This window comes from Aplidium turbinatum, chromosome 2, assembly GCF_918807975.1.
Source record: "Aplidium turbinatum chromosome 2, kaAplTurb1.1, whole genome shotgun sequence".
In the NCBI taxonomy this organism is placed as follows: Eukaryota; Metazoa; Chordata; class Ascidiacea; order Aplousobranchia; family Polyclinidae; genus Aplidium; species Aplidium turbinatum.
In genome coordinates, this window is record NC_137473.1 from 15,344,460 (window position 1) to 15,416,548 (window position 72,089).

The window sequence follows — 72,089 nt, forward strand, 5'->3', positions numbered from 1 at the left end:
TGGAATGGCTAAATGTATGGCGCTGTAGATGTAGGCCTAGCTAGTTAGCTACTTCCTTTTGTTTTTGTTTAAGCAAAAAAAGAATACTGATCTGAACTAGTTATATTTGTGGCACTATAAGTATGAGCGTTGTTTCTAACAATTAGACTAAACACTTATGCCAGACTATCAATAAATACAGTTTATTAAGAGCTATCGATCAATAAATGTTGAAACATCAAGCACCCTGATGAAAAACATTCTTTGTCACCAACAAACAACTGTTTTTTAAGTACCAATAATTAAAGAAAATGGAGGATTCTGAATCACATTCTGTTTCTGTTGTTGGTAAGTGCACTTTTATTTTTTTGGTACAGTAGCATAAAGGTAAATACACAACCCTTACTGATATACGGTAACCAATTGCAACCAGATTAGCAGAATACAGGAGATCTAAAAATGCAACTTTTTTGACCAGGCTATGTCTTGTCCACTTTGTTAATTGGAATGAAATGAACAAACAAAGCATCAGTTATCTTGTCATTTATATTATAGCATAAACAAGCAGTAGGTAGGCCTATGTGTTGAAAAAATTCAAATTAAGAACTAGATAAAGAGTGCAAAAAAAAGAATTCATGATATGTAAGTTTGAATTATGATGCATTTTCACTTAATTTCATCGTCGGCTGCATAGCCGACTGGTGAGAGCGCTGGAACGGCAATCAAACGGGTGCTAGTTCGACAACGTTCAAGAGCATGCGGCTGTGTCTTTGGCAGGACACTTAAGGCATGCCTGAAGGACTGAAAGTGGACACGAAGATTGGCTTCCTTGCCTTCCCGTCCACTTAATCTAAATCTTTAACCACCGGGTGTAAGCCTGGATACGACAAACAAACAAAACTTAATTGGCAGTGGCTATTTGACCGGCGCCGGTCTTTGAATCTGAAACACTGTTTGACCGGTCATGACGTCAATATGCAGGCACCTTTTTCTTTTTCAAAGCAAAAGACGAGAAGCGCGTATATAATATATATGTATAACAGGCCTCGAAACTGAAGGCGGCCATCGCGGCCATGGCCGCGATTAACCTACAAAAACCGACATTTTGTCCGCCGGTGTCGCCCTTCCGTCGGCCGCATTTGTCCGCCATGAAGTTCCGAGAAAATTTTACGCAAGCGGCCTTGTGAATAAAGTACTTTGCCACTTATAATCACAAAGGATTAGAAAGCAGTCAAAGCACCCGATAAATCACAATACACACTGTCTATGCTTGAATTGTTAACATTATTGTTTGACCAAGCAGCTGATGTCTGACATCCGCAGGATGCAAGTGACATCACAATACACTTTCTTGATGCGAACTATTCAGTCTTCGAAATTAGCGTCGGCAATAAAAATGCCGAGGCCACACGAGCGCTTGCAAGGTTAGGGTTAGACATTCCTCCCAGTCGTTATGGCACAGCCATAGATTTGTTCCTTAGTCAACACCCTGATGGAGCTCTATGAAAAAGAAAGAGGCGTGTGGATTGGTATCAAAGCCCGAAAGCCGCAAAACGTGGACGCTTCGTTGCGAAAGGCGAAGACGTCTGATTCCAGTGATGACGTGACAACCTCGTGCTCCGATACAGCATCTGATGATTCCGATTCTGACAGCTAGTTCTTTATCAAACAGACTTTGTGTTGTTCGCAGTGTCGCAATTGTGCCGAAATTATGTCAGTGTATACGTAAATCGAGGCAATCTTCTCGCAGGGAGCTATTAATTTGTTACCGGTACCTGGTTGAGCAATTAACGTTATTTTATGATAATTCATCGTTACTAGATGTCGATTTAATGTAAAACAAACGTAAATTTCTTATTGGGCATTGTTGTTATGCAGTATAACCCGCCGGAAAATTAAATCGATCTGTGCTGACTCGAACGTTGAATCAACCCAAAATTAACTTACTTTTCCGCCTGTGATTTATTTAACGTGAATCACTGTAACAGCGTGCGACGTGCGTATCTTGTTGCTCGCTTTATCGCTACTTTTGGTATTATTACATCACAACAAATCAAACAGTGCGGTCGTGATAGACTACTCTAGTATATTTTTCGCTTCTCGTTTTGGTACAATTGTTTCGTAATAAACGTTCACAGCAATTGCCGAGGCAATTTCAACTTTTTTCGTTTGGCCTCGGCAACGTTTTTGCCGACGTAAAAATGTGCTAATTTTGAAGACTGTATGTTGATGCGTGTCGACGTTCCGATGGCCGCCATGTGCTTGTGATTGGCCGCCGAACAGCTTGCTTCAGTCGGACACGTTTGGCCGCCGGAAAAAAAAAGTTGTTTCGAGGCCTGTATAAGTTCTAAATTGCACAATTTTATTCAACTCGATTCGTGATGCGTGCGATACTTCGCCGGCTTCTATTCTAGAGGGAATGAGTTCGATACTACCGTACCCGGAAACATTCTTTTTTTTTTTTTTTAATAAATTTTGACCCGAAGTGCATTTTTGTAGTCAATTTTTAATTTGAGTTGCCTACAGCCCAATTTTTTATGTCTTCAAATGTGAGTAATAAAGTTAGAGTTTTTTTAATTTGCTGGAATTTGAGAATTTCTCTGGGTAATTTTCCATTTGTGGCCGTGCTAACTAGTAACTACAGTAGAATTCGCCTATAGTGACTTTGGCTATAGTGACACTTCGCCTATAGTGACACCTGTTGCAAAGTCCCGTTTGCATACGCAGCAGTTGAGTAGAATTCGGCTATAGTGACACTTCGGTTATGGTGACACTTTTTTCGCGGTCCCTTCAGGTGGCACTATAGGCGAATTCTACTGTACTGAACCTTTCAAGGATTTGCCACCTTTTCCCGTTCATTAACGTGCTGGTAGGTCTATATCGATTTTTGCAGTTATCTTTTTCGTCCCGGACGCATTAATGACGAAAAATAAAATGATTGATTGATGTGACCGTGTTTGCCGAACGAAGCATTGCATTTTTGCTCTCAACAAGTTAGTTATATACAATGCTTCTTTTAAAAAAATGGTAATGGAATGTAAATGTAATGCAACTCAAATTAAAAATTGACTGCAAACATGCACTTCGGGCCAAAATTTAGTTAAAAAAAAAAACGGTTTCAGGTAGTATCGAACTCATTCCCTCTAGAATAGAAGCCGGCGAAGTATCGCAATTTATGCACCACGGATTGAGTTGAATAAAATTGTGGAATTTAGAACTTATATTATATACGCGCTTCTCGTCTTTTGCTTGAAAGAGAAAAAGAAAGAAATGCATGTATAGTGATGTCATGACCGGTCAAATGGTGTTTCAGATTCAAAGACCGGCGCCGGTCAAATAGCCACTGCCAACTTAATTTCAAAATAGCATAATCAAAAATTGGACATCATGTTGTAGGACGGATGCAACCTAATTCGTACCATGAACAATTCGTACCGTCAGTTCGTACCTTGAAAAGATCGAGAGAAAAAATAAAAACGCCGAAGTCGCTGATCGCAGTTTCCGCAAACATTTAAAATTTTCCGCAAATAAACAAAAACTCTTAGGATCATTTAAAGAAATTTTAAAATGTTTACGGAAACTCCGATCAACCCTAACCCTTTTAAAATGTTTGCAGAAACTGCGATCAGCAACTTCGGCAAACTCTTAGGATTATTACCGGAAATTTTAAAATGTTAGCGGAAACTGGGGAAAAAACGGAAACTGCGATCAGCGACTTCGGCTTTGTTCTATTTTTTTCTCTCGATCTTTTTAGTTTGTTTGTTTGCGGAAACACCTTAACCCTTTTTAAAATGGTTGCAGAAACTCCGATCAACCCTAACCCTTTTAAAATGTTTGCGGAAACTGCGGAAAAACGGAAACTGCAATCAGCAATGTTCTATTTTTTTCTCACGAACTTTTCAGTTTGTTTGCGGATACCGATACTCTAACCTTGCGGAAACTGCAATCAGCGACTTCGGCTTTTTTTATTTTTTTTCTCTCGATCTTTTCAAGGTACGAACTGACGGTACGAGTTGTTCATGGTACGAATTACTTGCACCCTTGTAGGACATTGTGTTTTTGGAACTTATTTTAAGGTGCAACTAGGGACCTAGAAATGCATCCAAACTTACCCTATCATCAGCATGTTGGTATAATAATAGATTGTTGTATTGCGCTCTACAGATTGTTAGACACTTCTACTGTTAACAAAAAAAAGCATAAATCATTTAATTTATGTACTTTGTTTTAGCTTTCATAAATTGCTTCAATGCAAAATTGTTTTTATCGCTACTTGCTTGTTTCCCAATGAATATTAGCATACGGTACTTGATGAAAGGAAAAATTTGATCACAGCTTTGTTAGAGTGGTTGTCTTGTTGAACCACAAACAAAAACAAACTGTGCACTTTGCTTAAATGTTTAACTTTTGATCAGCAAAATGAGATCTGGCCATTGACCATGGTAGCTACATCACAAAATTGCAGACCTGTGCAGTTTCAACCATATGGGCGAATGTACATGAGCAGATTTGCATGGGCACAAACTGCAGATGCACAAACTTGATTGGAAAACCATATGCTCAAAGTGCCTATTAATCATGGAATTTTTGGTTCAGTGAATTTGAAGTCACTGACCTAGGGGCTAGGGCCTTAGGCTACCTTTGTGATAATAAAGCCATTAGGCACACCTTTTTTAAGTTGTAACTAGGGATGGGCAAAATAGAATACCGAATATAGAATAACCGGTTGTAGAGTCTAACCGGTTTCAAAATGCATATGAAATCGGATAATTGAAACCGCTTTAACGATCCACTTCGTAATAGTCCGTTTGATCGCAACGAATTCGCTGCAGCGAAAGTAGAATTGTTTATCGATTCAGTGCGATGCGGCGTCGGAAAACGCACGAGTTTCATTGTTCGCATTAAAGAGATCTTTCTTGTCAAGCGCTTTGTAGTCCTCACAGTCTTGCGGAAGTGTAGTACGAAACAGCTTAATCCGCTTTTTAGGGACATTGCAGATTTCGGTACCACAAACCTAAGTTGTTTCTGGTAGAATACAACAGTCGACTTGCCTTCGCTAACATCGTGGGCTCCCACTCTCGTATGCAGGGCAACGTCGACCACAGGGTGTGCGAATTAGCGACCCTCCCTGCTGAAGTACGTACGGGGGCTTTGTCTTAGCCTTTTACTGTACTGCCGCAGAGCAAGGGGGGGGGGGCAATTTTTTTTTAGGGGGGCCGAAACAATTTAAATGGACAAAATCATTATAATTGTAGCTGTTGCTCGAGAATGTTGGGATTTTGCCAGGGGGGCAACAATTTTTAGGTGGAGGGGCGAGGCCCCCCGGCTGGCTACGGGCCTGTAATACCGTACATGCCAGTACATTGACATGGACGACTTGTTGAGCTGTGGGATTGAAGATGCTGCTTGCAGTAGTGAAGATGAATCAGCAAATTTGGCTTCCCCTGCTTCAGAAATAGATACATATCTCACGTTGTTGAAAGCATTCACTACATCTCTTCAAAACGCCCTTGTTTGATGGAAAGCAAAACAAAAACCAATTTTCTTGTTTCTGTCAGTTAGTTTCAAAATATTTTTGTGTACCTGCTACATCTGCTTCTTCAGAGAGATGTTTTTCAAGTGCAGGTTTAACTGCCACCAAGTTGAGATCTCGTTTGACTGGTGAAAGTTACACTGCGATAAGCAATTTTTGTGATGTTCATTGTTTTTGTAAAGTCATAAAAATCATTAAAATGTGTCGATGGTAAAAACTGTCAATTATTGTAGAATACATATCTGTATTCTATATTCGGTTTCAGTATTCTAGAATATTCTAGAATAGCTAATTATTCTATTTTGCCCATCCCTAGTTGTAACAGGTATAAATGGAATAAGAATGTATAATAATGTATAACGAATAACAATGCAGGCCTCGAAATTCACGGCGGTCATGTCCGCCGTCACAGCATGTGATGTCCACGCCCACGGAAAGTACCATTTAGGTCGGTCATATTTCTCCGCCGAGAAATAGTAATACAAATCGTCATTGCATAGCACAAATAATTGTTGCGAATGTATAATTTCCGCGCATTCTAGCGCGCATTCAGAAAATATGAATACTGTATCCCTTAGCTTCTATTCAAGCAGGAAAACTTTCTATTTTTACGTTGCTTCAACCATTGGTGACATTGAATCAGCGTAACAAAGGTGAATTCTTCGCTAAAAACCGATGGGAGTACCGGTACGTTTACACTAATCACGCGCAACTTAGTTCAAGTCTCATGTCACAATGTCTGGCTTTGATCTCCGAGTAATATTGATAAGGCAAGGTTGGTTACAAAATTAGATTATACGAGTAGCCTATTTCAGCAAGATGCAGCAAAATTTGTTTAGTTTTGGTATTTCAGTAAGAAAGAAAAGGCCCAGGGAAAATTCACTTTCGCTCACATGATACGCAAAAATAAACCTAAGAAAAGCCTAGTGAAACTTTGCACAGCAGAAAATAGTAGCATTAGTGTAGAAGTTTTCTGATTCGTGCCCAGAGCATTGTGCCGCAAGAAGCCACACAACCTCATTCGGTGGAAGTTAATCAGTGTGTCCGCCGTGAGACTTAATTTGTCCGCCGAGATAGCTGCTTAGACCAGACACGTTTGTCCGCCATCAACAAAAACGAATTTCGAGGCCTGCAATGTATTTGAAGTTGTGAGACACATGTGTGGCAGTGTCTCATTTGTGTGTACCGTATAGACATTATCATTTCTACTTTAATAACAATTTAATAATATTGAGTTGTTGATGTGTGGTTTTTGAACTGGTTTGTCAATGTTTCAGTGATGAAGTTATGCAAGCTGTGCTTGGAGGAGTTTTCCCCAGATGCAGAGATGTTTACCATATCATCATGTCAATGTACCTTTTGCAAACAAGTATGTTAATAAATTAAATTCTAAATGTCTCATACTTTGTTTTTTCACATTTACGCTTATGCGCCTTGAGCTGTAAATGTTTCTTTTGTTTTGGTTCATAAAACAATCAGTACACCATGATCAAAAAAATAGTATTTTAACATAATAATACCAACAACTTCTGTGTTTTAAAACACAGAATCGTAATTGTGATTTTATGCTATAAAGTATCAATTAACATTATCTTCAAGCTATTTAACCAAAATATTTAGTATCAGAACACCATGGCCCAATTGGCCATGCCTTGCAATAATCCAATGTAGTGATTTTCTGTGAGCAACTGACTGAGTATGTATACAATGTTAATTAGCTAAATTTCAATTACGATACAATGTAAACAAACAATTTTTAGCAAACACCTAATATAATTATCAGGATTGTAAAAACCTGAGTTTCTTTTATTAAAACCCAGGCCGCTCAGGTTCTTCTGGGCGAAAACATGCTCTTTGATGAAAAAAAAACCCGGAGTTTTATTGGCAAAAATGCGTTATGTCATGTAAACATAGCCAAAAAAATTTGTTGGACTATTATTTATGTTATATATAAGTGATATGCATTCATGTGAAAATTCATGCTCTTAAGCAACGAGTTGCTAAGCCTTCTAAATGTAGCAGTAATTTGGTTCAAACATATACAATATACATTCATTAGGCTACTTTTTTTTCTTTTCTAGCAAAAGTTGCAACAAAACTATTGCTAGAAAATATAACAATCTCGATAAACACCCAAACTTTGCAGTATTTACTTTATTAGTTGTTGAAAATAAAACTTTTTAGAAAAAGCTTTGTTTATCACAGGTGTTGCCACAAGTTTTTTTCTTGAACAACTTCAAGTTTTCTCAAATTAGAGCAGAATTCCTCATATGGCAACACTAGTATTGTATATTTAGCCAAGTCATTTTTAAAAAAACCCTGATTTTGTATATAAAAAAGACCAGCTCACTCAGGTACTTTTGTATAATTATATACCAGGGTTGTGGTGGGTAGCTGCCTAGGTACCCGAGTAGCTACCCAGTACTCACTACAACCCGGGTAATTATACAAAAGTATGCCCCTGATTAGGAATCGTTACTTGAATTTGCTCTATTGGCTTCAAAACTCTTACCAGATCTACCCAAGACACGTTCACAAACTTTTGCCTCATTTTCTGCTACTGTATCAGGCAGTGGATAAGGCGTTGTCTTTTCCAATGATGCAAACCTGGTTCGATTCTCAGCTTATGCTGGTTGTTGAAACACTGCTCACCCCTATCTGGAATGCATTCTTTTGAATTAAGAATTCAATTGACTGACAAAAGCAGCGGTTTAGAACTACGTGGCAAGAACTGGTGCGGTACTGACTACTGATGAGCCCAGCCTCATGGGCGAAACACATGTCTATCGCTGAGTTCTTGCTACACTCGACTGTCGAGAAACACATGATTTTGGGAAATGGTCTTGATGGCTAGTGTGGAGGCTACACCGGTTTGGTTAGCGAAACACAATGCTCGCTGTTCTATAGTGACTAGTCAGGCAGTGCTGACGTCAGGATGTTCGCTTCTTCTCACTATTATTAACCATGCAGTAATAACAAGCTAAAAGGGAGGCTAAAAGTATAACTGACCCTATCCCCGTCAATGTTTTGCATGAAACTACAAAGATTTAGGCAGGCCTATGGCGATGCTTGTTCAGTAACCTTTATTAAGCTGTTTTGGCCTGCCTAACACTTACCTTTCGTTAACTTATAACACTGCATATGTTGGTCATAAACGCAACGCCAAATCTTTCACTTTTGGCAAAAATAAAGTATTTTTGTTATCATATCTCAAAAATTTGATGTGAAAGTAAAAATCTGAGTTCAGATTCGGATTCAGCACCCCAAGATTACCTGAAATCAGTTGTCAAAGTCCAAATCGCAGAAAAAAAATCTTTTTTTGTAGACCAGTGTAATGGAATCAGATTGAAAAAATTTCTGTTTTCTACTTTTGTATTCAAGTTTATTACGCATTAAAGTCGTCATCTATTGTGCACAACATTATTCCATAACAAGGCTGGGTTGTGAGAATTGCAGAACAAAGGTACAGTTGAAACAAAACTTTCTTTTATTTCTTTTCAGTGTATGCAATGTTACATCGAAGTGCTCATCCGTGACCGTGTTGTACTGTCCATATCTTGCCCAGATTCAGAATGCACTTCTGCTGGACACATCACTGCAGAAGAGGTAAAATATGTCAGTGAAGTGTAACAACAGTTTTTGATATACTAGATGTACGCACGATAACAACATATTTTCAATTTTTTGTAGCAAAAGAAAATACATTTGGCGTTCTGTTAGTGATGGGCTATTCACACATAGTCTGACTACTATTTTAGCATGTTATTGTTCATTGTTCAGTTTCAGTTCAGTCCTAGCAGACTTTAACTTTTTGATTACCTTAACTACATGACAACGTTATGTAGATTGTGAACTATTAAAGTTTGTTATGTGATACCATAAAATAGCATTTTATTTCAGATAAAAACTCTGGTGCAAGATGAGACGTTTGAAAAGTATCAACGACTGAAATTTGAACAAGGTTTGAATCCAAATAATTATTATCCCATAAAAGTTGAAAATCTGAATCACATGATACGTTAACGTTTGTGTTTTGTCGGCTTTACCTTGGACCTCTCTCTGCTGTGTTGAGCAGATGTTGTTTTTCTGTGTGATTGTCAGAATACGAAAACGAAACTGAACTGGGGAAAACCGGCCGAAAAAATTGCAGACGCACATTCTATTAAGCCATTGTGTCATGAGGTTGCTAGTTTTGTGTAATCAGCGGTTTCCATTGATTCACATAGTTTCAGTTTTGATCTCATTTAACTTTCGCTACTTGGAGTAACAATAAACCAGTAAAGACACTGTCTTCACAATATTAACCAACCACATCAAACCGAAATGTATGTTTCTCACCGACCGTAGAAATAAGCAATAAAAGGATACAGTGTATTTGTCAGTACACGAAATATGCTTTTGTTCAACTTTCTAGAAGTGGCAACAGATCCACACAGAACGTTCTGTCCTCAAATATCTTGCGCTACAGTTTGTCACGTGTGTGACACCTCACCTAACGACGAAACAATAAACAAGCCTATCCCTGTATCTTGTCCGACTGTGAGTACCAACATGAATTCACTTTTTGTTTTTAGTTACAAATGCTATTATGCCGGGGAAGTTGTTTCTGGACTTTATTGTATATAAGTAAAAGTTCTCGATACGCAACCATGGAACCGCTTTGTATACGAGTAGAAGCCGGTAAAAATTAGGTTTTCAAAGCGCATGCTGCCTTGTTGACTTCATTGATGCATGTGGTCGACTCAAATATCTCCGTCACCAATTAGTTTGTCTTGATCGTTGCCAGTAAGCTCAAGCAAAGTTTTGCATGAATATGTCAAACTAATGTTATTGCTTGCAAGTAAGGTAAACAAAGTAAGTTTTTATCTTTCAGTGTGAGTTACGGTTCTGCAACATATGTAAAGCAGAGGTGAGTCATTTTTCCACCAAGTATTGATACAGCTTGTCATACTTGTTTTCACTTGAAATAGGTGAAAACATTTAACTCTTCATAAATTTGGTAATATTTGTAGAATTTTGTAAGGTTAAATATTTTGTGGTGACATGACACTCGATTGTTTAGTTTAATTTGACACTGTTGTTTCTGATCTGTGCCATATGTGATCTGTGTCATTCATACAATATGGTACAACGCTACACAATTTCTAATCATAAAAACATAATAAGAGTGTCCACCAGGCCTTATTGAAAACAATTTCTTGCTTTCTTCCCGTGACTTCAGCATCGTGTGGTAGCATGGCGTGCAGAAGAAGGCAAGAAATTGTTTTGTAATTTCTGATTTGTTACAGTGAATAAGTATTTCTGTAGTGAAGCAATGAAGTTGTTTCAAGAATTTTATCAAAACTCATCAGACATTATCTAATTTGCTTGCAGTGGAAGCCTAGCCACAAATGTACAACTTTTTCTCTTAGCCTTGGAACGGAGTTTCAAAAGTTGCAAAACATAACTGGGTAAATCGAATTTTTCTCATTTAAATATATAACTTGTACCAATGAACCAGAAACGAACTTTCTGGTCAAAGTTAACCGTTGTTTTTATTGTTGCTCACCCTAAAACAAATATATATAAGATTAGGTAACGGATGCCAGATATTCGGTGCACCACTGCACCCTCACTGTACTTGATCCATCCAAAAATCTCAGGTCGCTCAAACTATAACGAGTTGGTGGAAATCCAACTCTGAAATTACGTGACGGGCGTACTGCTGCTTAGCACTACAGATACAGCATGGTCAATTGTCATGTTAGTCAATTGTCAGCTCATGTTGCTGTTATTAGCATTTTGAAGTAGTTGTAGACATCAAATTGTAATAGCGTGTAAGGACATGAAAATCTTGCACATCACAAACTAATGCAAGTCTAAAAGAAGTACACACTTTGGTGGATCACCATCGTGGTATTTTGTTATCTGGATATATTTAGCATATTCAATATTCATATAGCTTAAACGGTTTTGTTCAATTGTAAAATTTAAACATAAACTGTTAGTTTTAAATCTAAGTAGTAAGTGAAAGTGTCAAATCATCACTAATACTTAAATAGAAAGTTGAGACAATGTAGGCTATTTATTTGCAACATTGTGCCACAAATAATATTCTCGGCATTCCGTCACAAAGTCAACAACTCAATCTTTTTGATTAGGTTAAATTTAGGAAACGATTCCTCCATAAAAAGATGTCCCGTGTGTGACATTCTCATAGAGAAAGACAGAGGCTGTGCTCAAATGATATGCAGAAATTGCAGCCATGTGTTCTGTTGGTATTGCTTCAAGCTATTAGATGTAAGTAATATTTTTTTTTATGATTAATTTGTTGTAAAAAATTTGTTTTAGTGTGTTTCTGACAAAGAGTTTGTTGGCAACCGTAACTGATTTTCTGCAGTATGAGTGTATCTATGTGATCAAGTTAAAATTTTCAATTAGCTATTACTCTACCTTTATAGAGTTTAAACCTATCTAATATAATTTGAGACCACCTTGGTATCTAATAACATAAATCTTTTGACTTTATGCCTATTTATTTTCATTTTACAGAGGTTTTATATTTTTCTTTAATGTATCTTGCATCCATCTCACCTGCCATGCTATTGAAGATATTAAGTTTTCCTTCCAACACATCGCGAGGTGTGGAGAAGAAGACTTCACTCTCGTCAGACAGACAGGCCACACCCTCAATAACAATATGAGGATTAATTCATGGCCTGTAATAATCAAAATCGGTTGACGATGATCTATAATCCGACATATGCAATGTTTCTTTCAGAATGATTTTATGTTAAGACATTACGATAAAGGTCCGTGCAGGGACATGTTGGGGCATAGCAGGGCACAAGTTATGCGTCACAGAATTGGGGTAAGTATTTTGAACCAGACGTGTTTCGAAACGTAAAATAAATTGAATCCAAATAGTTTTTAATTTACATATAAACAGAACTGTTCCTGACAGTATTACCGGTAACTGGTCTTTTTATGTTAGATTTTAAAAGAAACCGTTTTTGTTCGAATAACTTTTTTGATATGCTCTGAAATGTATTGTTAAAGTTAATAACACCCCAGCTGATAAAAGCCTGTTTGACGTTGCATCGATGTAAAAACGCTAACTTTTGCTTGTTGCCTTACGAACACTTTCGCCCTGTTCTTTTGTCGAAAGCCTCCTCTTGATCGTGAAATCCTTTGAATGTATCTTATGGCTACAACGTGAGCACTTAATTTAGTGCTGATAGTTGTATGCCGGGGTGAAAAGATGTATTAAAATAAAGGCAACGTTTTTTTTCATTCACCAGGTCGTTGGATTGCTTATTGCAGTGGCTCTTCTCGCCATTGTGGCTTCTCCTGTCATTATTATTGTGGTACCTTTCATATTGTGTTGCAAATGTAAAGGCTGCTACCAACGGGTAATTATTAAATAACACCCTTTGGGTTTCATACACAGTGTTTTGTTTCTTCGTTTTAACGACCTGCTTGGATTTACTCAATAAACTGTATACCTTTAGAATTTTTTAAAGTGTATTATTATCTGAAAATTATATATGTAACTTTAGTTTATAAAAACAAACATTTGACACCACACTAAAACTTAGAACAATCGTAACGTTTCGTTGTGATAGCCATGACCAGTATGAATGTTCAATTGTTCATCTCATCTTGAAACCCTACTTTAAAGTTTGTTGGTTCAAAAGTTACAAATGCTTCCGTTCACCATCTGATCTTTCTATCAAGCGAAAGAGATTTGGTTCCATTTGTAAATGAAAACTGTATTTCTCGTAGCTGTCAGAACGTTGGCTAAGCGTAAGTTTACTGTGTGATTTCTGGGCACTATGGTTTTCACTCATCTCAACGCGGCTTTCCTTCAATTCAATCATTTTGCTCCAAAGTGTTATCGAGTTTCACGGAACACTTGTTTTGCAGGCCATCAACAGAGGTCGACAGCAAAGGAATTTTGTCGAATCTCAGGGAGATGATCACATCGCTAACAATCAGAAACAAGATGATATTTCTTTGGCAGAGTTTCCATGAAAATTGACATCTGTGTTTGCGTGAGGTTGATTTACCATTGCAGCACTTATAGAGAAACCATGATCTATCAAATAGAATTGCGCTGTGAAGGCCACAGTTTTCGATTATCGTTTTTTTTTATCAATTTCAATAAAGGGACCATTCTTAATCAAAAAGTAAAAAGCCCAAAATGTAGTTACTAAACTCATGTTCAGCAAACGTTTCGAAAGCGATACTGTCTTCATCTTCAGTGCTATAAATGCTTATAGCACTGACGTCCGATATATATATCACCGAAGATGAAGACATTATAATTTTCGAAACGTTTGCTGAACATGAGTTTAGTAACTACATTTTGGGCTTTTTACTTTTTGATGAGATTAACTAGGCGTTCAGACCATTCTCATCTGCCAAATACAGTCACATGGACAAATCTTTTCCTTGCAATTGAAACGATAAGACGGCTTAATCAAACCATGTTTTATTTATATTGAAATTTTTCAAGTGGTAGCAAATAAAAACGCGGTAGCATTTCGTTTTCGAGACAGTTTTTGAGGAAAACACGTTCAAACTATTCTTCGCAAGTGTGATACCGGTACGTGTTTAGATAATTTAATTTCACCATTGCACAATGTACCATAAACTATCACACTACATTGTTGCATGAATGCTGCAGTGCAGTGATTCTGATATTTTTTTTTCAACATCCCATTTTTCATGCTATTTTCTGTGACAGCACAACTAGATATTGCAATACTTTCCACAGCTATTGCATCATATCCAGTAATGCCATCAAAACCCGGTTTACCTGTACTGAAAACTGCTTGCGTTGTGTTTATACCGGGTTAGGTACAAAAAACACTAGCTTTGCTTCTCAAAAGCCTATTTTTCTTCAACTGTTTCTTATTTTTGTTTAATTTTTATGTGTTTTATTCTCTTTCGTCTTCTAAATATTCATGAACTCAGTCGGGTGGAAAAACCGCCAAATGGAGCGAAACATTTTTTTTTTACTTCAAATAGTTGCAATGCTTGCTTCCCAAGTTGATATGAAAAGATACAACTGTGTTTGTTGTAGAAGACTGCGCTGCAATGTTTGAAAAATCATGTGCTTGATCTGATTGACTGTTCGCAGTGGACAACAAAATTGTGATTTTCTTACACTAATGTACCCAGACAGCAAACCAGTCGTCTTTTTATATTGACTCTGTAGATGTTCAATCAATGTAAAAATGACTGATTACTGTATGGGTAGTTGGGTACTGGGTAGCACACCCTCCTTTATTCTTTGCTCTACACAAGCATCTCATATTTTGCATCAAATCACAGTATTAGCTATACTTTTTGAAGTAAGGTGCCTATGTTTTTGATGCGTTATCTTGTTCTAAAGTGCATGATATTGAATTTTATTAGTTTGCTAGGTGAAACCAATGTGGAATTTCACAAATTCTTCATGCCACCACACGTATAGTGTTCCTTGTTTTTTATTTTTATTATTGGTTATGACCTGTATCTCACGTCTTGCAGGAATTGAGGCATTATTTAAGGTACTGGTAAATCATATTGACCTATTGTAACGGCCTTTTCTTACAGTTTTAGGATAGCTTGTACACAAAGTTATTAACATTTGATCATCTTTTCCAACATCATTAGCTATATGTGTACAAAGAAACCGTAAGATCAAGCACTGCTAGTTCGGCTTTCAGGGTCCGCGCTAGAGTAATGTATTTCCAGAACGGCTCTCCATTCAGCGGCACATAGGGGATGTAATAAATTATTCTATCCATCTGGGTGACCGGGCCTGCGTCAGTGGTTCAAAGCTTCTTCAAGTATGCGAAACTGCCATGAATAACCGTTTACGAGGCTATCACAAAACGAGGGTAAAAATTCAAAGCAACCAATCTGCTAGTAATTTGGAGCACTAAATAAAGTCTTGGTGTTCCTATAGTACCACATTGAGGTTACTCTGACTTCTACGACGTGTGCAGAAATTTGTGATTTTGCAAGATTCGTTCCGCCCTTAATGGTTGGCGTACTCCTGTGTTTTCTGAGCAATTTATGTAAATTTTAGTTTAACCTGCAGTGCTTGTGTCATTGCAGACGAGACAGTGACGTTGTGTTTCGCCATTTGTTTATATATTATTTCAAACTCGCAATTAAATGACGAAACACAGCCAAGTTTATTTTTCTGCCCCTGTCTAATAAGCAGTTCTGTTGATGAGCACCCGACTTGCCGATAAAGAAACTTAAAGATTAAACAACGGCGATTCACTTCTTGGGGTTGAGCAACACCAAGGCGCTTTTCTATTCAACGGGCACAACGGCTCCCAATGAAAGTAGAGGCCTAGTCTGCAAGCAACATTTGATCAAGCGGAAACTCAATGACCGATCTGCGTCGGTTTGCAAAACTGCCAAGATCGTGCATCCAAACAGACTTTCTCCTTGAGAAGATAGTCAAAGCTCGAGCCAGCTGACTTTGTAATGTTTCTGTGACATTTTGCAACAACGCATTGTGCTTTCCTAGTCCATTGCTTTATTTGCTTACTGAATAAAAGAATCAACTTGCTTTGTGGTGATGACATAAGATAAACTACTTTCGCATTTAAACTGAGCGACTTCGACCAAACCGGTACAACAGCTTCATGCAAGACAGGCGTGGGTGCGCCTCAATCGTCTCCGTGCGGCCGTCGGGCTTTTTTGCTCAACCAAGCACCAATGGGGAATGGCTTTCTCTACTTTTGAATGTGATGCTAAGGAACAGACCGCATCATCAACGATTGCACTACCTTTAAGCCACCTAATGGAGTGGAAGGTTTGCGTATCTTGGATGATGAAACAAATAACTGGTTGCTCTCTAATGGCCTTCCAGTTTAGTCAGGGAACATCGTCGATCTGGGGTAGTTAAAGGGTAGACCCTCGGCACCAGAGGCTCACACGACGAAGAGGTCTGTTCGTTGACTAGGTTTTATAATTGTTTATTTGGTCATGCGTGTCCTTGCTATAAAAGAAATTCGTAGAAGTTTTATAAAACATCAACAAATGTTAAATCGCTCTAGAAAAACAGTTTTGCAGATTCAATCAATTTGTCTGCCAACTCAGGTTAGGGAACGTTCAAATATTACGTAACGCTTTTTTTCCGAAGTTTTGACCCCCCCCTCCCCCATGTAACGCCAACGTAACGCTTTTTTCAATCCCCCCCTCCCCCATGTAACGCTTTTTCACTACAAATTCAGCACAAAAAACTACCATTCCGTACTCGAAAGCGTTACGTAACGTTTTGCATGAACCCCCTCCCCCCCGATGTGACGCTAACGTAACGCTTTGCATAACCCCCCCCCTCGAAGGCGTTACGTAATATTTGAACGTTCCCTTAGTCAACATATCAACGTTCCTCTAAGAAGATAATGCGCTTTAATCCAATGTATTAGATACCAGAAAGTCATCTTAAACTTGATAATGAATGGACACAATTGATCTGGTAAGGTAACGAGTTTTTATGCAACCTCAATTTGTTCCACTCAACTTTTCTTTGTTCAATCTGAGTGCATAGGTTTCATAACTTGCTTCAGGCTCACTTCTTTTGTGCCAGCTGAAATAAACCTAAGGATGGTTAAAAAGTTGATTGCTTTCGCCAAACAACCTGACGCTTGAAACAAAGCAATAAAACTAGTGCTGTTGTAAACTGCAGATCAATATCGCATTAGTATCGTTGGACGTCGCGATATTAATTAAAGCCATGGCCAGCCTTATGCCCTGTGATGAGACATTTAGACTGTGACGTGAACGGAAAGCCAACTTTCATGTCCACCATCACGCATGCTATAAAAAGTCTTGCCAAACACACTGTCGTATTCTTCGACGACGTTCTTCCGTGCTGACGCTCTCGCCCCTTTCAACAGAACATCGTTTAACAACACTGTCCCTGCGAACCCAATTTTGCTTCCTCTCAAAAATTTCAACTACAAATTTACAAACTTACTTCTTGATCGCATATTTACCGTTGACGAAAACTCAAGGAAGTTTAATAACAAATTTGCACATGTGTCGAATGAAACAAACGTCAGCACGTACGTACAGCAAAAAAAACATAGTAAGCGTTGCTGATATTTTGTAAAGAAGTCGGTTGAGCCGATGAAAAATTACATCCAACAGCTAATTTTGGTCCGAAGACTGCTGTATTTCAATGTTTGTGGTCACTGCTATTGCAAAATATATGTCACATACATCAAATATTTCTTACAGCAATATATTGTTTCAGCAACGAGGAGGCGACTGATTCTTAACTAATTCATCTAGGCTACTTGTTTTACAGTATCAGGTTTGGTGGCCGTGCTTAACTATACTTATCGATGCAAATACCGCAATATTAGATCTTTTTATGCACGTCTTAAACCATTAAGGTTTTGCCACCTTTTCCTTTTGTTGGTTTTGTTACTGTATTTCTTTTTTACAATATCATTTCTTTTTGCGTTCTGACAAAGAAAAATAAATTGAATTGAAAAAAAAGGTATAGTGATTTACTTTAGCTATAAACCTAATATATTTTTTTCATGTCAAACCATTGCCAATACACAAATTCTTACACTTTTCCAATAAATCTCTTTGACCATGCAACATTGCAACAATACTCTCTTTTCTGAATCTTGTTTACACTAAATTTCAGACTGATATAAATACTGTATTTCATATTTTGCACCCAACTGGTGTGAAATCAGTTATTATTTCATATTATGATGTTATTTGTAGCATGAGTAGAAAATACTTCAAACCATTCTGGAGCGCAAAATAACATTGCCACCAATTTCACATGGTAGTACCACAAAGGCAATCAAATCAACGTTTAAATTTATGGCATTCAGTGCCAAAAACATTACGGGTAAAATTCACTCGCAGACTATTGTTTCATTCTTATTCAAGTAAGCGCTTTGCTTTAACAGTTGGTTCAGTTAACTCAATCAGGTCTTGGGAGAACATATGAAAATGGCCAAAAATACTAAAAAATAAGCAATAGAGAAAAATTTCAGCATACAACATTAACTTTCTATATGCAGTATGCACTGATAATGCAGATTACGAATTATGTAGAATCAATGCATATCAAGCCAACTGCTTAAAAATAGTCATGAAACAAAATATAGCTAAAAGTTTTGAATATAACCATTAGTTATATTTACTACTCAATACAAAGTTGTAACTGTCATATAGTTTGTCTGTTTTTTATGACTTTAATGCATGAATCATTTCTTCCTTTGCAATCAAATGAGTTGCTTTGTTGACCAGACCCATCAGTTTGTTCATAGAGTATGACCATTCATTCAAGACATCACTTGGGTCTCTTGGCCTTGTAAAGGTGATTATGCCACTCAGACGATCAATTTTAGCATAAACAGTTTTATTGACAACAAGTTTAGCTAAATATTCTTCAGCTTCTTCAACAGAAAGATTAAGCAGCGCAGCCATTCTTTTTGAAGTGATTCTAGTGTAGTATTTTGCCATTACTCTGATATTGTGCTCAACAACCCTGTTAGCAAAATCTTTCCATCTCTTTTCTCCATCTTCACTATGAACAAACACATCAGTACAGGGACTGCCTGCTTGTCCTTCTCGTAACTCGTGTTCATAAATAGATAAGAACTTTTGAAGTTGTATCAGCTCTTCACAAACAAAGCATTCTAACAATTCTTTGTATTTGGGAATTTCTTCAAGTCGTTTTTCTTGTTGAATAATTGCCAACATATCTGATTGTTCATTATCATGAGGAGCCAAAATAACATACAAAACAACACTTTTTAGTGCTTGTTGCCATTTCATTTTGTCATTATTGATCAATGGAGTATCATAGACAGCTTTGAAATGTTTGCATGTAGTCAAGTAAGAGCATTCTGCTAAATCAAGCTCAATCATCATTTGATAGAAACGTAATTTCAGCTGTTGAATACCTTCATCTGTGTTGTCGAAAAATCGTGTGCTAATTTTCTTACTGATGATTTGAACCCTTATGTAATCTTTTTTAGCTAAGCACAATCGCATTTGTTCCAATATAAACTCAATTTTTTCTTTTCTTTCCATGCTTCCATAAGTTTCCACTTGTAACTCCTGTAAGATTGTTGCAGCTTCTCCAATCTCTCCTTGATCTTCTTTTATTTTTGCCAAGATCATGGTTAACCTTGCTCGTTCGATTTCAACATATATTTTACCTTCAGTCACAGTTCTCAAAGTGTCAATTAGCTTTAATTTAGTTTCTAAATCTGGTGTTTTTTCAACATATGTGTAGCATTCCTGTATCATTTTAGCAATGGCTTGTTTGAGTTGACTACGTTTCTTCACAAAAACGACGATGTTGTCATTTAGTAACTCCCACTTTTTTTGTTCAAAACAGAGTCGAACTGATGCAACCATCACTTTCCCATTTGATATCATGTCACACGCAATTCTTGTTTGCTTTTCCAGCCCATGAAGTTTTTCAAGGGCTTCTTCAAGATTTCCATCTTTAGCAATGATCTCACATTCTGGTATTACTTTATCTACAGTATCGCTGTAATCGACTTCCATTTTTTCTAACTTTCCTTCGTTTGCCATTTTGAATGAAGAAATTTATCGCAACTTGGGAAGAATGATTGAAATTGTACCAACAAAATCAAAACTTTCAAGTTTCAACTATGAAATCTAAATCTAAAAATGTACAAAAAAAGATGTCATGATATTTGAGTTTCCAACCGAGATTTTTATAAGTATTTAACGATATTTTAAGGGAGATTCAACAATGATGTGTCATTTTCCTTGTTTAAAATATTTTCATATTGATTGGAGACCAACATTAAAAAAAAACACATCATAACAATCTAATTACTTTTTAACAGTTTCTATATAAATGTATCTTTTTTCGTACGTCTACGAGCTGACCAAATTTGATTATCACATCCACTTCAAGCATGGCGATTAGTAAGATTAAGTTTTGATATTTTGTATGGTAAACATTTATTTTGTATTGTAAGAGAATAAAGTATGCAATTTAAATCTTCACGAATACAGCCTAAAACCACTTTAACGGCTTGAACAACCAACGAAGTTCTGCTTATAAAGCGAGTGTTTTATCCTTGAGCAAGTTTTTGTTATAAGTAGGCCACAAATTGATTGATTGATTGGTTTATTTTGTTGTGCAATATCATAACAGCAAAATCATTAATCAGATCACAAAGGTAGACTATTTGTTTGAAGTACCGCACCGTAGCCTACCGAACAGTTACCGGTTGGCTATGTCATTTATGCGTAAACCCGAATGTATCAGCATTCAGCAACTTGCCTATAATAATTTATTATATGAAGTTGTGAAGCTAATACAGAAAACAGTTTTCCGGGAGTACTAGACGAGTTTCAACTAGGGACTAGTTTCAACGAAGCAAATTTATGATAAGACAGACAAACTAGGCTACAAAAGCCAAATCAGTCCAGTTTCAGTTTGTTTTTATTTGTGACCAACACAACGAAACACAATCTATATGTACCAAACATAGCAGAAGTCTAGAAAAAGGTAGAAGCGATAAAACGCGGACGTTATAACACGCATGATACTAAATCAGGACACTCAGTTTAAAATACGGCACGGTATGCTAGCAACACCTTAATAGAATTTTTACAAGTTTAGAAAAATAAGTTGGTGAATTTTTTTTATAACAATTTATATGAGTAAAAGAAATACTAAAAAAAAAACAAGATAAAAAGGCAGTTGCTATTAATCGACCTTGGTGGATCATCATAAGTGCTGATGGCCTTGAGGGGAACACTTGATGTGTTAGCTCATCATCAAGTGACCACCACAGCAAAACAATACACGTTAACGTACCAAAGGTCAAAAAAAAAGTTAGAAGCGACAAAACCCGAACGTTGAAACGTGCTTGTGAACGAAATAAGTTATTAATTGGTAGACCGTATGATTGTTTCGTTGTCTCCATGTCGGTATGGGACTGGCACTTGGGACTAGGACTATGGGACTGGGACTTGTGTGACTTTTGCAGTGAAGTATCTAACTTGCACATTTCGATTTTGTAGGCCTATTGTTCCTGTTTCTGGCAAATAATTGATTGATTGAATAGCCTATTTACGCAATTTTGAAAATTGAAATGCAACTCAGGATTGTCAGATAGTTTTGAAATTCCCTGCACAATAGACCTTTTGCACATTCAAAATCACCAGAGCGTGACGTTTGAGTTACGCGGAGTCCGAGAGTTAAGAATCGCTTGTTTTCTACGGTTTATGAAGGCGTTTCTTGTTATTGCAAGCAAACGTGAGGTCGCTGGCAGATGAAAGTAAATTTTTTGTGTTTATGAATTGTTGTAGGTTATCGATACACTTCAGTTTTTGTTCGTTTTAATCATAGTGTTGGCTAACAGACTAGGAAAGGCAATTTAGGACGGCATTGTGGAGCGTGTGCATTTTGATTTGACCGGGAATTATGGATCACGTTAGTGGTACCTTGTCTTGCAACATTTTATTTTCATTCTGCATAACATATGCAACAAACCAACCCCACTTCATTGGTGATGCCAAGCATAGTCACTGGTATTTTCCTGTCGAAGATGTGAAATTGACGATTTTTTTTATGGCCCACTCTCTACATGAATGCGATGACGTGCAATACTTCGTGTATTCAACACTTTGTCTTCACTCATTTGAGGCTTACCTAGGAACGGTGAGATATTCAAATGTAGACCAATACCATGGCTAAATCTTTTTCTATAAGAAACCCTTTTTCGGCCATAATCATTGAAGTGCAGTTCATTAGCAGCTATTTTCTGCTTCAAAAGGTGAAAAATCCACTCCTCTGACATATTTCTTTGTCACTCACATTACCAGTGTACAACTGAGATACAAACATAATACCCCCATTTCTTGGATCAACTCCCACTAATCTAATGCCTTTGCAGTGTTCATACTTTTATAGTTCGAGTACGTTTGCGACTGACGGTGCAATGAGGATGGTGTTTCGAGACGTACTTCAGTGCAGTCTATGATGATCATGGTGGTTGAGTAGTCCTTTTTGAAGTCTGGCTCCATGGCTGCTATGATAACATTACGATGAGGGAATATATTCAAACTAATCAACCGTAAATACATGAGATGCATTTATGAATGAAAAATACGGTTTACAGTACGAATGCAGAACTAATACCAAACCCTGTGCCTAAGTCTGTATAAAACAAACCCAGGCGAAGCTTCATCAACACCAAGAAAAATTCATCTTCCACCGCTAGTCTATGTAGCCTAGATGCAGTGCTCCTGTATCATTTTGAGGTATTTCGAAAGTAGCATCGTCATCAAGTTCTGCATCAACATTTTGATTTGCATGCTTAGCTTTTGAAGCTGTATAATATAGGAAATCCTTCCTATCTTTGCCGGGCAAGATCGCTTCCAATACAGTAAAGAACTGGTCGAAGGTTAACACTTCTGTAGCCTAATTTTACAACTTAAAAGAGTTTTATTTTATTGAAAATTATACTGAAAATCTGAAACACTGATACACGCTTGTAAAGACCACAAAACAAAAGCTCAAGCAAACGTTAAACAATTTATTCGCCTGCAAACTACGCCACTAACCCTATCGCACAGCATTGTAAACAGCGGCTGGTCGTTCACGACTCCAACGTCACGCTCTGTTGGTTTGTTATGCAAAAGGTCTATTGCTACTAAAACTAGATCAAAAGCAACTCAAAATGTGAAAATTTGCTCAAACTAAAGTTACCGTAACGTACCAAATCAAACGAATCAACCACACCAGACAAATTTTTCTTCATACCTCTATACTGAAACAGATCAATAGATTGTTTATTTGTTGAGTGATTTATGTGTTCAGGCCTACTTCGGAATTTTGCATTTTTCACTGTTGACACCCTGCGTGCCCTGATGTCGCCGGTTAAATTAATGAAATCAAGATATAGGTTTTGAATCTTTATCCTCAGACTGACAGATCCTTGATTGGTTATTCCTGGTAGTTTCGCATAGGCCTACTATTGTAGACTGTAGACTGTAGAGCAGGGCTTCCCGATTTGTTTATCACCCCACACCCCATGGGATTGATGAAGCCAATCTCGCACCCCCAGGGGGTGCGAGCACCCCCAATCGGGAAGCCCTGCTGTAGAGGCTCTTGACACAAGGCCGGTTACCGAGATTGGCAGAGTTAAGTTTTCCGATTGTTGAAGTGTTGCTGCCGGGGAATTATTCCATTCACTAGGTGCCGCTGAATGGAGAGTAGTCCTGAAATGCGTTGCTCAAGCGCACACCCCGAGAGTCGAACTTGTGCCGCGCGATTTTGAGCCTGGCGCGTAACCACTGAACTAGCGATCGAAAAACTTTTGTAAAAGTGGAAAAAAGTCGCATATATTTTGTCGATTTTCTAGGAGCAAAGTGACCAAGTTTCCAGATTTGGCTAGGCCTACTAGTCTCAATGCTAACTGATTCTATAAGATATTCTATGCATTGGCTAGGTGGAAACATCGGAAAAAATCCTATGTTGCATAGATGAAAACATTTTTTTTTACTAGTTTCAACGAGAATAATATTTTCGATGCCTTACAAAAACAAAAACATTTTTTTCTAATGGTGTTGATACCAGAGTTATTTTGAGAACATGGTTGGTTGGTTGGTTTTGAATCTTTAACCACGGACTGCCAAAGCCTTGATAGGTTATTCCTGGTAGTTTCGCATACTTGTGGATGGTCTTGACGCAGGGCCGGTTACCGAGATTGGCAGAGTGAAGTTTTCCCATTGTTCAAGTGTTGTTGCCGGAGAGCACTCCTGAAATGCGTTGCTTAAGCGTACACCTTGAGAGTCGAACCAGCGCCGAGTGATCTTGAGCCGGGCGAGTAACCACTGAACTAACGAGGCAGATGTAACATATCATCTCTAATTTTACAGTATAGTTTTAAATTAATTCAGTATCGTAGGCTATTAGTCTACCTTTCGAAGTTGAATGATAGCCTAAAAAGCAGAACTTTTCAAGAAAATCAGTCAGATGTTCAATTGTCAGCAATCATGATGAGGAAGAAACGTGGCACGTAAATTGATTGAACAATCACACAGCCTACTTTGTCAATCTAAATAAAAAATTAAAAGCCCAAATTATAGATAGGTTACTAAACTCATGTTCCGCAAATGTTTCAAAACCTAAACTGTTTTTATCTTCAATGCGAGTAAATGAAAACAATCTTCGTCTAGTTAACGCGCCCGGCTCAAGATCACGCGGCGCTGTTCGACTTTCAGGGTGTACGACTGTACGCTTGAACAACGCATTTAAGGACTGCTCTCCATTCAGCGGCACCTAGTGAATGGAATAATTCCCCGGCAACATCATTTTAACAATCGGAAAACTTCACTCTGCCAATCTCGGTAACCGGCCCTGCGTCAAGAGCCTCTACAAGTATGCAAAACTACCAGAATAACCTATCAAGGCTTTGCCAGTCCAAGAAAAAAGATTCAAAACCAAACCAATGGTTCGAGATCACAAGCTGAGCAGACAAACTGTGAAAACCATAATTATGAGAACCCAATATTAGGCCAATACCAGAATTAGGCCAATACAAGAATTAGGCCAATACAGCTCACCTAGGCCTACAGCAAATTGAAGCTCTCTGCGACACCAACAACAACATATTTCTCTTGTGCCTTTTTACCAGCAGCAGCTGCCCACTGGATAAAAACAAATTTCCAGAAATGCGAAAGTTTGAAAAGAAAATCTGGAGCTTGTGCGGTTTAACATTTACGTGTTAGCAGATGTTCTCGGTCGTAAACTTGAACAGGAATCGCTTGAGATCAAAGCTGATCGATTCCTACCTACTCGATATTTTACGCTTTGTCTTCCACTAACCAGGAAACAGACTCGACCTTGGTACAGAAATCAAGACGGCAGTTTCATCATTCACATTAGCACAAAGTTCTGTCTTTTACAAAATTTCTGGATGTGTTAATTTCTGATGGAAAAGCAGATAACTTATACAGCTTCACTTATCATATCCCGTGATATGTAGGTTAGGCTATACAACAATATAGCTAAACCTGCTTATTGTTTTGTTGTATGAAAGTGGCATAAAATAATGAAATGTTGCTATGTAGCCTATGCATCTTTCTTTACGCAAACAAGATTGGCAGAGGCTGTTGGCATGCGAGCACGAGCACGTTGACATGCGAGCATTATCAAATCTGGCGTCCAGGGAAAACGTTTGGACACCCCTGCGCTAAGGCAACGACTCTTTTTAGCAATGTGAGGAATGTGAGTGAGACAGTTGGTGCTGTGTTTTCTTCACAAGCTTTTTAATGTTGGAAATGTTGCGGAAAGAGCTTTTTAAAAGAAATAGCCTACATGCTGAATTTTTTTAATGCCATTGGAAAGTATGGTCTACTGACAAATTCATATTTGACATATCTAAATAATCATATAATTCTAAATAATCTTTCTTTTTTGCCATAGCGTGATTACTAGTTACCGTAGCTTTAGTTGGCACAAAGTACCGTACAGGAACTAAGTGAAAATTATCTAGGGATTGCGCCTAAAAATGTCGAATGCTTTTCAATTGTTAAAGCCTTTGCAATGTCTGAAAGCTTAAACAAATAGAATAACCTCAAGTCGAAGAATGGTCGATTACGAAAAATGACAGATTTTGATTTTTTCTGGAAAAAAAGGATTAAAAACGATACACTGGATTTTCAGGTGTCTAGTAACCCCCAACAAACGGCTCGCGACCCCTAGGTTGAAAACAAAACCCCTTTAAAGGCTTTGAACCACTGAGGCAGGGCCGTCTTCCAAGATTGGCTGAATGAAGATTCCATATTTGTTAGTTCTTTGAAGTGTTGTTGCCTGTAAGCTATTCCATCCACTAGGTGCCGCTGAATGGAGAGCAGTCCTGAAATTGCTCAAGCGTACAACACGACTTAGAGCGATATTCCTTTATGGTTAAAAATGGAAGCCCTGACCTGACGAAAAAATATAAATGAAGCTTAGAAAATAGTCAAAATGCAAATTTTCGAATGATTCAAATTGGTGATGCCATTCCGCATCACTTAAAATCAGCAAATCCTACCATATTTTTATGTGCAATTTAAGTTTTTATGGTACCCCAGGCTCAAATCAATCCAAACGCAGAGTCCGGTTTTAAATTTTGTAAACGAAGTAAATTGATTGATTGTGGAAATGTTTTTTCATGGACTAAAAAAGCCTCTTTAGAAGCATAATCTTGCAAGTTTTGCATAGGCTACTGAGGCTTTGAACCACCGACGCAGACGTTGTCACCGAGACTTGCACAATGAAATTTCCATGTGTTGAAATGTTGTAGCCCGTAAATTATCTTATCCACTATTTATCGTTGATATGTCTTTGCAGTGGTTTGTTTAAGCGCACCATCCTCAACACCAGGGCTACTCAACTGCCGGACCGCAGTCCGAAATCGAACCTTCCGGGTGTTGATGGTGGACCATGAGCTTTTGGATGAATAACCTCATTGCCACATTTCAGGGCTTCTTTAAACAGATTTCTACAGGGAAGAAGCAGTTTTTACTGTGATTATCCTAGTGGCTGGGGGGCTTCAACTCCCAAACACTTTCTCAGAAATCGAATTCTAGTTACATTTTATCAAAAAAAGTGGTTTAGAACAGATAGCTGAACTTTCATGGTTTGCGTGTGAAATAACTTATTCACCGGAACGCTAAAAATGTTCAACTTGTCAAATTGGACCTTTGTTAAGATTAGCTAAGTAACCCTGCTCTACACTAAAGTCGTCGTATTTTATCTTCCCATTTATTCGCTCACAAAGTTGAACACTCAAGCGACCACCCAGGAGTGTCAAAAGTCCAACACGCGATATATTTTTGTATGTCCCGCGCCTGTTGCTCCACAATATGTTATTTTTGACCCTCAGATACACGGAAATCATATAAATTCAAGTTAAACAATAAAAACTATTAATACTACAAAAAGTGCTCAATGCGAAGCAAAATAGCAAAGCAGAGCGAATTAAATCAAATATAGTTATTATCATCTAAACCCTTGACAGCCTGTTTCACCTAAAGGAGGATCATCAGAAGGTCCTTATTCAATTCAAATAAAACAAAATGCTTAAACCTGCTTATTGCTTTGTTGTATGAAAACGACATTAAATGATACAATACTGCTATGTATGTAGGCCTATCGGATATTTAATATTTGTCTTTACGCAAGACAAGATTGTCAGTAGCTGTTGGCTCGCGGGCACTTCCGCATTATCAAATCTGGCCCGCCTAGGAAAAAGTTTGAGCATCCTTGCACTACGCTATGGGGAGGACAAATGATGAAGTTACGCTATTGCTTTGTTGTTACTGAACAGCTTACGTCGCCCGTGTAAAAAATGTTTTAGCGTGCTTCCAGATTTCGAACCAGTGGTCCCCAATAGCGGAGTCCAGAAGTCAGCATAATTTGTTGATGTCGTCTTTAGCGTAGTTTGTTAACAGGAAAGAAGGGAATAACGTTGGCTTCCTATTGGTGTAGGCTACGGTTTGACGGAAAATCCGTAGATAGTTAAAATGCGCTTGTGACTGTCTCGGTAGGAACAAACCGTTTGGACGGATGTCGGAAATGAAAAAACACAGTGGGGTTGTGTTTCGTTTCCATATAGCCTATCGTTCATTCTGCAGTAAAAACATAGAGACGAAACTGCTTTGTGAGAAGATATCCTCAGAAACATGAACAGTAGGCCTATTGGGTTCTCATAATTATGGTTTTCACAGTTTGTCTGCTCAGCTTGTGATCTCGAACCATTGGTTTGGTTTTGAATCTTTTTTCTTGGACTGGCAAAGCCTTGATAGGTTATTCTGGTAGTTTTGCATACTTGTAGAGGCTCTTGACGCAGGGCCGGTTACCGAGATTGGCAGAGTGAAGTTTTCCGATTGTTAAAATGATGTTGCCGGGGAATTATTCCATTCACTAGGTGCCGCTGAATGGAGAGCAGTCCTTAAATGCGTTGTTCAAGCGTACAGTCGTAGCCTACACCCTGAAAGTCGAACAGCGCCGCGTGATCTTGAGCCGGGCGCGTTAACTAGACGAAGATTGTTTTCATTTACTCGCATTGAAGATAAAAACAGTTTAGGTTTTGAAACATTTGCGGAACATGAGTTTAGTAACCTATCTATAATTTGGGCTTTTAATTTTTTATTTAGATTGACAAAGTAGGCTATGTGATTGTTCAATCAATTTACGTGCCACGTTTCTTCCTCATCATGATTGCTGACAATTGAACATCTGACTGATTTTCTTGAAAAGTTCTGCTTTTTAGGCTATCATTCAACTTCGAAAGGTAGACTAATAGCCTACGATACTGAATTATTTTAAAACTATACGGTAAAATTAGAGATGATATGTTACATCCGCCTCGTTAGTTCAGTGGTTACTCGCACGGCTCAAGATCACTCGGCGCTGGTTCGACTCTCAAGGTGTACGCTTAAGCAACGCATTTCAGGAGTGCTCTCCGGCAACAACATTTGAACAATGGGAAAACTTCACTCTGCCAATCTCGGTAACCGGCCCTGCGTCAAGACCATCCACAAGTATGCGAAACTACCAGGAATAACCTATCAAGGCTTTGGCAGTCCGTGGTTAAAGATTCAAAACCAACCAACCAACCATGTTCTCAAAATAACTCTGGTATCAACACCATTAGAAAAAAATGTTTTTGTTTTTGTAGGGCATCGAAAATATTATTCTCGTTGAAACTAGTAAAAAAAAATGTTTTCATCTATGCAACATAGGATTTTTTCCGATGTTTCCACCTAGCCAATGCATAGAATATCTTATAGAATCAATTAGCATTGAGACTAGTAGGCCTAGCCAAATCTGGAAACTTGGTCACTTTGCTCCTAGAAAATCGACAAAATATATGGGACTTTTTTCCACTTTTACAAAAGTTTTTCGATCGCTAGTTCAGTGGTTACGCGCCAGGCTCAAAATCGCGCGGCACAAGTTCGACTCTGGGGGTGTGCGCTTGAGCAACGCATTTCAGGACTACTCTCCATTCAGCGGCACCTAGTGAATGGAATAATTCCCCGGCAGCAACACTTCAACAATCGGAAAACTTAACTCTGCCAATCTCGGTAACCGGCCTTGTGTCAAGAGCCTCTACAGTCTACAGTCTACAATAGTAGGCCTATGCGAAACTACCAGGAATAACTAATCAAGGCTCTGTCAGTCTGAGGATAAAGATTCAAAACCTATATCTTGATTTCATTAATTTAACCGGCGACATCAGGGCACGCAGGGTGTTAACAGTGAAAAATGCAAAATTCCGAAGTAGGCCTGAACACATAAATCACTCAACAAATAAACAATCTATTGATCTGTTTCAGTATAGAGGTATGAAGAAAAGTTTGTCTGGTGTGGTTGATTCGTTTGATTTGGTACGGTACGGTAACTTTAGTTTGAGCAAATTTTCACATTTTGAGTTGCTTTTGATCTAGTTTTAGTAGCAATTGTGCAGGGAATTTCAAAACTATCTGACAATCCTGAGTTGCATTTCAATTTTCAAAATTGCGTAAATAGGCTATTCAATCAATCAATTATTTGCCAGAAACAGGAACAATAGGCCTACAAAATCGAAATGTGCAAGTTAGATACTTCACTGCAAAAGTCACACAAGTCCCAGTCCCATAGTCCTAGTCCCAAGTGCCAGTCCCATACCGACATGGAGACAACGAAACAATCATACGGTCTACCAATTAATAACTTATTTCGTTCACAAGCACGTTTCAACGTTCGGGTTTTGTCGCTTCTAACTTTTTTTTGACCTTTGGTACGTTAACGTGTATTGTTTTGCTGTGGTGATCACTTGATGATGAGCTCACACATCAAGTGTTCCCCTCAAGGCCATCAGCACTTATGATGATCCACCAAGGTCGATTAATAGCAACTGCCTTTTTATCTTGTTTTTTTTTTTAGTATTTCTTTTACTCATATAAATTGTTATAAAAAAAATTCACCAACTTATTTTTCTAAACTTGTAAAAATTCTATTGAGGTGTTGCTAGCATACCGTGCCGTATTTTAAACTGAGTGTCCTGATTTAGTATCATGCGTGTTATAACGTCCGCGTTTTATCGCTTCTACCTTTTTCTAGACTTCTGCTATCTTTGGTACATATAGATTGTGTTTCGTTGTGTTGGTCACAATAAAAACAAACTGAAACTGGACTGATTTGGCTTTTGTAGCCTAGTTTGTCTGTCTTATCATAAATTTGCTTCGTTGAAACTAGTCCCTAGTTGAAACTCTAAGTCTAGTGCTCCCGGAAAACTGTTTTCTGTATTAGCTTCACAACTTCATATAATAAATTATTATAGGCAAGTATGCTCCAAAATATTATTTAACTATGCTCAAAATATTATATACTATGCTCCAAAATATTATTTAAATGCAGCAAAAGCATCGGCCACCCCCACTAAGTGGGGAACAAACCGACGATGGATTATGATGATGATGATGAAGTTGCTGATACATTCGGGTTTACGCATAAATGACATAGCCAACCGGTAACTGTTCGGTAGGCTACGGTGCGGTACTTCAAACAAATAGTCTACCTTTGTGATCTGATTAATGATTTTGCTGTTATGATATTGCACAACAAAATAAACCAATCAATCAATCAATCAATTTGTGGCCTACTTATAACAAAAACTTGCTCAAGGATAAAACACTCGCTTTATAAGCAGAACTTCGTTGGTTGTTCAAGCCGTTAAAGTGGTTTTAGGCTGTATTCGTGAAGATTTAAATTGCATACTTTATTCTCTTACAATACAAAATGAATTTTTACCATACAAAATATCAAAACTTAATCTTACTAATCGCCATGCTTGAAGTGGATGTGATAATCAAATTTGGTCAGCTCGTAGACGTACGAAAAAAGATACATTTATATAGAACCTGTTAAAAAGTAATTAGATTGTTATGATGTGTTTTTTTTAATGTTGGTCTCCAATCAATATGAAAATATTTTAAACAAGGAAAATGACACATCATTGTTGAATCTACCTTAAAATATCGTTAAATACTTATAAAAATCTCGGTTGGAAACTCAAATATCATGACATCTTTTTTTGTACATTTTTAGATTTAGATTTCATAGTTGAAACTTGAAATTTTTGGTTTTGTTGGTACAATTTCAATCATTCTTCCCAAGTTGCGATAAATTTCTTCATTCAAAATGGCAAACGAAGGAAAGTTAGAAAAAATGGAAGTCGATTACAGCGATACTGTAGATAAAGTAATACCAGAATGTGAAATCATTGCTAAAGATGGAAATCTTGAAGAAGCCCTTGAAAAACTTCATGGGCTGGAAAAGCAAACAAGAATTGCGTGTGATATGATATCAAATGGGAAAGTGATGGTTGCATCAGTTCGACTCTGTTTTGAACAAAAAAAGTGGGAGTTACTAAATGACAACATCGTCGTTTTTGTGAAGAAACGTAGTCAACTCAAACAAGCCATTGCTAAAATGATACAGGAATGCTACACATATGTTGAAAAAACACCAGATTTAGAAACTAAATTAAAGCTAATTGACACTTTGAGAACTGTGACTGAAGGTAAAATATATGTTGAAATCGAACGAGCAAGGTTAACCATGATCTTGGCAAAAATAAAAGAAGATCAAGGAGAGATTGGAGAAGCTGCAACAATCTTACAGGAGTTACAAGTGGAAACTTATGGAAGCATGGAAAGAAAAGAAAAAATTGAGTTTATATTGGAACAAATGCGATTGTGCTTAGCTAAAAAAGATTACATAAGGGTTCAAATCATCAGTAAGAAAATTACAGTATAGTACGGTAGCTACTTTATCAGCGTGATGGTTGATCGTTAACTGCAGTAACTCAATTCCAAACAATATAATATAGCAAAAAATCTGCTTTATATTGCATTGCTCTTTGTCATATGCATAGCGTTGTTTTCATAGTCACTTAAGCAGGGATGTCCAAAGTCCGGCCCGCGAGACGTTTTTGTACTGCCCGGGCTTACGACACAATGTGTTATTTTTGGCCCGCAAACACACAGAAATCAAATAATTCAACTTGCATTAAATCAAAAAATAAAGAGCCCAAAATGTAGAGCAAACTCATGTTCAACAAACAAACATTTCGCAAACTAAGTTATAAGTAGTCTTTATCTTCAATGCTCTAATCGTAAGCATAACTTGCATTGTCTAAAACAGAGGTCACCAAACTACGGCCCGCGGGCCGGGACCGGCCCGCGAACTGATTTCATCCGGTCCGCCAAGTGCTGTGAAAATAACAGCTGCACTACAACTGTTAAGGAAAAAAGTTATCAAACTTTTTGTAAAGGACTGATGTTGCTGTTGAGCTACGATCACATTGCACGTTTATCATTAGGCCACCACAAATGGGGACAGCCTAGGCCAAATTAGCAGGGGATAGCTTTTCCAGCAGCCTTTCGATTTTCATCACAACTTTGCTATTCCACCGCTGACTTTGTTATTTATTGTGCTCAATTCAAGTCAATGGAGATTCTAAATAGTTGTATATCTTTTAGCAATTTGCATCCGCCCGCAGCTGTTAATCTCGCAGCAATCCGGCCCTCAGAGAAAAAAGTTTGGTAACCCCTGGCTAAAACAAACATGAAATTAATGGTTATAGGCAAATTGTTCGTAAGCAATTGTTCGTAACCTGTTTTTCGTAAAATGAAATCCGTGAAACAATAATTCTTCATAAAGCATTTCTTCGTATACATCAAATTTTAACTGCATGCACGAAAAAATGCTTTAGGAAGAATTGTTTTACGAAGAATTAATTTTACGAACAATTGTTTTACGAACAATTGCTTTACGAACAATTGCTTACGAACAATTTGCCTATAACCATTAATTTAATGTTTGTTTTAGCCAGGGGTCACCAAACTTTTTTCTCTGAGGGCCGGATTGCTGCGAGATTAACAGCTGCGGGCCGGATGCAAATTGCTAAAAGATATACAACTCAATTAGGCCTACATTAGGCCTACAGCTCAATTGATTACACGCGCAGTGCGGTGGTAATCAATTCCAACGTCTGTAGCAGAAAACGCAGAACGGTAATTATGTAGTGACGCTGGTCACGAGTTACATATATTCAACGTAAATAAAATGACGACTATAACACCTCCCCGATAATTTCTATACACAAACATAAAAAATGAACAAGACACCGAATTAAACAATAAAACTCAAAGTCCGAAACGGGCCGGAGGTCTGCGGCGACGGCTCGACCTTCGTGGGTTGTGTGGCCCGAATTCCGGTATAGTCGGTGTGTCGTCCGAATTCGTTCGGGCTGAGGTGGAGACAGCGGAGGAGTCGACGTTTGGTGCAGGAGTTTCTCCCGGCTCCTGGTCTTCTGATGATGCATAGCGAGGTTGCAGTTGGTCCATATGGCGCCTCCACGTCGGACCATGTGGCAGCAGACGTACCAGGAAGATTCGGCTACCCTGTCGCTTAATCACCTCAGCTGGAACCCAACGAGGATCCTGGCTCCGTCGTGGAGTGAATGATAGCGCGTAACAGGGATCTCCCGGTTTGAAATGTCGTTTTGTACCTTCGGAGGCGTCCGTGTTGTGAGGGTTTTGTCGGGGTATCACTTGAGACGGTGTGGGGAGAAGCGTGTCGATCTTGGTGCGAATCTGACGATTGTTGAGTAATTGGCTTGGAGAGTAGCCACTCGGAGTGGGCGTGCGTCGATACTGCTGTAGGAATTCCAAGACGGCCTGTTTCGGGGGCAGGGAAGATTTGCGAAGTGCTTGCTTGAACGTACGTACGAGGCGCTCCATCGCTCCATTGGTTTCCGGATGGTAAGGGACACCCGTGATGTGTACCATACCCCTCTCCTTACAGAAAGTTTGAAATTCTGTGGATATAATGCTACTACTTTTAACCGTAACTATAGTATGGGGATAGCCGAAATGAGCAAAATCTTCTTCTAGTAGATTGATAGTAGTTGTTGACGATAAGGAAGTAGTAGCATGAATACATGGGTATTTAGAAAAAGCATCAATGCTGAGTAACCAATGGTAACCCATGAATTCTACCGCATGATCTATGTGTAAGCGACTCCACGGTGCTTCTGGAACCGTCCATGATTGGACCTGGGTTTTAGATTGCGGTTGATATTCGCCACAGGTACTGCACTTGTGACAAAGTTCCGTTATGTCTCGGTCAATGTTTGGCCAGTAAACGAATGTTCTTGCCAACTGCTTCATTCTCTCAATGCCGAAATGTCCTTTATGAAGCAATTGAAGAACGGAAGGACGAAGTTTAGATGGGATGACCACTCTGGAACCGTAAAGTAGACATCCGTAACAAGTAGAAAGAGAGTCTGCGTACTTACGAAACGGTTCGACCGGGTCTTGTGGGGAAGACTTGGCCGGCCATCCTTCATGACTGAAACGCATTACCGTGGAAATGGTAGGGTCTTTAGAAGATTCTTTACGTAGTGAGGCAGCATTCGGGGTCTGGACCTGCAAGTCCAAAGCATCGACAGCACAGACGATATCATTTCATCTGCACTTTCCTCTTCATCGAAGACTTTATCCTCTCCTGCTGGTAAGCGACTCAAAGCATCAGCGTTTTGATGATCCTTCGTCTTCCTGTACTCAATAGTGTATGTAAATTGCGACAAAAAGAGTGCCCAACGAGCCAAACGATTTGCTGCCAAAGAAGGTGTCGATTTGGTCGGGCCAAAAAGACTAAGCAATGGTTTATGATCTTTGACCAAAATGAATGATCTACCAAAAAGATATTGATAGAATTTCTTTAGCGCAAAAATTATCGACAAAGCCTCTTTCTGAATTTGACTATAGTTTCTCTGCGAAGCTGTTAATATCTTTGAAACGTTTGCTATAGGCCGTTCTGTGCCATCTGGGTAACGGTGAAACAAAGTAGCACCGATGCCCACACTAGAAGCATCACATGCGATACCTACCGGAAGTGACGCATTGAAATGTGTAAGAACCTCATCAGTAGAAAGATAATGCTTCAGCTGAACAAAATAGTTTTCCTCTTGTTTTCCCCATCTCCAAGGAATGTCCTTTTTCGTGAGATGGTATAGTGGTTCTGCTACAGTGGAAGCGTTCAACGGTAGAAACTTCGAGTAAAATTGTAAGGAACCTAAAAATGAACGAAAAGTAGATACGTCAGTGGGGGCAGATATCTCCAGCATGGCGTTTACCTTAGGACCTTTGGAGATGCCCTGCCTGGACAAAATGTGTCCGAGATACTCTACCTGAGGTTGTGCAAACTTACACCTGTCCTTTCTACACCTCAGGCCTTTTGAGTGAAGTCGATCGAGGAGCCGTCTAAGATTCTGGAGATGCTCCTCAGCAGTAGTGCCACTGACAAGAATGTCGTCTAGGTAGACTGCGACCCCTGGAAGGGAGGCTGTAAGGTCGTCCATGATCTTCTGAAAATAACCTGGAGCAGAAGATATGCCAAAAGGTAAAACATTTTGTAAAAGTACGCCACGGTGAGTGCTTAATGCGAGTCGTTTTCGACTGTCAGGACCAAGTCGAATCTGATTGTAGGCATCAGCCAAGTCTATCTTGCTGAAACCATACCCACCACTCAACTTTTGCATTAAGTCTTCTGGTAAGGGTAACGGGTGACGATGGGTCTCCAGGGAAGGGCTCACCGTGACTGAATAATCGCCACATATGCGTAACTTGGCCTTCCCTTCTGAAGAGTTTGAAGGCTTACGGACTGGAACAACCGGTGTGCCCCAATCGCAAAACTGAACTGGTGTCCATACACCACGTGCAATGCCCGAATCGTAGGCTTGTGCTAAGTCCTCCTTTAGCGCGAAAGGTACAGGCCTAGGTTTGAGAAAAACAGGTTTAGCATCAGACTTAAAATCTATGTCTAGTTCATAATCTCGTAAGCACCCGAGTTCAAGCTTAAAAACATCTTTGAACTCGTCACATAAAAGGGAGCATGCTTTCTCCAGACTCTTATCTGGCTTGGCGCCGGCAGGGGGGGGGGGGGGGGGCAGGTGGGGCGCGAAATTTTTTTTCCCACGAGATTTCTGTCTCATTGATTCTAGTCACTCTAAAAGTAAGATTTTCCGAAAGTGTTTTGAGAGATTGGTTGATTCAGATTGCGAAATAACTACGGGCGTCGAACCCGCGTTCTCACGATCAGTAGGCAGAGGATGAAACCACTGAACCAACCGTGCCAACGAGAAAATGTTGCATTCACACGGTTTTAATCCAAACTTTTACCAAAATATGTAAATGAGACAGAAACCTCGTGGGAAAAAAAATTTCGCAGGCGGGGCAGCTGCCCCCCCAATGTTTTGGGCATCATCTTTTTAATTCTTTTTTTTTTATTAAAACATATTAATATTTTTTTTTTAATATTTGGATCCCAACCTCAAGTAATTCAACTCAAGTTGCAAGGGGGGGGGGGGTAAAAGCTCTCTCTCTTTAAAAAAAAGTATAGAAAACTTTGATGACTAAATTGTACAGTAGATAAAAAGATTTTCTACAGAAGCAAAGATATAGACTTTTTAAAGTTTTAACTAACGTCACATTGATGTAGAAAAATAACAACCTGTTAAATTTTTGATATCTCACACTCCCAGGACATCCTCCGCGCGCATTTTGGCATTGGTTGCTTGCAGTGATTCTTTCACTTAAACAAAACGTTTTGTTTCAGCAGTTTTGAGTTGTTCGATTCTTAAGTTGTAAAGGAGACTCAATTTCTCCAATATTTATCATTTATGTTTCTTCTTTAATCTCAGCAGAGTATAAAACTTGTAAAAGTTTTTCATCCATACGACGTCATGAATGAAATTATATCTCAAATCGGCGTAATGACGTGACATCATCTAAACATTTTACCGAATAATAAATTAACAAATTCGATCGTCAAAAGTGGTTTGGTGGTGGTAAATATTACGTAATGAAAAAAATGTGATAAGGTTGGAAGACATGACGTCATGTATTTTCAATACAAATTGAAGTTTAAAATTTATTCTTTTGTTCATAGTCGTAATCCACCTTCAAAGCGGTACTACAAAGAACAATTTTCGATAAAGGGGGCATCAAGAATAAGTCGACATGACTTTTGAAAGGTTGGGCTCCTGGAGTCTTGCTCAGTTTGGGGGGGGACTGTCGATTCTTCTGATGCTTTAGGAGTGATAGGCCTATCTCTGTTATTTTGGCACGGTTTTAAAATTTGCGATTCACTTTGTAAAAGTATTCACGCTGAGCATATCCGAAAATTAAAACTATGTGGATATTAGAACTGCTCATAGACGTTGAAATGTTGAGGTCACTTATGAGTGTAATTTGTAGCGTGAGTTTACACATTATTTTTTGGTAGAGTAGGCTAATGAATAACGTGCATTGTAATGTTGTGATTACTTTTTTACATTATTTTACATACAGCCAATGCCCTTCACGCTGTGAAACAGTTAGGATTAACGAGACATGGGCCAAATTAATTTCATCCAGCTGGTGGAAAAATGTTTCACAATAGAATATGAAATATTTCAGAGGATGTGCTGAGAAATGCCTTATATCTTTCAATTTATAACCTTTATTCGCTCAAAATTTCAGCTCAATAAAGATGAATAAAAGTTAGGAAAAGTCAAGAAATCTCGTAGTCGCAGCCTCAGTGGTTTTAGAGATACAATTGTTGATACAAAAAAGTTGAATTGACAGACCCCCTCCCCCAACCTTCAAAGGGTTTGCTTTGAGTCAACAGATCTATGCCTTAAAGTTTAAGTCAGCTCCTGAGATCAGTAAAATATAAGGTTGTCATCTTCGGTGCAACAAGACCATTGATTGATTGGTTTAGTGAGGATTCGTAGTCCCATTGCTTTCATTTTGAGTGATCATACTGATTTTCAATTTATTCCTACAAGACGTTACGTGATGAAAAAATATATAACTAAGGTTGGAAGACATTACGTCATTTCTTTTCAATTCAAAATGAAGTTTAAAATTTATTCTTTTGTTCATAGTCGTAATCCTCCTTCAAAGCGGTATTACAAAGAACAATTTTCGATAAGGGGGGCATCAAGAATATGTCGACATGACTTTTAAGGTTTACGTCAGCTCCGGAGATCAGTAAAATATAAGGTTCTTATTATCGTGATTGTAAGCCGCGGGAAATTTTTTCTCTAAAAAACAGATTCCCGGGAAGGTAAACATTTTTTCCAGCCCTGGTAGAAAACAAGAAAAATTAAATAATATACCACTGTCTTGCATGTCTTGCACCAGTGGCGTAGCCAAGGAAAGGGGGATCGGGGGTTTCAACCTTTCAAATTGAATTTACGGATGTTAACACATTGTTACAAGAAAAGCTTTAGCCTATGATGTAATTTCTCGTCAAACTGTGCAAGGATGCAAGCCATCTGCAACTGCTGAGATCGCTTGTTCGATCTAGATTAACATCTAAACAGCTATTCGTTATACAAAACTTGAATATATCAGAAATAGCCTAAAGTAACTTCATTGTCTCAAAGCTTTTTGTTTGACACTCATCAAGATGTATGACCTCTATGACGTTACATTTTCTAAACTTTGGGTTGACTTCAGAGCATAAAAGTTAGTGACTTACCGGAATAAGATCGTTTTTTGAATCAACCAAGGAGAAAATTGATAAATAATAAAACTGTAATAATCTCGAAAAAAAGCAATCAACCTATGTCTCTAAAACAAAGTTTGCCTAGTTTTAAACGAAACTGCATTAAAAGAGCGAGTTTTGCCAATACCAAACATTCAAATATCTCGGTCTGGAATTAGCAACAAGAAAACATAGAGACTTAGCTTTATTTCCGAAAAATGCCGAAGAAAACATGATCTTATCTTTTTGCTATGCCACCGGACAGCACCATTTTACAGAAATATTTATACCCACAATTTTGTTGAAAATGCTCTCAGAATGCACCAAACTGAAAGTAATTTTTCCAAATTTTCTGGGGGAGGTCCCCCAGACCCCCCGCCGCTATGTGTCGCCTTCGGCGAGCACGCCATCGGGCTTCGCCCGCCGGCTGTCAACACCCCCCCTTTCAAAATTTTTGACTACGCCACTGTCTTGCACTGTCCATTTTTTGCCCCCCCATTGTTGAAGGTCTGGCGGCGCCACTGCGTAGAAGGACAAGTTACCTGGGCCGTGAAAGAACCCGTGATTGGTACTAGATGCTTGGTAGCAGATTGGAACTGCGACACTGGTGCTTGCAATTGAGGTGCGCCTACCCGAGTCCAGACGTCGTTGGAAAGGAAATTTCCATTTGTAGCAGTGTCCAGTTGTAAGTGTGCGGTTACCGAATTAATGGAGATCGGTACTTCCAACTTTGAATTTCGAGGTTTTCTGCAAGAACTAGAAAGCATGTTAATTTCCTCGATACAATTTACCTTAGAAGTTTTGAGCTGTCTAGCTTTCTTTCGACAAACACTCTGTAAGCGTCCCGTAATATTGCAGAAATGGCAAGTGGCTTTCTTAAACCTACAGTCATTGGCGTTGTGGTTGGAATTACCACAGCGATAGCATTCTTTACTTTTAGAAAAGAAAGTACCTGTAATAATTAATTAAACTACCATTCAACGTTTTATAGGCAGAGAAAACTTTTTCTCAAACCGTAGAAAATTTCATTATCAGATCACCGCTTCAATGCGTGATGGATAATGAAAATGATAATGAAATTTTCTACGGTTTGAGAAAAAGTTTTCTCTGCCTATAAAACGTTGAATGGTAGTTTAATTAATTATTTCTGAAAGTTCCTTGGTTTCATATTATCTGAAAGTACCTGTAAGTTGCCTAGTTTTTGGAGGTTTGCTGATAGTCCTTACTTTCGCAACTGGTGCTGGTCGAATGCCGTAAACAGTTTCTTTGGCCACCTTGGCTGCCTCTTCGGTTTCTGATGCAACCTCCACCGCACGTTTGAAAGTAAGTTCATCAGCTCTGATTTTGAATAACGCCTTAAGCACCGCCTCGTTACCTATTGAACAAATAAAACGAGTACGTAAAGCTTCGTCCAATGGATTTGAAATGGACGAGAAGTCACAGGTGGCAGCTGCCTGGCGTATGCGGCTGGCTAGTTCTTGAGCTGTTTCACCGGGCTTGCGCTTCATTTCGCTCCAGAAACGGAATCGCTCCCTCACGATGAAGCGTTTTGGGTCGAATTGTTGAGCCATGTAATTTGTAATTTCCGTCATGGTGAGATCGTTGACTTCCTTTGGGTTTGTTTCCTGCGCAGCCAAATTTGTTAACATTTTGTAGATTGTAGGTGATTGATTGGTGAGAAAAACCTGCGGCATTTTGTCTTGTGCGACTGAATGTGCTGCTACAAAGGTGTTAAACCTCTTCCAATAGTCTGCCCACAGTTCAGTGGTGGCATCGAACGTTACAAACTTAGGTAAAGATACCTGCTGTTGTATTGTTGTTGGTTGTGGTCTTGAAGTTTGGGCTCGTATTTCTCGTAGTTGTTCAAGGTGGCGCTTTGCTTGGTTGGCAATTTGATCTTGATGACGTTGTTCTTGTTCTTGGTGACGTTGTACTTGTTCTTGGTGACGTTCTTCTTGTCTGGCAATTTGCTCCTTCGTCTGGCGTTCTTGGTTGGCAATTTGTTGTTGTAGGACTTCGATCAGCTTCTCCATGTTTCTAAATTCCTGTAGAAATTCTGTAAAGATCCTGCCGGCGACGCCAGTTAAAGTGTCTGTTGTATTTCCAGACGTTTAATATAAAATAAACAATAATAATTGTAGCGATAGCCAACCAAGTGAGAAAACCATTTACCTCTTGTACTTACTCACTTATGTGCACAAAAACAACTCAATATATATCAAGAAAGAAACGCAGTACAGAACGCTCAATTGATTACACACGCAGTGCGGTGGTAATCAATTCCAACGTCTGTACCAGAAAACGCTGAACGGTGATTATGTAGTGACGCTGGTCACGAGTTACATATATTCAACGTAAATAAAATGACGACTATAACACTTTCTAAACAAGATTTATTGTTTGCATGTAGGCTTAGGTATCTTTTTCTCATCAGATAGCAATTTCGATAAAATCACTCATGTTTAGGCATTATTTTTGTTTCGCTCATTCAAATTTCAAAGTATTTAGATCCAGCCCGGCTATGCTTACATACCCGTTGCAGTATATTCTTTTGAAGTTGGAAAGCAAATTTTGTGTTGTTTTTGATGGTTCTAGCATGCAGTTGAGTTCAATAAGCCACTATTTTAAGCGAAGAAGAAGAACGTGGAGAATGTTTCACATATCATTTTCTGAGAATGGCTTTGTTCTGCAAACCACTTTCAAGTTGTGAGGAAAAAACGAGTTACTGTTTCTCATATTCTTTACTTTTTGTTCAGTATCGTAGATTAATCTTTCTTTACATTTCATTGAATGACGATGGAAATAAGATTTTTTGCGTAATTGGTAAGACTAAAAGTAGATACGTTACGGTTACCGCATGGTCTTAGTTTGATCAATTTCTATTCTCGTGGTTTCGACGTGGTTTTGTTGGCTGAAATAAAAACTTGGAATAAACTATTGGTGTTCATAGGCGAAGGGGAAAGTTAATTTTTAGAGGTGCAACATTTTTTTAGCCCAAATGTAATTAAAAGCGCCCAAATCTTTTTTTGCGATAAAGCCTAGAGACCACCTGATTAAAAGTTGTACGCTGCTCCAGTGCTCCTAATAGTCTAGTAGCCTATACTGTAAACGTAATTTGTCGACTACCAGTATCGCCTAAATAATGTGAAACCACCACAACAATATAAATAACTCAATACAGATAAAAATTTCACATTCATAAGATAATAATAGACATGGCCTACATGTAGGCCTACTTCAAAATACAAATTGTCATAATGATCTAAAATCTTAACATGTTAAAATTTATTTCTAAATTTTTATAAACTAAATTTGTAGATAATATTTTCAGTTGAGCATTTTGATATTGTAAGTTATGTGTTTAAGCATCGCTTTTAAAGTCAATATTGGCACATCTCAATGAGGATAATAATGGTCTTAGTTGAGTCTTGGTTGGTCTAATCTCAATGAAGATATATTTTTCATAAAATTTGCAAGCATCTGGATATTTTTAGATGTTAAAAATAAGTTGAAAAGGTATTTCAAATCTTATGAACTAAACTTGCTACAACTTCAGCTGAGCATGTTGATATGGAAGTTATAGCCTACCTTTGAAGCATTACTTTTAATATTGGAGCACATTGAATTGGGATATACAATTATACATTTCATAAAATTTTTAAACATTTGGATATTTTCTGCTTAAATATTTTGAACTCTCAACAAATTACACATTTATTTCTTAATTCTCACAACTTAAATCATGCTCAATTTCAGTAGATTTTTAAAATTTTACATGCAAATTGAATATAAAAATATTATTTTGATTTTGAGCAAAAAATCAGAAATACGTTCAATCTTAATGAAATTTTTGAAACCTGCTGAAAGTTCTTGTCCAAAATTTTATCAAATTTGGCCAAATTTTCGACTAATTGAAGAGTTTAGGTATGCGGTTGTAGGCTACTTTATTTGACGTTTGTGTGACCATTATTTGAGCAAAAAATAAAAAATAATTCAATCTTAATGAAATTTTAGAACATGCTGAAGGTTTTTGGCCAAATTTTTGACTAATTGAAAAGTTTGGGAGAGCGGCTGCACTTTCTGCACTCCCGGCTCATACGCCTATGTTGGTGTTGGTAATAATGAGCAAAATGAATTTAAACTAAACGTAAGCTTTCCAAAGCGAGCAATTTAAAAAATGCTGCACATACCCTACTGTCTAGGAACCGTACTCAGTACAAGCATGCCTTAGTGTAGGCTAGCCTACATGTACTGTAGGATACATATTTATTGTCCCTTATTTTCATGTTGAGCACTTTTTCGCATGTTATGGCAGTTTTCTTTTATAAAGGCTTAATAAAATGATCTTGTGGGCCACATGTAGCCAACGGCTGCATGCTGTGAGAGGCTTATGAACAACGTACATTAGCCTAATACTGTATGTATAAACACCTGCTATTAAATTTCTCTTCTGATGTTGCTCATACACTCTGTTATTAAAAACAGTTTCTTCATCATCGATAAGACAAGGAAAACTTTCTGATAATGCAAAATGTAGGCTAAACCGAATAACGTCGTATTTTTCTACGTTACATCAAATTAACATTACATTAAAGACAGTGCAAACCTATTCATCAACGAAACTTTTACGACTGAGAACACTTAGTCATGAAAGACTTTTACTTGTTCTTGTGGATGTAGGCTAGTTGATGTTGAATGGCCATCTTTGTTTGTCTATCAATCTTAAAAGAACGATTTATTTCACATCGCCAAAAACCAACTTAAGCATCACATAAGTCAGCCTTTTCTTACAAAACAAATAAATAAATAATAAATAAAAAACATTTGTAAAAAACAAAGTTAATTTTCAAGGCAATATTACCGTACCTAAAAAGACAATTTTTATTTTTTTGAAAAGTAAGAGGTCCTTTTCAGAATTTAAACAATTCATGCCTTTCAATGAATCGTCATATCGTTTTTTCATCCTGTTATCTGAAAATCGTTGTTCAAAAATTTTGTTGGTAATAGAAGGCGTGCGTAAAGAGCAGGAAAAAAACGTAAACTTCGCTGACGCTTACCGCGTAGCCGAGTGGTAAGCACGTCTGCGCGACGTTCGAAAGGACGTGGATTCGACACCGCTCCAGAGCACGAGGCTATGTCTCTGATAAAGACATTTAATGGCAAGCCAAAAGAAATGGAGCAGCTGACTCGAAGACTATGTATGTCACTTCGCTGCTTCCTGTCTTCTGTTGTATCGCATCTGTGATCGCAGTGGGCGCAAATAAAGGCATGATTATTATATTATTATTATTGTTTCGAAAAGAGCAGGAAAAAAACGTAAACGTCGTTGTTTCGAGTGCATGTTTCATTAAATTTCAAATTTAATCGAACATTAACTGCAATGCTTGTCATTGTTTGTATTTTTTTTAAATTATATTTGATTTTTGTCCTATTACGAAAGCTATGAAAGTCCACATAATATGATCTTAAAAATACAACACAGCACCTGTGAAACGTACGAAACACACAAATTTACCATGACGTGGCCTACATGAGGAAAATCACTAAATAAAATCACTATAGCCTACTAAGTCTTTCTTTGATTCTTTTTTTCATAACTGCAGTTGATTTTTCACGCCAGGTTTGTAACGCGTCACTGAAACTCCAGCTCAACATTCTGGAAATTTTCAGGGACTCGTTGAAGACACTGGCGGATGGTATCTTGTCTGGAGACTACAACTGATGTTAACATCCATATAATCTAAAAACCTTGACAAGTCGCAAATAGGCTACTCAAGTTTCACATACGTTAATATTACCTGTATTTCAGTTTGCAGTAATGTAAGTGTCTTTTGAACTTTGTCAGTATCGAATTTTCTTTGTATTAATTTGTTAAATGTAACAATGTTGGCCTTGTAAGACTGCATTAAATTTTGTTCATAAAGCATCAGAAAACAAGATTGTTGGCTAGCTTTTGAATCTACTGTAACTAGAGAAAATTATTTTAAGTGCAGAAGAATTGACCGATGTATTAGACTAACTTGCTGCGTAGTAAAGTGGCTACATTTCCAGCTTTATTTCTCGTCGTTGAAGGACACCCACAAAAGCAAATATCGCTATTTGCTTCGACTATATCAAAAGCTATTTTTGTTTGCTTAATGTGCCAGAAAACAGGTTAACATTAAATATGTCGTGGGAGTCTTAACAGGATTTCTGTGTATCACTGAATACTAATAGGCTACTGAAATTTAAACATACAAGTTTTCTCGAGATGATTACATGATCATGTGATGCTAGTGACTTCTTTTCGTTGATTGAGGAACAACATACAGTAGCCCATTATACAGCCTACCTACTATTTAAAATTGTGTTACAAAAGATTGAAAATGACATATTTTTAATCGATCTATGCAAAAATTAACTTTTTGAAACATTTGTGAAGCCTTAGCTTATGTTTAACTTTCTCTTTTGTATTTAAAACTGCACCAAATAGGCCTACTGTTGAAGTTTGACAATTTACAACATCACATTTTGATTAATGTTGGATTATAGTATATTAAATAATTAATATTTTGTCTATACTTTGCTGGACAATTGCGCTTTACAATAACCTTTTCACAAAGACGTAAAGCTGATATCCGAAATCGCGATATGCAACACGATAACTTGAGGTAATTAATTAATTTGGACTCGTCGTAGAATTTCCTTGAATATAGAACTACCAGGTACTGCATTCTATAGATTGGCAATTGGGCTTTTTTCTAGCACCAGTTTGCTGGTCTTGCAGTTGTTCTCTTTCGTTATATTGCCTATCTCATTATTTTTGCATAATATTAACCTTTGTTGCATATAAACAAATTTTCTATTTTTCAGAAAGATTCCATTTAGAACGATTGCTTTTTAAACACTTTCAATCTCGTGGCTTGTTGCTTTAAAAATTAATCTAGCCATAAACTCGTATTTTGAAGACTTTACTAATTAAAATGGGAAATTTCCTTTAAGATTAGCCTACTCACCGTTTTTTTCTGATTTTCTTAGATGAAAATACTCTTCATCGAAAAAATATTTCACAAATAAGTTGCTCTTGAAGCTGTTTTGAAATAAACGTCTCTCAAGGCCACAAACGTAGAGAAGCGACTTTCGAAAATACAACTAAACAGTTTGCTTGCCCATTGTTTTGGACTCATGATACTGTACATGAGTTGTAACAGTTTACCTCTGATGTCTCTTTATCAATGAACAACAGACCATCAAGGTCTGAATTTATTGCATCCGAGTGTGCCGGCAACCTGAAATCATCTAAACTCGTGGCAACTTATTCGTCGATTGAATGTAAACATGAAACAGCGTCGGTTCGATGACTTATGATCCGTTGCCGGGTAACGTTCTTCTTTTTATTGAAAATGAGTGGCAGTCGTCAGGCAGAGTTAGTGAGTTACCATATCGGCATCTGAAAGAACTGTACCACGATACTGGTTGACTTTTGAAGCTAGTTGCTTCTAGGATGTATTTGAGTAAAATTGTTCTTAGCTACACGTAACCTACAAGAAGTGATTTTGTTTACTGAAAATAACGCAAGAGCATGACTTCTTAGTGATAAAAGGTTGTATGATTTGCCTGTATGTTCGAATCAAATGCAAACTGCCTACTATACAGTACAGTAGTCCACTATCTCAAACCTTATCTAAAATCCAAACCGAAACGTTTTTAGTTTAAAATAAAAGCAATTTTAACCGGTTGGTATACTGGTTGTTGAATGGCTTGTCTCTCTGTTAATGTTTTTACAAGCTTTGGTTCAATATCAGATCGGGTCATAGCGAGAGAATGTTTTAAATAATGTGTAACTGCTGTTGTTCCACCCACCCACCGACTAGTTCACAATAGTCACCAAAAATCCGACTATCATACTGTCGTGTGCAAAAGCCTGGGAAGTAACATGAAGATGTTTTGAGTTAATAAAACAAAAAAAAACTTTTTTAACCGATTTGTATCTCCTCCACTGGTTTTACAGATTTTGGTTCCATTTGTGAATGGTCACACGAAAAGACTGTAGCATGATCACTGCTGCTTACCGGATGTTTTCTTTTTTGCTAGAAACATTGGAAAGCAAATAATCTTACACCTTTATTATAACCATGTCGTGCTGGACGTCGCTATAATAGCATCTAGTCTGGAAACCAAAAGCTGGCGCCCAAGATGAGTCCTGAAAAGGATTGCCTCTAAATATTATAGAATACGCTTGTACAGTAGGACCGCAGTGCCTATAATTGCATCACAGTGAAACTAACAATATATTTCGTATTATTGTGATTAGATGCATGCGCCCAACTTCATGGGACTATACTTACCGACTTTTGCAAGCATTCTACCTGCTTAGCTTTTCCAAAAGAAGCCATTATACACCCAACTCGCCGGGTATATGAACTCAACTATTTGCTCTACAAAAACTCTTCATGCAACTTCAATAAAGTAGGCTACGTACCAATCAATAAAGGTGTGTTTGGATGCCTTATGTAAAAAACAAAACAAATATAAAGTCTGTAGGTTATGACACGGCTGGTTTGAGCTTCGGAAAAATACATACCGTAACGCCTTTGGTGAATTTTTTCAAATGTACTGTTTAGTAAACTAAGAAAAAGTCAGATTCTGTTTCAAAGACAGATACTTTTTGAAGGTAATTACATGTTCCATAAATCATCAACATCTTTCCTGTCCAGATAAAGCGTCGGCCGCTATGATTCTCTACAGCGATCGATCGTCCATTGTTCTCATTAAATTTACTAAGTCTTTATTAGTTCATATTTCAAAATTTTACAAGTTTTTCAGACTTGGACAGTTGGGCACCCCTGGTGCCTCTGACCAAGAAGTTGTCTCATCATTACTAAACACAGAAATGTAGTAATACAAAATGTTCCATATAAATGCATCAAAAACGCTATAATCGAAGGATGAATATTAAATTTGCTCGTAGATAACCGACAACGGATCCTATCACTATGTTTCAACAAATTAAGTAAACTGATTTTCCAAACAACGGTGTCATTTTTAAAAGTAAAAACAAAACTTTTTGCACTAGCCTGATTGATCAAAAATTTTGCAATTATATTGGTGCATTTTGTCCTTGGTTGTGCGCGGCCCGATATTCTTCACCGACCGGCATCCGGCCGCGGCTCGGTGGTTGCCAACCCCTGATCTAGGGGATGAAAAAGTTCACAGAAAGCAACACTTTAGTAAAAAATGGTAACTTTACTTGCTGTCCTCCTTCCGGTCTGCATCTATAGGTCAAAGCTGTAATAGAGGAGAGCAATCCTTAAAAAGCGTTGCTCAAACATACACCCTGAGCAGAACGAGCGCCCCATGATCTTGAGGATTCTTGTGCAAAAAGTCAGGTGCATAACCAATTGAGCTAACTAGGCGGGCAGAATTTTGCAGACAGGGGTTCGTCTAGGGAAAGTTTTGTCAACTGAGTGAAACTGCTGTATCACATCGTTGTTTATAAGACATAAAATGTTTTGAATAAATTTTTATAATCTAATAAATAATTTCAAAAAAATAAATATATTAAAAAATAATTGTAAAAAATAATGAAAATCATCTTTGATCACCACACTCGCTTCATGATAAAAAGCTAGTTCACAGGGAAACTTGCCGTCAAAGCATTTTGATAAAAAAATAAGCTTAAATGCAAGGTAGAGTGTTTTAATAAACAAAACGTAAAAAGTAAGTTAACAATGGCTACAAAAGGGAAAATCTGCGGATTGGTTACCCATCCTTCAGAACATAGATCAGTGGTTGTCAACGTCTAACCATTTGTGGCTTTCATATAGACACCATCAACAATCTTGCCTCTCGATCATCACTAAAAAAGGATAGCCTACATTTGTATTAATATGTTTAGGTTTGCTATTTTATTTTCCATGTTACATGGTAAGTAAAAAATATGCCGTACATATTCAAAATTAAAGAATATTTGTTTAAATTTTCTACAGAGCTCGGACAATCAAATCTATTCCCGATTGACTTTGGTAAACGACGTAGCTTTCTTTCTGCAGCATTTTAGTTTTAGCATTTAAAAATGAAATTTAAAAACTACAGGATGTTCATAAAGTTCTGCTGCAATTTCAATTCCTTTTCATTGAAATTGTAACAGGACTTTATGAACATCCTGTATATCGAACTAAATGTATCTAAAGACAGTACAAACACTTTGTGGAGGCTTCTGCTTGTGGACCCGGTTGAGTAATGAGAACCATGCTTTAGGTTTAGAATCAGATCTATTGACATTTTAAGTGTGTAAAATCTCAGCTTGACCATTCTTTGTTTGTGAATAGTTAGAATTCTCACAAAACGTCTGTGATCTGAATCAATGCAACCTGTGAAGCAGAATCGCATTAATCTACCCTTTCCCAGATGCTGATCTAAATTCAATACAATAAAAATGAAGGATAATAGAGATCTTATCTGATGAGTTCATTTCTTAAATTCATTAGACAATATTAGTTTTGTTCTTTGGCGCCAACATCTGTTGAGACTCAGTTTATTTTCTGGAGTAATCGTTCATTTGGAGACTGAACTGATTCTTTTGTTGTTGTTTTTTTATAGGTCATCTTCTACGCTGTTATTGCTGCATACGACGCCAAAAAGGTTATTATAAAAGGTTTTAGCTTCCAAAACTAGGTTATCTTACATACATTTAAATCTTATTATTTATTAGGTCATCTTCTCCTCTATTATTGCTGCATACGACGCCAAAAAGGTTATTCTAAAAGGTTTTAGCTTCCAAAACTAGGTTATCTTACATACATTTAAATCTTATTATTTTTCCTGTTCAGTTGCCAACATTGCAGTTTACAAATTCAGTATATAAACAGCGTTGCAGCTTTGCTACTTCCAGATTTAAAACTTTAAAATGTGACGAGCTTGCGAAGAAGACATTTGAAACGTATTTTCAATCAGGTTATTTTGCAGAATTTCAACAGGTTATTAGTAGGGCGATTTTGTTGTAACCAAAAAACTCAAAAAGGTGACTTTGATGTTGCAAAAAATAACCAAAAAGTAACTTTATTCAACGAAAACAAGAAAGCGAAAGAAATAGCAGTAATTCAACATAAAAAAGCATCTAAATTAGTTTCAATTTGTACTCAAATCAGAATAACACATTCAAATTACGCAATGTAATGTTTTACATTCTGTGACAGGAAGTTTTTGTCAAACACTTTAACTGTTGCAGGGAAAACAATTGGTTAAATATAGTTAACACAATTTGTTTCATCGAAAAAATTACTTAACGAGTTTTTGGGAATAGGCTACACGCCATATGAACAAGCATGGGCTCGTGCAAACCTAAAATCCGTGCCATAATAGAAGATATATTAAAAGTCTTAGCACTACATAGAATGTAAATTCATCTCTCTGGTAGCAATGAAAGATAAATAAATAGGGGAATTAGGCAAAAAAGTATGCAAAATAAAGTGACCTAATCAATGAAAAGTAACCTAAAAACACAAAAAGTGACTTTTGGTAACTTTATAACTTAAATATTGACCCCACAACCATGAAATTTTGGTTCTACTTTTCTTTTGTTAATTGGTACAACTAAAAAAAAGTAACTTTAGTGACAAAAAATCGCCCTAGTTATTAGCATTGTTAGCAATGGGAGAAATGTTGCAAAATGTAGAAGTCTGAGCCGTAGCCTATTGCCTTATAGCTACGGCGATTTTTTGTCACTAAAGTTACTTTTTTTTTGGTTGTACCAATTAACAAAAGAAATGTGGAACTAAAATTTCATGGTTGTGAGGTCAATATTTAAGAAGTTATAGAGTTACCAAAAGTCACTTTTTGTGTTTTTAGGTTACTTTTCATTGATTATGTCACTTTATTTTGCATACTTTTTTGCCTAATTCCCCTATTTATTTATCTTTCATTGCTACTGGAGAGTTGAATTTACATTCTATGTAGTGCCAAAACTTTTACTATGCTACGGATTTTAGGTTTGCACGAGCCCCAGGGGAGCCGGAACGATTTTTGACTGGGGCGGCAAGATTGCGAAAAAAGGGCACTTTTGTTTACTAAAAGGCCAATTTTTTTTTCAAGTTTTAAGATGAGATATAGCGATAATGCTAATCTATCAGCTCACTACTGTATGTATTGAGTAATGATAGCCTACAAGTGTCCGGTATAGGCCTACAAAGAAGGGCATCATGCCATGTTATAATGATGTAACCTACTTTCAAGCTTTAAAGCAGCCTGCTACCATGGCCGCTAAGTAGTGCTTGAATGACCGCCGGTGCTACCTCCTCAATCAGCCAAGTTTGGCCGCCGGTCTCTTCTAGCCAATTATTTAATTTCGCAATAGAATGATCGTGAATTAACTGTCGAAGCTATGTAGTATCAAAGAGTGACGCAAAATTAGGTCAGCGCGTCATAATCGCCACTGTTGCATTGTGCGGGAATATTTGTTATTGATGGAATATTTCCATCTGCGATCACCAGCGCTGTAAGTCTTGTTTGTAATTCCCGACTTTAACAAAGTCTTAATCCGAAGTGCTAATTTACATCGGCTGGCAATATTGTCGTTTTTATGTCGATTCGATGTTGTCGGACATTGAATCGTGGTTAAAAAGGAGAACTAGGTTAGTTGACATCCGAGGGAAAAACATTTTTTGATCATATTTTGCAAAAGTTATGCTCCTTTTAGTACCGGTAATGTCTTTCACATCATTGAAATACTTATTTTATTACCTTGCCGTCATTGTCAACACATGTCGAACGTTGTTTTTCGTTGCTAAAAAGAATTCTAGGGGAGTGGCGAACTTCTTTAAAATCAGCCACATTGGAGACACTCGTGCGAGTGTCGTTTGATGGTCCCGCAGTACTGGATTACAATCCCGATAAAGCAGTTATTGCGTGGTGCAACGATTCTCTTGTATAACGTCGCCCAGGCCCAGACTTCAACAACGCCAAGTGATTATTTTAGCATTGTTGCAAGTTTAATTCTATTTACTTGTACTATTGTTATTTTGTATTTTGGCCTCCAAGCACGCAGATTTGGCCGCCGAGAAGGAGCTCCCGGTAGGCCACGATGGCTGCCGAAAATAAACGAGTTTTCAGGCCTGTTACCTTTCTTGCAAAATTTTGTGCCGTAAATATTATTTTGAGGCAAAAATGAAAGATTATAATTAGTCTAAAAGCGAATAGCAGAAATTGTTATATTGCAAAATGTGCAGTAACTTACATGACTTTAAAAGGGCACCATTGCCCCCCTGCCCTTCCATCTGCAGAAAAATTGAGTGCAGGGGGGGCATCCGCCCCCCCTGCCCCCCTGCTTCCGGCGCCCCTGACGAGCCCATGCTTGTTCGTATCGTGTGTATTCCCGAAAACTGATAAAGTAATTTTTTCGATGAAACAAATTCTGTTAACTATATTTAGCCAATTTTTTCCGCTGCAACAGCTAAAGTATTTGATTGACAGAAACTTCCTGCTAGGCTAGAGAATATGTGTAATTTAAATGTGTAATTATGATTTGAGCACAAATTGAAACTAATTTAGATGCTTTTTTATGTTGAATTGCTGCTAAGCTTATTTCTTTCGCTTTCTTGTTTTTGTTGAATAAAGTTACCTTATGGTTACTTTTTTGCAAAATTAAAGTCACCTTTTTGGGTTTTTTAGGTTTCCAAAAAATTGCCTTACTTATAGCAATGATTGTATCAACCTATAATCAAAACAGGAAATTTGTACATATTGCCTAAACGTTTTATCAGTTGTGACTTTAATCACATGATCAATTGATCAACCGATGAAAGTTGATTTGGCTATCATTGTTTAATAGTTTTAAGATTGGTCAATAGTGTACTGATATTCAAGCGGCTTTTGTTTATGTAAGGTTTATTTACAAGCAGTGAAGTAATTTTTTGAACAAGAATTCATTATGAATGATGAATGTAACAACGAAGAGGAATGTCCGTTCAACTGTGTGGAGTTCTTTAATGGTTCTTGTATGTCCATCGGATCTGAAGCTGGAGTGAAATGCATACAATTGAACAGAGAAGGACATATTTGCAGTATTGTGGTAAGTTCAAGTGTTATAGCATAGCTCCAATTGGTTGCATGTAGTTACCGTACAATTCTACTTAGACCAATCCTTGGTCTGTGCTGCATGTTCACTGTAACTTAAAAGTTTTAACGCTTTCATACACTACTGTATATGCTTTTTAAGCCTATTATCTTTAAAGTTGCTAAGCTACTGCTCAGTATTGGCATTGTACAAAAAAAAAGAAAAACTAAAAACAGAAAACGATGGGCAATTGCATGTTTTAACCAAGAAACAAAAAAATATACCTTTTTGCTGACAATAGCTTGTGCAAATGTCATATACAAACTCAAATTCGTGGTTGTGTACCGTATACAGTACAGTAATAGGTATACTCCATGGCCACCTGGAGATGCGGCCTGTAATTTGTCACATTTTGCAGATGTTGATTACTGCTACTGCAAGTGTTTGACTGACATTTTCTGAGTTGTTTTTACTTTTCGCTTTCTTTTAATGATATAAAAGCTTTTTGTTGGCTTGAAGAAGCAGTAGCAAATGAGAAAAAATAAATTGAAATACGCTCAATCAGACTGTTATTGAAAAATTAAAAGTCTGACTAAAATCTTTAAAATCAATTTGTCTTTGTTTTTCAACATCTGATGATGTTAAAACCTATTGTGTTGTCGGGGAAAAACAGTATAGAAGGCGAAAAATATAATTTTTGGAAAAAATCATTTAAACAGTCGTCCAAAGTTGGCAAAATCTGGAAATTTCTGCAAAATGTGACAAATCAGGCCGTTTCTTTAGGTAGCCTACTTCTACTTTTTTTTATACCAAAAAAGCATGGTTTGCGGTTTTTTTCTGCTAATGATGCAAAATGGTAAGACTTGGCGCAGCATCAACAGTATAATCTACAGCAGGACTCACAAAATATAATAGCCAACAAAGTCCGTTCCGTTAGCTCAGTGGTTAATGGCCTAAAGTCCCCTTCATTAAGAACTTTCTGAAGATCTCAGCCAGGTTGAAATGATCTGCTAGTAGGCTATTAAGGCTTTTTGAAGTAGTAGGCTAGGCCTAACTAGAATTTATTTTAGTCGTTCCGCTTAGCCTTTGTCACCATCGGATGGAAAGCGGCAGCAACTCCTATTAAAGGTGGGACGTGGCGAACGCATTCACAAAATTGTCTAGTTTTATCATACTGGCATTCAACACTCTTTTTGTACTGATAATATTTACCACACAGTTTTTGCTCTATTATATAATGCCAAAATCCTTGTATTTAGTAAATCACTTCTCTCTAGACCAGGGGTCACCAACCTTTTTTGCATGCGGGCCACTTTGGCACTAAGGAGAGCTGTGGGGGGCCGCACTAATAAAATTTTAAGTATGTTTACTCTTATGCTAGAAAAGAACGCACTTCGAACCCAATATCCAGTGTTACATGTTGTTAATATTTATCTTAGAATACCGCAGCAACAAAATTAATCGAACAGCGCTACTGCCAGGCCAAGTTCCTTTAACAACACTTTTGACTTCTTTAACAATGCCTAATAAACGAGGCCACTTGTTGTGCCCACTTATAGCGAGGCGAGCGGTTTCATCAGAATATTCATTGCCAAGCAAGAGTGGTGTTGTCACTTCGCTTCACAAATGATATCTTGCAATTACCAGTTTCAGTAAACAAGGAAATATTTGACACATCGCAATACAGGCAACAATAGTGATCTGCAAACATATCAGCGAAAATAGGCTGCAATAACAGTGAGAAAGAAACCAGGCACCATGAAACAAACGCTTGAGGAAAACACCGAAAAAGCGTTTCTATCGTAACTCATGAACAGTGTTCCCTCTAAAAAAGCAATGAGTTTGTTTTTCATCCTTTTTGTAAGAGTCTATAAAACCGTCTTTCTTTGTTTATCAGACAACTGTCACTTGCGGTGCTTATCAGCATGGCAAGAGTTGTTGATTAAACACATTTTGCAGTACTAAGCTAAATATTTTCATAATACAACCAGAAAAAGTTTTTAAATTTATATAATTATAATATTTTGCCAATTTATTGTAGATTGAGTTGGCACACCGACCTACTTTTCCAACAAAAACTTGCATAAAGGGAACACTGCTCGTGAAACACAATAACGGTGAAACGCACACTAGTGTTCACATGACATTTACAAACTTAAAATAAGCAACCCTATACTCACAGACAATTTCGAAATTCAAAAACAGACGTTTTAGTCAACCACTGGGACAGTGTGGCTGGACATCGCATTGGAATAACTTTAAGCGACCCCGACCTAGAACTACAATCTGATTAGTCGGTCGGTGGAATCGTATGCAAAGCGAAAATATGCTTCCCGGAATGTATTTTTTGCCTTCATGCTCTTTAACTCCTCAAGAAAAGTATTTTTGGTTGTACTTGTGCGCTGATACCTTCAGCGGGCCGCTCATAACAGTGTGGCGGGCCGCATGCGCCTGCGGGCCGCCAGTTGGTGACCCCTGCTCTAGACTAAAGCACGCTTTTACGTTCGCGTTTTGTCGCTATGGTGTGCTATGGCAAGCGATAGCCTATTGCTTTTTTGCCTTGAGCCTTGATGGTGGGAAATAAAAAAACATGATGATGGTGATACATCTATATACAGAGAGGTTCCAAGCATTTGAAAGACGTGTGTTTGGTCGTGTGGTTGATTGGACTACCTCACTTTGCATTAGTTTTCCAATCTACGCCAACGATAATACAGATATACAACATCAACAGCCAAAAGGTGTTCCGCGAATTAAGGTAATGTAGGCCTATTGATTAACAATATGGGAATGAGTTTCCTTTCAATCTCCTAGTATGTAGTTCAGTTATTTGTGAGATGTTCCATGAAAAGGCCATGATCTCGTAGACTGTTATTCGTATTTGAGTTTACAAAACGTAGGTCCATGCAAGACCTACTGCCAATTATTATTTGCATTTTCTAGATTTCGACGATTTTTGTCAATTTTGTTCAAGTGTTTAGAAAATTATAAAATACAATGTGAGAATTAACAGCCACTTTTTCCATACCGTACTAAGTTTTTGCTTTCATTTTCCCTCTTAGCATATTATATTAGTAGCCTAGTAGGCTATTTCTTTATTCTCTTTCCAGCTTGAACACAATTATTTTTGCGAGTTTGATACGGGTTGTCAAATCTTATAGCCTACATGACACCTGCGCAAGAGGGATGTACAGTATGTCACAATTGTCGTAGCCTATTGAGCTCATCAGGCAAATGTTATTTTTTCACGTTGGTTCAACGTCATGCAGGCGTTAAATCCACATGAAAAAACGTCGACATACTTTTTATGCATATCATTATGAAAGCATTTATCAATTAGACAAAATGAAAATATCACAAATTTTTTTGAAAATATTTTGACGAATAATTTTGTTTTTGTGGTAGCCTACCTTTTCTGCTAACCTCCGCACACTAAAGATACGATCGCGTAGTCCCACTTAGCGACCAAAAATCGGTAGCTTACATGTGATTATTATTTGTGTTTTTTAAAGTAATGCCAATGCGTTCTTCAAGTGTAGCCTACTGCCTTTCGTACACAATTTTAGTATAGCCTACTTGCTTTACAAAGTTTTTAATCCAAAGCCAAAAATGATAAATAACTATTGAAAGAAACTCTGTATTCCGTTACAGTGTTCTAAATCTGTTGATTAACCATGGCCAAACATTTAAAAAAAATGAAGTAATTTAAGCTGCAACATGATAAAAAGTTAAATCACATAATGGTATTGTTTTACAGAGTTTCGTACAAGGTGACCGCACTAAAAGCCAGCGAGGAGCGGTTGATTGTTTTTGCTGAGGATAACGTCTTCATTTTTGATTTAACCCGGAACTTCTACTTATTGCATACAATAAGTTCAACACCTCAAAATGCCCAAGGAGTAATTGAGTTGAGCCCCAGAAGAGACATGGAATATATGGCCTATTCAAACTACTTACATGAAGGAAAAGTGCAGATCTTCGACGTTTACCACCTTACGTCGGTGATGACAATATCAGCCCACCAGAATCCTGTCGCAGCTTTAAAATTTAACAAACTCGGCTCAAAGCTTGCCACTGCGTCCACAAAAGGAACTCTAATAAGAGTGTTTTCAATGACGAACGGAAATTTGTTGCACGAATGCAGACGTGGGTATACACCTTTTGTCAAAATCAGCGGTTTATGTTTCAGCGAAGACTCCGAGTATTTGGTTTCAACCAGCAACACGCAAACAGTTCACATATTTAAGCTAGAAGAACAGAGTGAAAGCGAAAGACGGTCATGGTGGAACTATTTAAAATCAGCCGTAGAATATGCGGCTGCACCTTATGTTCCAGCTGGTACATTTTATCAAGGAATTGATTTTGGTTACGCGAAATTACCCGTTGGTGGACACAAAACCACATGTTCATTGCAATTATTTGAACGTACCCTTCGGATTGCAGTAGCGTCAGGTAACGGCACTTTGTATCTATACGATTTGGATATTACAAGGGGTGGTGAATGCAATCCTCTTCGTCAACATAGCTTGAGGTGGGATGACGGACTTGTCACAGTTTCCGAACAAATCGAAAGAGAAATTTATTCCACAATGTTTCATACAAATGAATAACATCTTTTTCGTTACATATTGCAATTGGTTGAAATTGCAAGGTTTTATCACTGAAAACAATGTTTTTTGTTTTATGTCTGTCTACAAAGAGTCTACATGAAGCAATAATACTTCGAAAATGCGTCTTTGGTATTGGTCACCTCAACTCCAGTCTTCTTCTTCTTCTTTCGTATGAGAGGTTGTTTTTTGGACTACATTTCATTGGGGTCAAATGTCCGGGCATTCTTCGAGCAGCCACTTGATTGTAGAGTCTTCCAGCGTTGACAGGCCAACTGCCCTTGGAGGAGTAAACGTCGAGCAGTGGTAGACGATGTTATCTGCTGTCTGTTCCTCTGCACCACAGTTGCGCACAGTTGCACCACTGCACCAAAGTGCACCACACTGCACCACAGTCTGTTCCTCTGCACCACAACTCCAGTTATTATCAACGACGGCAATGGCTTTTTTAGTTACCTGCTCTGATGATGATGACTTATTGTAGAATCCGCTTGAAGATTTGCCCTTTTTTTGACACTTCGTATTGCTCTCTGTTGCCGCCACTAAAGCACAACAGTTCTTGGTGTGCAGAGTTGTTGAATCTCCTTTTGTGAGAGCTACCCTAACGTGAGGGTGTGCTAAAGTTCACTGCATGGCCTGTTCGACTCCCAGCGTGGCTTCTCAAAAGGTTTGTGCTAACTATGTTTTATTTATTTTTGCAGCACTTGACCTTAATGTTTAAAAATCAGATTAACCAGATTTAACAGACCTACGACTACGAGCATTAACTAAAGTAGGCTCTGAAAATTGACTTACAAGTAATCTCACCACCGTCATTCTGGCAGAATAATTCTGCGCAATCCGCCTAAAAAAATCATCCTTAAAAATTTGCGCGGTAAATAATGCGCTGAAAGCAGCAACACTCGGAAGCTGATAAAATCACTTCTCGTTACCACATCAAAGCAAATCTTATATTTTATCCATAGGCAAATGAACAGTGAACACAGAAATTTAAATAAAAAACTCGACTTGTCAAAGATAAAGCAAGTGCAATTGCGAAAAGTAAAACATAATATCGTATATTAAGACTGTTAGGCTATATGTAATTTTGCAAAAAAAAGTAAGCATCACAAAATCGTCTATAAAATTACATTCCCGAAATATTTTTTTGAATTTTCTTTTTGAATCGTGTTCAGAATTAAATTTCCTTTCCAGGAGTGTCAATCTCGTGATGCGGCAGACGAAGGAAACGCGAGCAGATTGATTTAAAAATCGGGTAAAGATATTACGTATTTGAAAATAAATAAAGAGTTTGGCGTTTTGACACGCCTTCAATTAAGCATCTATAAAAATACTTTCCTGAAATAATTTTCGAAATTTTCTTTTTGAATCGTGTTTAGAATTAAATTTCCTTTTCAGGGGTGTCAATCTCGAGGTACGGCAGACGAAGGAAACGCGAGAAGAATGATTTAAAAATGGGGTAAATATCTTACGTATTTAAAATAAAGATTTTGACCTTTTGACACGAGTTCAATTAAGCATCTATAAAAATACCTTCCCGAAATATTTTTCAGAATTTTGCTAAACATGTCCTCTTTTTATGCGATAAAAGTATTGTACGCTTACGATAGAGCTTACAATAAGAGGTTAGTTATCATATTGTTACTACTGTCTGTAGACCTTCCGAACTTTTCATTTGATTGTTGTTAAAATAACCGAAAACTCATCTTCGCTTTCTAATCGGCGCACTTTTCGCACCTCCGATGCAGGATGCTTTCCGCCAATGAACTGCATTACTCGCCTTTCGTTCGTTTAGTTTAAAAGCTGTGCGCTTAGTTGTGAGTTGTGACTTGCAATTAAATTTGCTTGTTGTAACTCAACACATTTTAACAGGTAGACTTCACAAACTTGATCGTGAACTTTAGCATTAGAATTAGATCATTCGAGAATTTATTTGTGTAGGCTATTCGTGAGAATGTGCTTTGAAAGAATCGTTTATTAAAGTTTTATTAAAGACGAAGAGAAGTTGTCAGTAAAGGATAGACATTCTGTTCTCGTTTAATTAGTCCAAGAAAACTATACCTTTAAGATTTTTTCACAAATGCATCATGGTAGGTAGGCTATAAGCTACTGATCGATTCACTGGCATTTCGAAAGAAGTCATATAAATTTTAAATATATAGCTTTCTTGTCTAAATAGGCTGCGGTAAGCAACATTAAAACAGCTGCATCCAGTGTTTCAGAAAAATCACTCAGGTTATAGTCAAGTGTATTTAAATTTGAAAGTAAACTACTTCCCTTTCCTTGATAAGATATGCGTCAACCCCGTAATTCACGTCATGGAAGAGCTTCTTATAGTCGGAGAACGAAGCCCCTTCATTATAATTGTGGGATTGGAGGTCGAAAGGTTGCAACTCTCCATGGCAAGTTATCGGCTCCTAAACCTTGCATGTTGCTGATTGGTGACAGCCAGTGATGTACGCGCATACAAAAAATATTGACGCCGTCAGCGTAAACGCAAACGTACGAAAAATCATACGCCGTATGCGTCAAAGTAACTTATAAAAAAGTTGGCGGCGTCAGCGTCAGCGCATACACTAGCGTAAACTCATTGTGTTTGCTAGGTGCCAAACATGTACACGGTATAAACCACTCGAAACAAACAAGTTTTATTTTGAATTTTCACGAAGAAACACAAGCATCTGAAAGTGTTCATCATGACATTTTGCTGTGTTTTGGTTCCAATATTGAAAACATTCTTGAAAACTTTGCCCATTGAAAACATTCTTTCAACTGCAGCTCTGGAAGGTATTGGCGTGTTGCAGCGAAAAAAAGACAATAAAAAGTATGCGTTGACGCTATGCGCTAAAAAACCGCAAAAACTTTACGGCGTAGCCTCAAGCGCAAACTATCCAAAAAAATGTGGCCGCAAGCGTTAGCGCAAACAAAAAGTATACGCCGCAAATATGCGGCGTAGAATTTGCGTACATCTCTGGTAACAGCAATGCAAGGAACATTGTGCTGCCCCAGGAAAGAATATAGTGTTCAACACGTTTGCAACGTTTCTACTAAAAAAATTTCTACTTATTTTCATGGCACACCATCACAATCGCTTGTATATAGGCAATAATATTCGAGCAGTTTGATCAAGAAAAGAGTCTATTCGAAACCAAACAAATTCATTTCGAAAGACACAACGGCACGTCTGCAGTTGGCAGGGTTGGAAGTCGTTAGTGAAAAAGCAATGACTATTTCACTATTCGATAGTGCCCAAAAAAGCAATGACTTCCCGCTATCGATACTTAAAAAAAATCAATGAATAACAATTACTAAAAATTGACTGGCCAAAAAACAAGCCCAAATTTGCTAGAAAACCGCAAGGTTGCAAATTTTTCCTTAATCCTTTAAAGTTCGAAAACCGGAAGGGGTTAGGTCGGATAGTAATTCGAAAACTAAATCTCGTAAATTCGTTTTGACGACAAAGTAAGTGAACAACAAAAAATGATTCAGCAGTTCTCCTAAATATTGATTAGTGAAAAACGAATAATGATTTCGTTGCTTGCGTAAAAAAGCAGTGAATAACGCGCATTCGATATTTATTTTTAAAAGGAATGGGTATAAGCATTCGATATTCAGAAAGCAACGAATAACGCTATCGAATAGTGACAACTAGTCGTTACTTCCAACCCTGGCAGTTGGATATAATCATATTTTTTGCCTTCCTTTCCATTTAGGCTAATCTAAATCTTGAGTTGCCTGCCAAGCATGTATCAGAATACAACAAAGATAAAATCTGTCTTGATGTCGTTTTGATCGATTTTGTTTCGTTTCATAAGACTTTCGTTTCATCACAAATCGCATTTTGAAAAGTATGAAATCGTTCCAACATACCAGTTTAATTGCGTATTAACATCACTTCGGTGAAGTTACATGAGAAGCTATACCTTATTCGATGATACGTAATTGATTTATTGCCATAGATAGGCTACGTCTAATTTAGACCTTAAAAAAGTAAAGCATGTTTTTCAACAACAGGTCGTTCGTCCATCAGCTTCAAGCCCGTTTGTTCTATGGGCAATTGCCTGGTGGGAGATTGTGTGATGGAACAAGAGAGATTCTGCAAGGAAATGTATTCCGCAATGTATCAGTTGTGATGTTAGCGCTAGGTACAAACGGCAGCTTTGACGAAGACGCTTTCCAGCGAGATGTTGTGAAATTGGTAAAAGCGGCTCAAACCATCTACCCTTTAGCAAAGGTAGGTTAACTGGAATCGCTTTTTATAAAACTAACGTTAAACCTCTCGATCCGATGAAATATTCTTTTTGATGGAGTGGTATTTGTGTCGGGGGTCCAAAGGATATTCGTTCCTTATTATTTCCAGGCAATATACAATACCTAATATTTGACTAACATTTAGTCTAAGACTATAAGCGTTTTATTATTGCGAGTAGGGCATTTGATTTTTCAAGGATGAAAACAGCTTTTTTCATCACTGTAGATCAGGGGTGCCCAACCTTTTTGGCCAAAGGCCTCATGCGGTTTATGATTGAGTATGAATGATTGCGCAGGCCACGAGTAAAAGAGATAACTAGTGTGACTACAACAAAAAAGGTGAACGAACGAGTCAACGCGGGCCACGGGTTGGACACCCCTGCTGTAGATGTACGAAATAATGGAATGGCATTATTTGGGTAACCAATTGCGAAAGAACGTCTTTTCAAGGGGACTATCATTTTAACAGACTGCATCAAGGCGTTAAACCTTGCGAAACTAAATCAAAAGTTACAACTGAAATTGAAGAAACCGATGTAAACGACCTGACTGACCATTTTCATACCAGCATGCGTGAGGATCAAAAACAAGAATTGAAATCTCCAATTTACTTACGCTACCACAACAGACTTGTCGCTTTTTTAGATTCTAATAACTTTTCGTATCACCTCAATAACCATTGCAATTCAAAGCTGGAGCACGAAAATGTTTATATGGACAAGAACTTTTGTTCCCAACTCATTCGAATTGTTTTAAGTCGAATTAGCACAACTTCGCAGCTAATTCTGGGAGACTTATCCCGACATTCGTCTCATCATCAACGCCCAAATGATCAAGTTTAGTTTCCTCTTGGTTTAAAAATGTTATTTCTTCCGAACTAAGAAATGTTTCTAGGGATAACTTAACTCAAGGAATCATTGAGCAGCATTTTTGGAATTTGAAACAAATTTATTTAAAAGGAAAGCGAGTTGTAAGTACCGATAATTTTGTGGAACAATATGAAAATGAAATCAGAACTAGTGAAAAAATATACTCTGCACATTATATCCACCAACATTGAAAGATGACTCAAACCATTGCACTAGTCTGGTAGTTTCTAAATTTAGAAAACCAAAAAAACGTCGTTCAACTGGGTTTCACACTAACAATGAATCAAAAAAGCATATTCGATACGTCAATGTCATAAGTGAGTCCATGTCCACATCGGCTGTTTATAAAAACACTGCTTTTGTAACCCCTATGTGTGATGACACAAAGATAAATGACTTGTGGACTGCTATAAGAAAAGATTTCGAGTACATGAAGGAATTTTCAACTAAGGTGTGGCACAGTTTGGCAATAAATCGTAACTGTTTATCTGATACCGCTCTCGTAATAGACAAAAACCACGAAGTGTCTTGGCTAGATTTACTTACGGCATGTAATAACCCCTGTAGGAAAATCAAAAGCGAATTGGAAAAGCACTATACAAATCATCGGCCGTTGGTTGGCCAATCAAACGTCTGGTAGACGCTTACATTTTGCTAAAAGTCAATGAACCGAGCAACATTAACGCCATAGGGGCTTTAGACTGCGATTCCACAAGCAAGCTTCTTCAAGGGACACCCGTAAAGTCAATAAAATTTTTCAAAACGGCCATGATAGAAAACGAGGACAAACTGTGACCCGTCGTTCTTCTTCCTTTCTTGTGCAATGGTCATTTTCGTTTGTTACATTTTTCCATCCAAAAGAAGTTCTTACATTGCTATGATTCATTAAACAATGGCATGTCCAGTGATGTTTCAAAGTTCTTTCTTGACGGCGTAGATTGTTTATTAAATGTCTTGGTTGATTACGGGCTATGTTAGAATGATTGTACCGTAGACACTAAACACATCTTGATGCAACCAGACAACAATACTTGTGGAGTGGCCGTTTGCATGACAGCGGATATTCTCTGCAACAACAGCGATAGAAAGCTCAACCAAAGAAATTTAGATGTTGATTTTTTCACAACCTATCGACATTGGATGATATATTACATTGTTACAAACGCTATCAAAGCTCATCCCGATTTAATGATTCGATCTGGAACTCCTAATAGCAATCCTCCTCCTGACTTAGTAAATGTAGATAACTCCTGTTGGTTGTACGTTGCATTGCAAGCGCTTAAATTTGTAATTATAACACGTGATGTGCCAATATCGTGGCTGCAAAGCGACAAAGGTATTGCTAAACTGGACAGAAATTTATTTCTTATAATGCATAACCTTATTGTTAACAGAAACGTAGAAGAAAATCTACTTAAAAACACGTTGAATGATATAAGAAGTAAATTTCCACTGGACTTGCAACATGACCCTGCCGAGTTTTTTAGCGAATCGTCATGGCCATTGTTATTAGAGCGCTCTGATATAACATTGACACTGGAATACATCACGCATCACCAGTGTATTGAATGCGGTTCAAAAGTGAGCTTCATTGAAATAACGAAAAAGTATTATTTCTACCAATGTAAGCTACCACTGGATTTCAGAAAACAATGTTTTATCCTTACGGTATATCTAAAGAACTTGCTCGTTGACGACGAAATGTCACCATGTTCAGGGGCGCCGGAAGCGGGGGGGGGGGGGCAGGGGGGGCGGATGCCCCCCCTGCCCTCAATTTTACTGCAGATGGAGGGGCAGGGGGGGCAATGGTGCCCTTTTAAGGTCATGTAAGCTAATGCACATTTTGCAATATAAAAATTTCTGCTATTCGCTTTTAGCCTAATTATAATCTTTCATTTTTGCCTCAAAATAATATTACGGCACAAAATTTTGCAACACAGTACAAGCCTTAAAACTCGTTTTTTTTTGGCAGCCATCGTGGCCTACCGGGAGCTCCTTCTCGGCGGCCAAATCTGCGTGCTTGGAGGCCTAAATATAAAATAACGATAGCACAAGTAAATAGAATTAAACTTGCAACAATGCTAAAATGATCAGTTAGCGTTGTTGAAGTCTGGGCCTGGGCGACGTCCTACAGTAGATTCGTTGCACCACGCAATAACTGCTTCATCGGGATTGTAATCCAGAACTGCGGGACCATTCTAACGACACTCGCACGATTGTCTCCAATGTGGCTGATTTTAAAGAAGTTTGCCACTCCCCTAGAATTCTTTTTAGCAACGAAAAACAACGTTCGACATGTGTTGACGATGACGGCAAGGTAATAAAATAAGTATTTCAATGATGTGAAGGACATGACTAAAAGAAGCATAATTTTTGCAAAATATGATCAAAAAATGTTTTCCCCTCGGATGTCAACTAATCTAGTTCTCCTTTTCAACAACGATTCAATGTCCGACAACATCGAATCGACATAAAAACGACAATATTGTCAGCCGACGTAAATTAGCACTTCGGATTACGACTTTGTTAAAATAAACGTCGAGAATTAGGCCTACAAACAAGACTTACAACGCTGGTGATCGCAGATGGGTATATTCCATCAATAACAAATATTCCCGCACAATGCAACAGTGGCGATTATGACGCGCTGACCTAACTTTGCGTCACTCTTTGATACTACATATTTTCGACAGCTAATTCACGATCATTCTATTGCGAAATAAATAATTGGCTAAAAGAGACCGGCGGCCAAACTTGGCCGATTGAGGAGGTAGCACCGGTGGTCATTCAAACACTACTTACCGGCCATGGCCGCAGGCTGCTTTAAGGCTTGACAGTAGGTTACATCATTATAACATGGCATGATGCCCTTCTTTGTATACCGGACACTTGTAGGCTGTCATTACTCAATACATAGTGAGCTGATAGATTAGCATTATTGCTATATCTTATCTTAAAACTTAAAAAAAAAATTGGCCTTTTAGTAAACAAAAGTGCCCTTTTTTCGTAATCTTGCCCCCCCAGTCAAAAATCGTTCCGGCGCCCCTGACCATGTTGCAAATGTAACAGTGTGAACTATACTACGAGTAAAAAAATATTTAGTTCCCCCAAAGTTTTGGTTCTGTCTTTAGGTAGAAATACTGGTGTAATCAAATGGGTTGGGCTCGCAGTTGGGCTCGCAGTCGAGAGCCTGCATGTTCGACTCCAGCCACTCGCACTTGCTGTTGTTTCTCTGGGCAAGAAACTTTACGATAATTGCCTCTACCTAGTGATCGATTTTCGAGTAATGGGTAGTACCAAATTTAAGTCATAAGTAGAGTAGACAACCGGAAACAGACATTGCTGTCGGCTGCAGCGTAGGTCAGGTGTATGTCGGAAGGCGTACACCGATGCATAGCGCTCAAGTCCGCTTTCCCGCAATGCAGGATAAAGATAAACAAACAAACAAACAAACAAATGTGTCACAGCAGATGAAACTTTTACTCTTGAGGATGCAAATGGCGTTGAATGTAATTACAAATTCGTAAGTGCCATTGCACATTTTGGTGAAGGGAAGGAAAACGGCCGTTACATTTGTTATTGTCTCAAAGAAGCCAATGTAGTTTGGGAATTCTAATGACTAAAAAGTTCGACGTATTTCTTTTTTCGAAATGACAAAGGTAATGCATGATTGAGGATACTTGTTTTTCTACGTAAAAGCTAAAGCCTAAGCGAAAGAATCTACAGCATCCTATTCGATTTGCTGAACAAACGTTTAAACGGTTATGTTGCACTCAGAGAATAAAAATTATTCTTCATTACCTGTTACCTACTGATTTCTAAATCAAATCATTGTAGATGTAAGTAATCTATAAAAACTTAAAAAATACCCATTCGAAACGTATATATTCGCTTTCTATAGTAATTTAAGTTTCAAATTAAGATCTGTTCAATTTACACACCAATTTGTCAAATTCTGAAAAGTTCAGTATTGATAAGGCATTAACTGTTCCTACAATTTTTTTGCACTACTCAAGATGTGCTGATAGGCAGGTGTAATATGGCTACTGGCGACAGGTCCTGCGTTAACAAAAAACCTAACGACCGCATAAGGTTGCCTCAAAGGTGCGGTGGGAAAACCTTACAACAAAAAATAACTTAACAAACAAATGAAAAACAAGGAATTTGTTTTTGTACAAGTCTTTTGCATTATTTTGTATTATTTCCGCTTTTTTTACCATATAAACGCTCAACTGAAGGCGTCTATAAACGTTAAAATCTCTATTTATTTTTAAATACCTAAGATATTTACCCCATTTTAAATCTTTCTGTTCGCGTTTCCTTTGTCTGCCGTACCACGAGATTGACACCCCAGGAAAGGGAATTTAATTCTAAACACGATTCAAAAAGGAAATTTTGAAAATTATTTCAGAAAAGTATTTTTATAGATGCTTAATTGAAGGCATGTCAAAAGGTCAAAATCTTTATTTTCAAGTACTTAAGATATTTACCCCATTTTTAAATCATTCTGCTCGCGTTTCCTTCGTCTGCCGCACCACGAAATTGACACCCCTGGAAAGGAAATTTAATTCTGAACACGATTCAAAAAGAAAATTCCGAAAATTATTTCGGGAAAGTATTTTTATAGATGCTTAATTGAAGGCGTATTTAAACGTCAAAATCTCTATTTATTTTTAAATATACGTAAAATATTTACTCCATTTTTAAATCATTCTGCTCGCGTTTCCTTCGTCTGCCGCACCACGAGATTGACACCCCTGGAAAGGAAATTTAATTCTGAACACGATTCAAAAAGAAAACTCCGAAACTTATTTAGGGAAAGGGTTTTTATAGATGCTTAATTGAAGGCGTCTATAAACGTTAAAATCTCTATTTATTTTTAAGTACGTAAGATATTTACCCCATTTTTAAATCATTCTGCTCGCGTTTCCTTCGTCTTTCACACCGCGAGATTGATACCCCTGGAAAGGAAATTTGATTCTAAACACGATTCAAAAGAAAATTCCAAAAATTATTTCAGGAAAGTATTTTTATAGACGCTTAATTGAAGGCGTGTCAAATCGTCAAAATCTTTATTTGTTTTTAAATACGTGAGATATTTACCCCATTTTAAATCATTCTGCTCGCGTTTCCTTCGTCTCCCGCACCACGAGATTGACATCCCTGGAAAGGAAATTCAATTCTGAACACGATTCAAAGAGAAAATTCCAAAAATTGTTTCGGGAAATTATTTTTATAGATGCTTAATTGAAGGCGTCTATAAACGTCAAAATCTTTATATATTTTTAAGTATACGTAAGATATTTACCCTATTTTTAAATCATTCTGCTCGTGCTTCCTTCGTCTGCCGCACCACGAGATTGATCACATGCCCGCATCAAGTTTGTTGTTGCAATTGTATCTACTCGTTTGGGGGTAGCCTTCACATTTTAGATTTTATCGTTTATCTAACCTTTCCTCTTGGTGCTCATCGTTAGCTGTTCTTGGTCCTATGTCACTGCTGGGGTTGGCCATTGTGTTGTGTCAAGCGTCTTAATTTGAATATGATCTGTTTGGTAGGCTACAGTTATATTGGGGCCGGTGTAGAATCCGCTTGAAGATTTGCCCCTTTTTTGACACTTCGTATTGCTCTCTGTTGCCGCCACTAAAGCATAACAATTCTTGGCGTGCAGACTTGTTGAATCTCTTTTTGTGTGAGACCCTAACGTGAGGGCAGTGGTGGCCTTAAGGTTTTGTGGGCCCTGGGCAATAAGTAATATGAGGGCCCCATACAGCCCGGTATCGACTAATTAAAGTAAGCAAACTAAAATAACCATAAATTACAATAACACAAAAAGGAATGATACATGATACAATGATACAAAAAGGAATGATACAAAAAGAACATGATACAACAACAAACAGCGATGGTAAGCGAGAAAGGTGATCTGTGATCGCAGTGTACTGTATGTTGCAAATAAAATGGGCGCAAATAAAAACACGATTATTATTATTGAAGGTGTATTTCATGCTGTGATATCTTCACATCACTCTGATGCTGTGTTGTACCACCACACACAGTGTCCTCCGAGTCCTACACCACCCGTCTGCAGCACTTACACAAAATGCACCTTTCTAGTATTTATTGCGGCAAACTCTTTAATAAGAGAAGCATTGTCCAATGTTTTGCCCACGTTGTGCTCAATTGAAACAACAGCTAGTCCAACCAAGCGTTCTTGGCTCATTGTAGAGCGAAGGTAATTTTTTATCAACTTTAGTTTAGAAAATGATCTTTCTCCTGAAGCTACAGTAACTGGCACAGTAAGAAATAGTCTTAGTAACAAACACAAGTTAGCGTAGGCTATACAACATTCAGTTTGTTTTGATACAGATAGAACTGTGGTTTCTTTTGTTTTCAATGGTGAATATATTCTTGTAAAGCTCTGCACTTCAGTGGAAGGTTCTTCACTGTCAAGGTCTCCAGAAAATTCTGGGGATGCTTCAGACCATTTTTTTTAACAGATTTTCTGCTGTGATGGGGGTCGGCAAACAAATATCACACACAAAACCCTACTTTATTTGGAACTCCATGATTTTTTCAAACCTATCATCCATCTTGGTAATAGCTTCATCTTGGAGAACATTGAAAAAGTCTACTCTAAATGCTTCCCTTGCTGCTTCTGTTGCTTTCAGCATCCTCATCTGTATCTTCAAACAAGAATCTCTTGCGTTTCCGTCGACGGGTTTCTAAAAAGGAAGCTCGCTCAGGGTCATCATAAGCGCGGGCTCCATAAATTTGTGGGCCCTGGGCGGTTGCCCACCCCAAAGTCCACCACTGCGTGAGGGTGTGCTAAAGTTCACTGCATGACCTGTTCGACTCCTAACGTGGCTTCTCAAAAGGTTTGTGCTAACTATGTTCAATTTATTTTTGTAGCACTTGACCTTAATGTTTAAACTTCAGATTAACCAGATTTAACAGATCTACGAGCATTAACTAAATTAGGCTCTGAACATTGACTTACAAGTAATCTCTGGCACATGAAACTCTGGATTGGAGTTGCCATTTTTCCCCTTTCCTTTTCTTCTGAGCTAGCCTGGGTTGGTGTTTTGTTAGCTCAGCTATTTGTAGTATTTGGGTGGATTGGGCCTTATTGATCGTAACTCGATCACTGCCTCTACCCAGTGATCGATTTCGAGTAATGAGTAGTACCAAATTTAAGTCATAAGTAGAGTAGACAACTGGAAACAGACATTGGAGTCGGCTGCAGCGTGGGTCAGGTGTACGTCGGAAGGCGTAGACCGATGCATAGCGCTCAAGTCCGCTTTCCCGCAATGCAGGATAAAGATAATAAAACAAAAACAAACAAAAACTTGGGATCATTTGTTTTGGCACTCACATATGCTATTGTCGGCTACCCCACAAGCTACATTTCCCATTTTATTTGTATGGTAACTGTCTGCATTTTTAGTGTTATTTGTTGGTGCTTTATTCATTAAAATAGAAACGCGTTGATAATGGTGTCAACAGTTATGTAGTTTTCTTGTAAATTCAAGATTTTGGTGAATTTTTGCTGTTTCTAGCTAACTTCCAGCAAAGCGTGAAATGAATTGCATTGCGATAACAAGCCATAAGCTCATAATTGCTTTGTGCATTAATATGCGCGAGCAGAGAGAAATATCCTCTTGTTTTCCATTGTTTGTTTTGACCTCAATAACACAAAGCGCATTATTTCTTATGCTTCAATAGAAAAGCCAGTGATCACAAAGTTGTTAATTAGAATCAATAATAGCAAACGTCTTTGCGTTATCAGCTCTACGAAGAATAGCAATCCACGAACAAAATAGTATGTAGGCCACAAACTATTCAAAACAGTTGTTTCAACCAGCAAATATCTATTGACAAATTAAAAACGTTACAATAAGAAATCTTCCCTTAGGTAAAGACACGAAAAACCTGGTTTCGACAACGTTCTATGGAAATGCTCATTCGTGTTTTGATAAAATTTGCAACTGAGGAAATGTATCACTGCAAATGCTTTTAGAAGAAACCGGAGAAATAGCGTTTTTGCAAACAGTAATTGTGAGATATACTCAAAATTATGAGATAGGCTCCATTTGCATGTAGCAGCTAATTCGAGGGCTACATGTCCCTTCCCTGCTTTATGTAGCCTACTTGTTGTTATGTCCTGCATTTTTGTTTCACCGTGCGCTGCGTGTTGTTCCAAAGATCGCAAAATAAAGATGATAATGCCTCGTCTACACTACAAAATATTTTGTAGGGTAGACGAGGCACAATGTTAGGCGTCACATAAAACAAACAACAAATCAGCTTTCTTGATCACTGATTGAACATCTAAATACGTTGCGACAATATATAAGAGGCCGGCTATTGTAAAGACCCGCCATTTATAAACGATCCGATTATACCAAAAGTGGGACAAACTAATGGATCAAAGAATGAATGAACAATGCTGATAAAACTAAATCTAAGTGGCGAACAATACCGATGTCTTCATTTATCTTGGAAAAATGCTGCCTAAACGTATCAACAAAAATACCGTAAATAACGGCAGGGATACCGAAAGCAGAATTTGTTCGACTTTGACATAAATTTAGTCAGACATCTAATAAATCCACACATACAATAACGGCCACTCAATGCCTGTAATATGCATAAACAAACTGGTTCTGGGCGGTTTCTGTACCAGTTCAGGGGAAGACACCACTTGAAATGATGCACCACACAAAAGATTTTCAATGAAGACAGAGTCTATAAAAAGCGATGTGGATTGTGCTGCACAGTGACTTCAAGTTTAGGACAGAAAAGGCACAAAAATGTCCTAGACAAAAAAATCCTTCATTTTTACATTCTACGGTACAGACGTTAAATCAATGTAAAAATGACGGATCTTCCTGTCTAGGATCACGATAAAAACAAAGACCTTGTGGGAATCATAACACGATGCAAATACCATAAACGAGTAGTTTGCATGCTGCTCTCAGCTGGCCGGCAACCACAAAGGTAGACAATAAAGGCAGTTTATAAATCGATAAGAGCGCAGAAAACATTATAAATACGTAAACCGACAATTTTCTTTTACAAGTCTTTTATGTCTAATCGTAAATTTTCCCCAACAATTTTTTGTGAAGCGTTTACAAACCACGATTTTGTAAAATAATTCACCATTATTATTTTTTACTTTTCGGATGTTGTAAAACATCATCAGAAAAAACCACAAAAAAA

The 72,089-nt window shown here is 37.7% G+C and overlaps 2 protein-coding genes and 1 pseudogene across 2 annotated transcripts; 2 read left to right on the forward strand and 1 right to left on the reverse strand.

Moving 5' to 3' along the window:
• The first annotated feature begins 208 nt into the window (after positions 1-208).
• LOC145764673 (putative E3 ubiquitin-protein ligase RNF144A-B) lies at positions 209-15,965 on the forward strand. The gene is made up of 11 exons (XM_082576321.1): positions 209-327; positions 6,790-6,881; positions 9,014-9,118; positions 9,413-9,473; positions 9,927-10,051; positions 10,386-10,421; positions 10,886-10,962; positions 11,653-11,791; positions 12,273-12,362; positions 12,793-12,903; positions 13,418-15,965. Exons 1-11 carry the CDS (start codon positions 291-293, stop codon positions 13,523-13,525), a joined length of 981 nt encoding a protein of 326 aa, XP_082432447.1. The 5' UTR covers positions 209-290; the 3' UTR covers positions 13,526-15,965.
• Positions 15,966-17,501: 1,536 nt separating this feature from the next.
• On the reverse strand, positions 17,502-20,153 carry LOC145764846 (26S proteasome non-ATPase regulatory subunit 12-like). Its single transcript, XM_082576531.1, has one exon. The coding sequence runs from the start codon at positions 20,078-20,080 to the stop codon at positions 18,719-18,721; it is 1,362 nt and encodes a 453-aa protein (XP_082432657.1). The 5' UTR covers positions 20,081-20,153; the 3' UTR covers positions 17,502-18,718.
• An 11,553-nt stretch (positions 20,154-31,706) lies between these two features.
• LOC145788357 (26S proteasome non-ATPase regulatory subunit 12 pseudogene) lies at positions 31,707-32,324 on the forward strand (annotated as a pseudogene).
• The last annotated feature ends 39,765 nt before the right edge of the window (positions 32,325-72,089 follow it).

Coding starts and splice junctions, on each gene's coding strand:
- LOC145764673 (XM_082576321.1), top strand. CDS start 291: ATGGAGGATTCTGAATCACATTCTGTTTCTGTTGTTG. Junction 6,882..9,013: donor AATGTACCTTTTGCAAACAA/GTATGTTAATAA, acceptor ATTTCTTTTCAG/TGTATGCAATGTTACATCGA. Junction 10,052..10,385: donor TCCCTGTATCTTGTCCGACT/GTGAGTACCAAC, acceptor TTTATCTTTCAG/TGTGAGTTACGGTTCTGCAA.
- LOC145764846 (XM_082576531.1), bottom strand. CDS start 20,080: ATGGCAAACGAAGGAAAGTTAGAAAAAATGGAAGTCGATTACAGCGAT.